Genomic DNA, 72,089 nt, shown 5'->3' on the forward strand with positions numbered 1-72,089 from the left:
TTTTATAGCAAGCCTTCACAATGGAAACTCCAATTAAAAATTCCATCAAAATACCAGTAAAGATCTCATTTCCAAAATATATGTAAAATGCTTGTGAAATCTATAATAATTTTAGGGGAACATAAAAGGCAAATCCAATGGAAAAGAGGCATGCTGGGGTGTGGTAATGAGCACTTGGCCTTGAACAAGATGGTTTCTCTCAAATCAACTGACAGGTTAATGGGGGGATTGGCAAAGAAACAAAATGCATTTTAGGTAATTGGATGACCCAGTTATGAAATGCATGTGGAAAAAAGCAAAAAGTCCCTGGTAAGTATGAAGAAGATTTAGAAGCATGACCGAGTAGAAGTCATTGTACTTTTTTCCCCTCTTAATATATATTTTTTATTGTAAAGATACTGTACAGAAGGGTTACAGTTACATGAGCAAGGTAAGGAGTCCATTTTCTATCGAGCATTGTTACACCCTCCTTTATTTTTCCCCTACCATCCCTGTCCTCCCCACTTCCCCAATTCCTTCATCCCTTCCCTCTTCTCCCCCCTTCCATGGCAAAGTTGTAAAGTTTGTTTTCAACATAGTGTCTTGTACATCTCATTGTTCCAATGGGTCATCCTGTATTCTTATTTCAGCATTTTGTTATTTCCCTTCCCCTCCCCAAATTAGAAAAATGTATACACAAGATGCAGGGCATCAACATTAAATACAGTGAAAACAGGGGTTGTTCCATGGGGGAAGAACATACAAAGAAACAAAAAAAATCTCATTGTGCTTTTAAAAATAAGTATATGATAAAATTGTAACCTTAATAGAATAAGGAATATATATACACACAAACACACACAGAGATAATGACACGTCTTTTGAAAAACTATCAATTTGGGAAAAATTGAGTTTGATATCTTTTTATCATCTGTCATATACTGAAATAAGTGTGAGAAGAGTTAGTATAATATAAAAATGAAGCACAAAGACTATTGGGGAAAATACTGAGTCACTGTATTAAGAAGATTCTATATAATATAGCCGTAGCATGTGTCTTTCTCTGCAAGGTAGGAAATGGCTCTGAAAATTTACTTAAATATCAAATAATGAAAGTTAAAATCTTCAGCCCAAAGTCTTTCATGGGAAGACTTATGACAAATAACAGCCTAGAAGGAAAAATTGGAAAATGTGCATGCAGTTAGTTAATGTTCATAGTGCATAAGATGCTGTAAGATTTCTTTAGAGAAGCACCCAATAGATCCTCACAACTACAGTCAACCAATCAGAGACCAAGAAGCAAAGGAAAAAATCCTTTAGCAAATGGAACTGGAGCCAGTGGGTATCCACATGCAAACATAGTAAACCTCACCAGAGTCTTTCAGCTTTCACAAAATGGCCATAGATTTAATGGTAAAACTCTGCAACTCCTAGAAGATAAAACATAGGAGAAAATTAGATGACCTCAGAATTAGTGATAATGTTGTTGACACAACACCAAAACTAGGCTAAAGAGTGAAACAATTATGTGGATGCACTTCATTAAAATGAAAAATTTTGCCCTCTGTAAGAGATTGTTAAGAAAAAGAAAGATAAGCTTCAGGAAATATTTTCAAAAGATAGATGTAATAAGGTTCTGTTATCTAAAATATGCAAATAAAGCCTGCAACTCAACAATAAGAAAGCAAACAATCTGATTTAAAAATGAGCAAAGGTATCTTCCCAAGGAGTTATACATGAATGTTGACATCATGGATTATTAGGGAGTTAAAGAATAAAACCACAAAGAGCTTCAACCTCACGCATTAGCTTGGGCATGGTACTATTGGAACACTGGCATGCTAATCAAGAGCAGGGCCTCTCATTCCTTGTGGGTGTGACTGAAGCTGTGCTGTAATTCTGGGACGCAGTTAAGCTGTTTCTTACATGGTAACCAATTCTTACTGTAGGACTCAGTGACCGAGACTTTTGGTATGTGCATAAATGGGCTGAAAAACAGGTTGAAACTGATATTTATAGTAGCTTTAATCACAATTGCAAAATTTGGGAGCCATCAAGATGTTCCTCCAACTGCAAGTGATAATTTACCCAGACTGTGGATGTTATTCAGCACTAAAAAGCCCTGGGTTTTAAGTGCATATTACTCAATGTGTATTATTAAGTGAAAAAGAAAAAAAATTGAAGAGGCTACATTCTATATGAATGTGTGTAGGCTAGGGAGCACGTGGAAGCTCACTGCACTTTCTGCCCAGGTTCGTTAGGAGCCAAATGCTGCTCTAACAAAGTTTACCAAACATAGTACACAATGACAGAACAACAATGCCCAAGTAACAGTAGCTACTACAAAATCAGACCAATAGTCCTTAACCGCGGGTCTTGTTCCAAAAATTATCTGACCTCTGGTAGCCCAGTCTGGCTCTGAAATGGAAAGAGGTCGAGTAGGCTTACCTCACTGGCTTGTGTAGAGGATTTAGTAAAAATGTCTGCTAAATGCTTGGCATGACATGTTGGCCAATAACCCATTGTGTATCCCATATTAGAAAACAGAATATAAGGCCCAGATGGGAAACATACATGCAGGGAAATACAGTTTGCAAACAACAGCAGTTCATTCTTGGTCATATTGATAAGACTAAGGGAAATGCTTGCTTCCATTATGGACCTCTCGTGAATATTGGTGGAAGAATCCGTGCATATGTGTTTTGGTACAGTCTGGTGGTCACTCTTACCTGTAGGAACCCACACAAGTCATGCTCATGGGGTCCCATAGCAAGCAGTATTGACCATGCTGTGTGTTTAATAAATTTCTCTCTACCAGTGACCTCTATGAGCCATCTGTACTCAGGGACACATAAATCCAGGGCAGACAGAAAGCTAGGAGAAAAATATACATGTTTCTGGAAGCTCAGCTTTTTCTTTGCTGCTTTTTAAGCTCTGTTTTCTGAGGAACTAAAACAGGTCTTGCTGCCTCATTAAGAGGAGTGATCTTTCTATATAATCTTGGGTCCCTTCAGGGAATTTTTCTCTGTATCAACATAAAATGATTTGGCCAGCTGTTTTTTGTTCTTCCTTGCTTGTTATTATTTTCAGCCTTCTATCCCAGAGAAGTGCTGGACATAGCTATGGAATGGTCACATTTTCCCTGAGTCCAGGAGCCTCATGTGAGTCTCCTCAGTCATCTTGAGAATCTAGGCTGGTGGCTGTCTTCTGCTAGCAGAGGAATGAGCCTGCATGGAGAACTCATGCTCTGGCTTTGTTTTAGATAAAGGAAGAGATTTACGATGAATTATCTATTACAGACCTGTAGCTCTCATGACTTTGTGCCAGGAGACTCCTATCTGATCTGTAGCCCCTGTAAGACCAGACAGTGGTCCCATGGCAGGTGCTTAAGATACAAGGACACATTTTGTGAGCTGTAGAGCTTGTGCTCATGGTCCTAATTATTCCCAGTTGATGGCTGTGGGCCTTTCTGCTCTACCCAGATAAGAATCAAGTGTAGTGAGAAAGAGAAGCTTTTCTGTCTGTCATTGGTTCCTGGAAGCAGACAGCAGGGAATAGAAATGGGTGGTGGCTGCAGTGTTACTGCTCTTGTGCTGGGGCATGTAATCCTACAGTAATGAGTGTTACAACCCTCGCACCTCCCAGACACCAGCTCCCCCACAGCAGCCTGTACCATCATCTGTTTTCTCTTCTTGGTGTTACAAAAACACTTTGTGAATGATGAAAATCAAGATTAGGCAAAAAACAAAACCCAGACCACGTTAGAAAAGCTCTTCTTGGGCCGGATGTTGCAACCCTGGGTGGAAGAAGAGCCGACTCCTGGCTGACTCCAGAAGTGACTGGCAGTCTAGTTGTGTAGTCAGAGTTCAGCAAGGATGTCTGCAGCAGGCGTAGCGTCTGCTCCTGCAGAAAAGGACTGTGCTGGCCTCGATCGTGGCAAAACCCCATGTCACGAACATGGCTGAGCCAGAGTCGAGCTCAGCAACACGCGGCTGTGGCCATCATGCTCTTCCTCAAGGTGACCTAGGGGTTCAGAGCAGCTCCCACACTGGGGTTCCATGACTGGGGGGCTTTTCCTCAAGGAATCCAGGACAACAGGGAAGTGTCTACACCGCCAATGATGCAAGCCACATACCCCCAGCACCCAACACCTTACCTTATTTAAAGGAAAAATACACAACACAGAGTGCTTGCAGTAAAGATTTATCATTAACATTGAAGTATTTAACAGTGGTCAATGCCTGCCTCTGTGCCCGTGCCCAGGAGGAGGTAGGTCGTGGTCAGCTGTCTCTCATTGGTTCACACCTCTCAGCTGTCTCTCATTGGTTCACGCCCTCTCAGCTGTCTTTCATTGGTTCACACCCTCTCAGCTGTCTCTCATTGGTTCACACCCTCTCAGCTGTCTCTCATTGGTTCACACCCTCTCAGCTGTCTCTCATTGGCTCACACCTCTCAGCTGTCTCTCATTGGCTCACACCCTCTCAGCAGTCTCTCATTGGTTCACTCCCTTTCACCTGTCTCTCAGTGGTTCACACCCTCTCACTGTCTCTCATTGGTTCACATCCTCTCAGCTGTCTCTCATTGGCTCACACCTCTCAGCTGTCTCTCAGTGGTTCACACCCTCTCAGCTGTCTCTCAGTGGTTCACACCCTCTCAGCAGTCTCTCATTGGTTCACACCTCTCAGCTATCTCTCATTGGCTCACACCTCTCAGCTGTCTCTCATTGGTTCACGCCCTCTCAGCTGTCTCTCATTGGTTCACACCTCTCAGCTGTCTCTCATTGGCTCACACCTCTCACCTGTCTCTCAGTGGTTCACACCCTCTCAGCTGTCTCTCATTGGTTCACGCCCTCTCAGCTATCTCTCATTGGCTCACACCTCTCAGCTGTCTCTCAGTGGTTCACACCCTCTCAGCAGTCTCTCAGTGGTTCACACCCTCTCAGCTGTCTTTCATTGGTTCATACCCTCTCACCTGTCTCTCATTGGTTCACACCCTCTCAGCTGTCTCTCATTGGTTCACACCTCTCACCTGTCTCTCATTGGTTCACACCTCTCAGCTGTCTCTCATTGGTTCATACCCTCTCACCTGTCTCTCATTGGTTCACACCCTCTCAGCTGTCTCTCAGTGGTTCACACCCTCTCACTGTCTCTCATTGGTTCATGTCCTCTCAGCTATCTCTCATTGGTTCACACCTCTCAGCTGTCTCTCATTGGTTCATACCCTCTCACCTGTCTCTAATTGGTTCACACCTCTCAGCTGTCTCTCATTGGTTCATACCCTCTCACCTGTCTCTCATTGGTTCACACCCTCTCAGCTGTCTCTCAGTGGTTCACACCCTCTCAGCTGTCTCTCAGTGGTTCACACCCTCTCACCTGTCTCTCATTGGTTCACACCCTCTCAGCTGTCTCTCAGTGGTTCACACCCTCTCAGCTGTCTCTCAGTGGTTCACACCCTCTCACCTGTCTCTCATTGGTTCACACCTCTCAGCTGTCTCTCATTGGTTCATACCCTCTCACCTGTCTCTCATTGGTTCACACCCTCTCAGCTGTCTCTCAGTGGTTCACACCCTCTCACTGTCTCTCATTGGTTCATGTCCTCTCAGCTATCTCTCATTGGTTCACACCTCTCAGCTGTCTCTCATTGGTTCATACCCTCTCACCTGTCTCTAATTGGTTCACACCTCTCAGCTGTCTCTCATTGGTTCATACCCTCTCACCTGTCTCTCATTGGTTCACACCCTCTCAGCTGTCTCTCAGTGGTTCACACCCTCTCAGCTGTCTCTCAGTGGTTCACACCCTCTCACCTGTCTCTCATTGGTTCACACCCTCTCAGCTGTCTCTCAGTGGTTCACACCCTCTCAGCTGTCTCTCAGTGGTTCACACCCTCTCACCTGTCTCTCATTGGTTCATACCCTCTCAGCTGTCTCTCATTGGTTCATGCCCTCTCAGCTGTCTCTCATTGGTTCATGCCCTCTCAGCTGTCTCTCATTGGTTCATACCTCTCAGCTGTCTCTCATTGGTTCACACCCTCTCAGCTGTCTCTCAGTGGTTCACACCCTCTCAGCAGTCTCTCATTGGTTCACACCTCTCAGCTATCTCTCATTGGCTCACACCTCTCAGCTGTCTCTCATTGGTTCACGCCCTCTCAGCTGTCTCTCATTGGTTCACACCTCTCAGCTGTCTCTCATTGGCTCACACCTCTCACCTGTCTCTCAGTGGTTCACACCCTCTCAGCTGTCTCTCATTGGTTCACGCCCTCTCAGCTATCTCTCATTGGCTCACACCTCTCAGCTGTCTCTCAGTGGTTCACACCCTCTCAGCAGTCTCTCAGTGGTTCACACCCTCTCAGCTGTCTTTCATTGGTTCATACCCTCTCACCTGTCTCTCATTGGTTCACACCCTCTCAGCTGTCTCTCATTGGTTCACACCTCTCACCTGTCTCTCATTGGTTCACACCTCTCAGCTGTCTCTCATTGGTTCATACCCTCTCACCTGTCTCTCATTGGTTCACACCCTCTCAGCTGTCTCTCAGTGGTTCACACCCTCTCACTGTCTCTCATTGGTTCATGTCCTCTCAGCTATCTCTCATTGGTTCACACCTCTCAGCTGTCTCTCATTGGTTCATACCCTCTCACCTGTCTCTAATTGGTTCACACCTCTCAGCTGTCTCTCATTGGTTCATACCCTCTCACCTGTCTCTCATTGGTTCACACCCTCTCAGCTGTCTCTCAGTGGTTCACACCCTCTCAGCTGTCTCTCAGTGGTTCACACCCTCTCACCTGTCTCTCATTGGTTCACACCCTCTCAGCTGTCTCTCAGTGGTTCACACCCTCTCAGCTGTCTCTCAGTGGTTCACACCCTCTCACCTGTCTCTCATTGGTTCATACCCTCTCAGCTGTCTCTCATTGGTTCATGCCCTCTCAGCTGTCTCTCATTGGTTCATGCCCTCTCAGCTGTCTCTCATTGGTTCATACCTCTCAGCTGTCTCTCATTGGTTCACACCCTCTCAGCTGTCTCTCAGTGGTTCACACCCTCTCAGCTGTCTTTCATTGGTTCACACCCTCTCAGCTGTCTCTCAGTGGTTCACACCCTCTCACCTGTCTCTCATTGGTTCATGCCCTCTCAGCTATCTCTCATTGGCTCACACCTCTCAGCTGTCTCTCAGTGGTTCACACCCTCTCAGCTGTCTCTCAGTGGTTCACACCCTCTCACCTGTCTCTCATTGGTTCACACCCTCTCAGCTGTCTCTCATTGGTTCACACCTCTCAGCTGTCTCTCAGTGGTTCACACCCTCTCAGCTGTCTCTCAGTGGTTCACACCCTCTCAGCAGTCTCTCATTGGTTCACACCTCTCAGCTGTCTCTCAGTGGTTCACACCCTCTCACCTGTCTCTCATTGGTTCACACCCTCTCAGCTGTCTCTCATTGGTTCACACCTCTCAGCTGTCTCTCAGTGGTTCACACCCTCTCAGCTGTCTCTCATTGGTTCACGCCCTCTCAGCTGTCTCTCAGTGGTTCACACCCTCTCACCTGTCTCTCATTGGTTCATACCCTCTCAGCTGTCTCTCATTGGTTCATGCCCTCTCAGCTGTCTCTCATTGGTTCACACCCTCTCAGCTGTCTCTCATTGGTTCACACCTCTCAGCTGTCTCTCAGTGGTTCACACCCTCTCAGCTGTCTCTCATTGGTTCACTCCCTCTCAGCTGTCTCTCAGTGGTTCACACCCTCTCAGCTGTCTCTCAGTGGTTCACACCCTCTCACCTGTCTCTCATTGGTTCACAGCTCTCACCTGTCTCTCATTGGTTCATGCCCTCTCAGCTGTCTCTCATTGGTTCACTCCCTCTCAGCAGTCTCTCATTGGTTCACTCCCTTTCACCTGTCTCTCAGTGGTTCACACCCTCTCACTGTCTCTCATTGGTTCATACCTGACTACAATCCTCAAGTTCAGAGCTGGGTCTCTATGTACTTTTCACATGGAAAACATCATAATACAGTTGTCAAAATGAACAGATACACAAGCAAAACAAGGTTAAATGAGAATTACTTTTACAAGTCTATCTACATGTAAATATAGGTGTTTATGTGCACACATGTGCATTGAGAAGCACTTGTGAGAAATGCAAGAAATCATCAAACCATTACCAAAGCTACCATCTGGAATGTTTTAAGTTTTTCTTTCAAATTTTCTATAGTGAATATATAATAACACAATCATAAACAAGGACACACTGACATTGTTTCCCCTGTACTGTTCAGATAGCAACAAATGACCTGCAGTACAGACTGGCCCATGCAGCTTAGTTAAGGCTCTTGGCTCAGTGTTGGTCTTGTGTCTCCCAGAGCACTTGTTCTGGGATCAGATATTCTGGCAAATGAATGATTTCGCCTCTCTATCCAGTGGTGGAAAGATGTCCAAAATGACTTTAACGGTGTTAATCTTAGTCTCCTCCTTTCTCCATAGATTCTGTCTGAAGCATGACAGATTTGCATGACAATAGTTATTAAGAAAGAGAAGTCAGGTTTTCTAAACAGACCCCCATGGTTGTGTGTGTGGGCATGTGTGCACAGCCGCTCTCCGTACCCACTTGGTCGTACACACACATTCCCTGTATCCACTCGGTCTCTCTCCTTTCCCGAGTGTAGGGCTCAGCTCGTGAAAATATGGTATGGTTTCCATGTGGGCAGCAAGGAGTACACAGGTCCTGAGAGAGGGAATTGGACACCGCTGTGGTAAATTATGCCTCTCCCATGTCAGATGAAGGGGAAGGAGTGAAGCTTCATTTCTCAATTTTCAGAGCACAAGTGTATTTGGAGCAAAGCTTCTCCTGCATTGTATATCTCTGTAACATTTTTCCCTCCAGTGTCAGGTTTGACATCCTGTTACATAATCATATGCAAAATGTGTTTCTTTTCTTTCTCTAATATATTTTTCATTTTTATCTTTGTGGAAAAGAGAAATGCAAAGACTAATCATGGAAGCTTCTAAAGCGGGAGGGCGTCCGTCCCTCGGGGAGCCTTTATCAAAAGACTGGGGAAGATTCGGAGGCAGACAGCCCTGAGCCTCGGGCTCAAAGACGGAGAGCCAGGGAGGTGAGGAGAGAGCTGGAAAACAAATGCTCATGTTCCATGTGGGCGATAAAAAAGAAAACTTTTTTAAAAGGATTATTAAAATTCAGAGACACCAGATGCCTCTAGCAATTTCATCAGGGGAATTCTGGTGAGAGGGTTTTCATTTTCAGAGTTTTAAATAACTGAAATTTCCATTTTCAATTTTAGCAGAAAAAAATGAAATTTTCATTTCTCAATATGGAAAGAGGATATTTATGAAGATATATATCTGTATATGTTTTGGTAGGTACAGATAGTTATGAATATTTATGACTCCATATATGAAAATATATGTTCATTATATTCATTAATTTTAGTATTCTGGTTCAGAAGTTTTAAAATTAGTGTTAGCTATCCATTATTGGAGATATTTTTATATACATGAGAGAAGAAAAGATCTTATTTATTTTCTTGTTCATTAATCTCCAGGAAATAGAGTAGTATTTTCTTCTAACGCACAATTGGTAACCCTGACCCCTGGTTGTCATTAGGAAGCTCCCTGGGGGTGCAGCGGGAATCGAAGTGTAAACATACAGATCAGAGAAGAGTGGCCGGGGAGCAGTTTCCTTTATCTTGATGGTGGGATTGATAAAGGTTGTTGTTTGCTGGAGCACACACATTTTTTTTTTCAGAAGTAATTGCGCGTTTGAACATGAATGAAGATTAACTCCTTAATCACCATCACTACTATTGTCCACTGTCATTCACACAGCCCCATCGTAACCCACAACCATTTTCATAGCCAACGCCATCATCATCACCACCACCATCACCACCATGATCATCAACCTCTTCATCATTATCACCACCATCACCTTTGTCAGCATACCACTGTCATTGCCAACACCATGAGAACCATTACCATTATCAGCATTACTTCATGACCACTACCATCCTCTGCACTACCACCCTTATCACCTCTACTACCACCACCATCCTTACCTCATTACTACAATCATCATTCTACTTGGTTACACCACTGTCACGTGTCCACGATCATTACACAACAGAGGCCATCAGAACCACCCGAGTTCAGCTCTACGGGAAGACAAATTCTATTTTATGTAATGTTCAGATTCTTCATCCCGGAAGAAAAAGTCCCATTAGAGTACGTGTTCCAGCTGACAGCCTTGCTTAGCAAGACTTCTGGAGCTGGCACTGAAAATTCTAGACTTGGAATCCAAAGGTACTTGTTTAAATCCCTTTTGCTGTGTACCAGCTGTTTGGTTTAAGGCTCTTTGAATTTCCTCCTCAGTCAATATATTGCAAAAATGAGTACCCCATGAGGAACAAATTAATTAAGACAGTGCTTGTGTGAGCTAACAGGTGTGGCCCTGGAATGATAAACACATTAGGCAAGGACTGAGTTCCAGGGAGATGCAGTGAGCAGCCCCCTCTGTGTGCCTCCGTGAATGCAGTTACAAGTCCTGGACAGGAGGCAGATACCACTTACTGGAGACGTGGAGAATTAACCAGGACTTGCAAGTACATGGAATGAGAAGATCATAACTCAAGAGTATTGCCGACTCAGGGTGAGTACCATTTCTCCTGTCCCAGACTCAACTCAGTCTAAAACCCTCATGGAAGAACCAGGCTACACAAGAGTCCCAGGAGAACCTCCATCCTCCCTACCCCCCCCCCACCCCTGGTTAGTGCTCAGTGAGCAATGAAGATGTTCCCTGGAGGAAAACAGGACAAGGCTCCATGCAACTACAGCTATGAAGAACAGAACATCTTCTCTGACTGGGGAAGCTTTGCTCTCAAGAAGAAGGGAAGAGCATTGTTGTTTATCTGATGTCCTCCTCCTTCTTGACCCTCATTGCTAGCACAGTCAAGAAAGAAAGTATACAACAGAATTAGGTGAACATAATAAAATAAAACAAATCCTATTTTTTCTGGATAGAAAAATTAAAAAAGGGAAATCTCATGGAACCATATGGTATAAGGATGAGAGAGAGAGAAAGAGAGAGAAATTGGAAGATCGGTCACATGGTATCTCTTCCCAAGACCTGAGTTCCTCTCAAAGTGCACACACAGGAACAGCTCCAACTCAATAGAGCAAAGATTCAGGAGCATATAAACCAAGACCAGACAGAGCTCTGAAGTGGCTTGGTGGATGTTCAGAGCATAGTTTTGTGGCCCCAGTGACTCACGCCTGTAATCCTAGTTACTCAGGAGGCTGGGGATCAATGTTCAAAGCCAGTTCAGACAAGAAAGTCTGTGTGAGACTCTAGCCACTTAACTCCCCCAAAATCCAGATGTGGTGCTGTGGCTCATGTCGGAGAGCACAAGCCTTGAGCAAAGGAGCTCAGAGAGAGGGGCCAGGGCCAGATAATAATAATCATAATGATAATCATAATAATAACAACAATACTAGTAATGCACAGTTTACAGGAATTTGGACAAGACTTACAGTACAGACACCACTGCCTCAAAACAGGACATAACACCATCCTCCATAGGACTTAAACACAGCCCAAAGTCCTATATTGTAACTTACAAGAGTCCACGATGCAGCTTTGAAGATTCAGGAAAAAATCCAGTGAACCCGAGAAAGAGACTGGACATACTGGCATGTCAGAATGGCCCCGATGCTAGAGAGACGCGTTACTGATTTTAAGGCACCTGTTGTGAAACACTCTGAGAAATGATGAGAAAAGTTTTTAAATAAATGAAACGGTAGAAAACTTAGCATGGAGATAGAAGATCTGACAAAGAAATAAACATCCCAGGGCATTATGTAGTGCTTTAAGAACTTTCCCCTGAACTAAAGGCATTTTTACAATTGTTGTGTGAGAGCTGTGAGGAGGGACAAATGAGTTTGTGAATGAAAGTGTGAGTGAGGGGGAGCAGCAGCTCTGGACCTGCCCCTAGTGTTGGGCACAGGGCTGGAAAGTCCAGTGGAAGACGTCACACTGGACTTCCTACCAAGGCAGACGTGTGTGGCTGATGATGGAGGAGCCGTGGCTCTGTTTCTCTGGGAACCAGGCCTGGACTGGGGGTTCGGAGGGCAGGAATGGGGAGAGATGGGCGGACAACCATGGGTAGGACTGGTCACGTTCAACCATCACAGCCCCACGGATGGACATGCTGATGTAATCAGTTGTTGCTTTATAATTTGGACCGCAAGTGTTCCAGAGAAGTAGATACTTTCGTCTCTGCGTGAGGGCAGAGTTGTTGTTATGCAATGTGGGTCTTATGGGACACAAGGGGACCTGGGGTGCAAAGCAGCCCCCAGAGGGAACAAAGTCTCCAAAGGTGAGTCTGTGACTTGCTCACCTCCGAGATCCGGCGCTCACATCTCTACATACTTCACACAGACGTTTATTGAGTAGACCTAAATCCAATACGTAGGATTTAGCCAACCATCTTCCATGCCTAAGACATGGCTTGTATGTGAGTTAGAGTATAGAGGGTTAAATGATGCTACTCACCCCCATGGAAAACACATTCCCTGTGGTGCAGAATCTCACAGGCAGAAGGCCTAAACAACACAGACATGTTGCTTCTGATTCGGAGCCGACAAGTTCAACAGCAAAGTGCTGGCACACTGCATTTCTTGAGCGGTCAGACAGTTGTCCTTTCATTTTAAGCTCACTTGGCACACAAATATACATATGCACATACATGCTCATACATGAATACACACTTGCAGAGAGGGAGGGAGAGGCAGAGAGAGATCTGGCAGCTTTTCCTCTCCTTGTAAGAACATCTGCCCTGTTGTGTCAGAGTCCCAACTCCTCTGACCTCACGTAACCTTCATTTCCTCCTGAAGAACTTAAGTCTAAGGGTTAGGTCTTCCACATATGAATTTAAAAAGGGGCAAAATTTGATCTATTACAAATAGGAATGAGAAGGAAAAAGTATTCACTCTTTTGGTTGCTACAGTAATTTGGTATAAAAAATGAAAAGGAGAAATGTAATCAGATTAGTTAGGAGTTGCAGTGTTTTCAAACTCTTCCATATTATGAACATAGCAAATGAGTTGTCTGAAACGGAGAAAATTATTATAATTTACCACATAAATCATCACCGTCATAAACAGCATTTGCTCCTGGGACATATCAAATGATGATAAAATAGGAAAATAAGCACAGCTTATTAAGATCACCCATTTTTATTATATGACCTTTTCATTCCAAAATGTAGATGCACATAATAAATAAGTTTGCCTGTGTGCGTCTGCTCAGAGGGTTTTATGCAGCCTCAGAAGAAACCAAGCTAATTAGATGTGAAATATCAACTGGAGGGCAATTACAGCCCAACAGAAAGATACCTCCATGACATGGTGCATTTTATGAGCTTATGGTTTAGGAAAATCTCAAGGTTGTGTCTACATCATGAATTCAGAAGCAGCAGTAAAATATGGAGATATTATACATATATATAATATTTAGTAGTCAGTGCAAACAAGGGTCTCATTTGTTAGACCTTTTTCATTCTTACAATGTGTCTGTGATCTCCCTTTTTAGCTTAGGTGAGGAAGAAAATGCTCTCTCCTCCGTAACAATCATCTGTCATAGTGCAATTTGACATGGAAATTTCTGGGAGGATAAGAAATCCATGAGCTCAAATCAGAGGCCCCTTTCTGTGTATAATATTTCCCTTTCTGAATGTAGTATTTTGGAAGCCAGGATCCACCCATAGGACCAGCCAGCTAAGGATTTTTACCATCTTCTTTTGGTGTAACTCCACAACAGACTGTGAGAGTAGCTTAGACTAATGTCTTCATGAGATATCTATCTGCAGATAGATTGTAAAACACGGAAGGGAAGGGCCTGCGAGCCATGATCTTGTCAAGGTCTTTCCATTTTGGGGAAATGGAGTCCATCATGTGGGGCCCACCAGGAACGGATGGAGAAGCCTTGGAGGACGAGAGGCTGAAGTACCGACTTCCTTTACCCTGAGGAACATTTTCTTTGCTGTTTCCAGGCTGCCTTGGAGCTGCCCTTCTAGAGTTCAACCAACCAATCAAGCAAGCAAGCCAAACAAAAAGAAACCAGAAACAGGACTAAAGAATAGTAGTAAATACACACACCCCACATCTCTGAGGCAGAAGGGTAAGGCCAGATTCTGCCCTTACCCAGTAAACAACCATCTTTTATCCACAGCAAAAATCCATGCAGAGAGGTGACAATGTGACACAGAGAACCCAAAAACAACTGGGCCTCCTGTGGATGTAGACATGATCACATTTAGTCCTTCTGCCCTAATCTTCTGGTTATCTGCTGACTAACAAAAAGGACATGAAATGATACAGTGATTCTACTTTGAGTATATTCTTAAAAATTGAAAGCAAGAACCTAATATTTACAGTCATGTCAATCACAGCATTCTTCACCAGAATCAAGAGGTAAAGCATCTCAAATGACCATGGATGGATAAATGGACAAAATATGGCCAGCATTGAAAACGAAGGGAATTCTGACACTCACTTTAACATAAACGAAGGAGCTGCACTAAGTAAAATAAGCCAGACACAAAGTATCTGTGAGATACAAAGTATAACCACATTCTCAGAGACACAAAGCAAAATGCTGAGCCAAGCACCAGGGGCTCATACCTGTCATCTGAGCTACTCAGAAGGCTGCGATCTGAGGGTATAGTTCAAAGCCAGCCTGGGCAGAAAAGTCCATGAAACTCTTACCTCCAATAAATTACTAAGAAACAGCTGGAAGTGGCACTGTGATTCAGGTGGTAGAATGCTAGCCTTGAGCACAAAAAGGCTCAGGAGCTGAGTTCAAGCCCTAGAAGGGAGGGGGCAAAAAAATAAAAAAGAAAGTAGAATGCTGATGCAAGGGGTTTGGGAAGGACAATGTATATTACTGTGTAATCAGCACAGGGTTTCAATGAAAAGAAACCAGTTCTAGACAGAGTTCGGGAGCTGACAGGGAAGGGCGCATGTGTGACCATGTGCTTATGGACACTGAACTGTACAGTTAGTTAACATTGTTACCTTTGTACAGTGTACCTTTTGCTATGAGTTTTAAGTTGGCATCAAAGCTGGGGTTGGTGCCAGCAGCCACAGCTGGCATTGGGCATGGCCTTCCCTCACCCCCTCTCCCGACTCCCTTGCGTTGTCACTTGTCTCTTCTCTGGGGTCTGATTCTCGGTGCATTTCTCCTCTTAGGCTGTGGTTACTGTCATCACCACCATCACCACAGTTCTAGGCACCAGGAGGACTCAGGAGTCCCCAGCCCCAGCAGAAGATGCCCTTTGTGCCTGTTGATCAGGGACTCTGGCATAAGTGCTCAGTATTACCAATGCCAGTATCATAACTCTTCTCCATGCTTCAATTTGCTTTTGGGGTCAGACCAGACAGCTGTTTTGTGACAGGTATTTGCATTTGGGAACCCATCCAAAGATTGTCTGGCTGATAGAAAGGTTGACCATGACAAATCTGAATTCCTCATTCTCCCTACTCAGTGAATCGTTGAATTTGGAAGTTCTTTGCAATGGCCGGGGATGGGAAAGGACAAAGTGAGCAATCAGTACTGGAATCTGCTTCAAGAAGGATAAAGAGGTGGAATAGTATGAGGAGGAGGAGGAAAGGAAGGAAAAGGAAGAGGAGGAAGAAAAAGAGACATATTTAGCCTTTCCCCCACTTTATTATATCATGGTCACTATGTAGTCTTGCACATATTTTTACTGGTTTCCTGGCAATTAGAAGGTAACCTAAAATTTGGAATTCTTACTTTATATGATATAGTCTAAATGAAGCACTTAACATTTTTAGACAATGCTTAGTCCGGATTGAACTTGAAATTTAAATTTCAGCCTCTGGTCTCATTTTATGAGGGCCTCCCTCCATACCTCCCTGTATACCTGTCTGGAGTCCCCACACCTTCTCTTCAGAGCCCAAGAGCACCTGGGCACACCTAAACTTCTCTGTTTCTCTGTCTGTCTCTCTGTCTCTCTGTCTCTGTCTCTCTGTCTCTGTCTCTCTCTGTCTCTCTCTCTGTCTCTGGCTGTCTGTCTCTCTCTTTTTGTCTCTCTCTGTCTCTGTCTCTCTGTCTCTCTCTGTCTCTGTCTCTCTGTCTCTGTCTCTCTGTCTCTGGCTGGCTGGTTGTCTGTCTCTCTCTCTGGTTACCTCCCGTCATCTTGTCTTGCTTCCAAGATCAGTATTTCAGTGTGAGCCCTGCTTCATAATTAGATTGGCCACTTGTGATTAGATAGACAGAGGAAGAATGCTTTAAGGTAAACACGTTGTGTCTCAAGGGAACAGGTCTGAGATGGGCACCTTTTCAGAACTGTAGACTGCATGCTATGAGGAGCAAGTAATGTACCAAAGATAACACAGGCTCTGATGTTGCGTTCACCAGGCCAGGGGACTTACCCTGTAAGGCACAGGTGCCCTGTGTATGCACAGATCTGGAAACTTCCTGGAATCTCCCACACCAGAAGGTGGCCCTTCTGGCCTTGTCTGCTGTTGCCCCTGCTTTCTTCCTGTGCGTCCTGCAGGACAGTCATGGTGGAGCATGGGGTGGTGCCATGTCTCCTCATGCTCTAGAAACTGCACAGAGCAGAAAGGCAGCATATTTGGCACTGAGAAGCAATTCTCAATTTCTCAGAGCTGCAGCCGGCATCTCTCTATTTCCTCTCCCTACAGGAATCACAGGAGGAAACGAAATGCCAGGCTGAGGGAGGTGGATGTTTGGTTTGGCAGGAGATGAAGGTGGAGAGGCCACAGGGGTTGTTAGCCCAGGCTTCCAGACACTCTTTTCTGATCTTCTCCCAGGGGCCATTTGCGGCTTGGGGGCATGCTTGTTGAGGAAGTCATTATAAAAAGACCAATGGGCTTGTCTGAGACACAGAGGTATTGAGTAAGCTTTCCTGAAAGGAATTTATTGGCATTTTCAGTATGTCACCTTGTCTACGCTGCTTTGGACTGACAACTAGTGCTCCCTCCGTGTGCATGTCCTGCATCTCCTTGGCAGGGAAGTTTCCATTTCTCCTGTTTCTGTTTTTCTCACTCAGTTCTCTCTCTCTCCACCCACACAGTCCACGCACACATAGGAGTATTTTCTCAGCTTTGAAGCTGAGATATAACTGATACTGGATATTTCTTATTGGTGTGGATGGCTGAGCAGCGCCTTCCCCGGGAAACAGCAAGATGGCATCTTACTCTCTGTCTCTGGCCTCATATTTCCCACATGTGCCAGGTTTACTTCTGTGTCCAGCCATCTACAGTGTCTTCTCAGACCCCAGCGGCCTCCACGGCCAGCCAGAAGCTGACTGGTATCTAGGATGCTAACCTGGACATGGGAGCTTCCGCCAAGATGGTCCCCAGTGAGCCTCCACCTGGTCTTCATGACTTGCGAAGTCCTTGCACACACTGACCAGCGCTGGTCTGTGTGAACAACAGCACATGGCAGATCTGTCCCTCCCAAGTTAGGTTAAGGAAGTGGCCATTATCCTCTGTCTCCCTCTTCCCCCCCCATACCACACTTCTCGGTCTCCCTCTCCCTCCCTTCCCTCATCGTTTAGGGAACTCCAGCTACCATTATTTGAGCTCCCACGGGAGAGGCTGACCCACACAGCCTGCAGGGAAGGAGACCTGCCCAGGAAGAGTCTCCTGCCCCAGCTGGACCTTAGGTGGACTCCAGCTCCGAGCATGCATTGACCACAAAACACTTGCAAGACCTTCAGCTAGCACCCCAGGGAAACCACTCGTAAACCCTGAGTCACAGAGACTGTCAGCTGGGACCTGTTTCAGCTTTACATGTGTGAGTGATTTGTTACACAGCAATTGGTACAAATATACTGAAAATCCAGCCTTGTCTCCTTAGATCTCTCTCTCTGTCTCTCTCTGTCTCTCTGTCTCTGTCTCTCTCTCTCTGTCTGTCTCTCTCTCTGTCTGTCTCTCTGTCTCTTTGTCTCTGTCTCTCTCTCTGTGCTGGTCATGGGGCTTAAACTCAAAGCCTGGATGCTGTTCCTGAGCTCCTTTGCTCAAAGCTAGTGCTCTACTACTTTGATCCACAGCACCACTTCTTGTTTTCTGGTGGTTAATTGGAGATATGAGTCTCATGGAGTTTCCTGCCCAGGGCTGGCTTTGAACCAAGATCCTCAGATCTCCACCTCATGAGCAGCTAGGATGATAGGCATGAGCCACAGGCACCTGGCTTAGATCTCATTTTGTTCAAACCATTGTCATCAGGTTGGACCAATCCGGTAAGACCTTGCTCTGTAACACTTACTTATTATTGACTTGTTTAATATGTAACACTAGCAGGTGTCCAATAAATAAGTGATGAATTAATGATACAAAGAATGGATATCATGTTTCCAGGTCATGCTTCCAAGGAGACCCCGAGACGATTGCTGACGAGAAAGTGCTGAGAGGCACAGCAAAGGTAGATGGTGAGCCCTGGGCACTCCTCTGCAAGGAATGCAAATTTCCATGGCGTCTCCCAAGATCTCCATCAAAGCCGCTCTTCCTGTGTGCCTGACCCTGTGGAGAGTCTGGTTCTGCCAACAAAGGAGGGCAGAGATAGCTCGGGGCCTGTCCTGTGCACACATGCTTCTTCTTGCTCTGACCCTAGAAGAGAGCTATCCACTCTCTTCCCTAGTCTCCTGCACCCCATTTCTTTTTTTTTAATTGTGAAAATACCATACAGAGGGGTTACAATTACATGGGCAAGGTAATGAGTACATTTCTTATCAAGCATTGTTGCCTCCTCCTTTGTTTCCCCTTCCTATCCCTTTCCATCTCCCACCCACCCATCTCCCCCCCATGGCCCCACCAAAGTTGTAAAGTTCATGTTTTGACATAATGACTTGTACATCTCATTATTGCAATGGGTCCACCTGTATCCCTATGTAAATGATTTGTTTTTGCCCTTCCCCTCCACACGTTATACCGACATCAAGTACAGTGAAAGCAGGGGTTATACTGTGGGGAAGGGACATACAAAGCAACAAAAGAAATCATCTTATCAATATGTTAGAAACAATCGCATGAAAGAAAAACATTTGAATAATTATCTTGGGGTTCATTTCCCTAACATCAACTTATCTGACCTTTCCTGCTTATCTCAGACATATACTAGTTATTGTAAATAAGGGAAACCATGGAACCTATGTTTCTTTGGGCCTGGCTTACTTCACTTAATATAATTTTGTCCAAGTCCTTCCATTTCCTAACAAATGGGGCAACATCATTCTTTCTGATGGAGGCATAGAATTCCATTGTGTATATATACCACATTTACTTGATTCATTCATCTACTGAGGGGCATCTGGGTTGGTTCCATATCTTAGCTATGGTAAATAATGCTGCAATAAACATAGTTGTGCTGGTAGCTTTAGTGTGGTCTTGTTTGTGATCATTTGGGTAAATACCCCAAAATGTGATTGCTGGTTCATAGGGGAACTCTGTGTGGAGTCTTTTGAGGAACCTCCATACTGCTTTCCAAAGTGGTTGAACAAGTTTACACTCCCACCAACAATGCAGTAGGGTTCCCTTCTGTCCATATCCCATCCAGCATCTGTTGTTATTAGGGTTCTTGATTCTAGCCATTCTAACTGGGGTGACATGGTATGTCAATGTTGTTTTGATTTGCATTTCTTTTATGGCTAGAAAGGTTGAGCATTTCTTCATGTGTCTATTGGCCATCCTTCTTTCCTCTTCAGAGAAGTTTTTCTTTAAATCTTTAGCCCAATTATTTATTGGGTGGTTGTTTGTTTTTAAGGATTTGTTGTTGGGGGACTTAATTTTTTGAGTTCCAGGTATATTTTAGATATGAGACCCTTGTCTGTTGTATGGCTAGTGAAGATCTTTTCCCAATCAGTGGGATTTCTATTGATCTTGCTAGCTATGGCCTTTTCCATGCAGAAGCTCTCCTGTCCCCCGTTTCTATTTCTTCTCTGAGTGTGCCTCTATGTCAACTTGTTCATTTATCTGTGCACTCACTGTTACTCCAATGCCATTTGATGTAGCTCTTCCTGTCCAGAATTCACGCTCCTCACTACAATATGTAGGATATTCGAATCTACCTTTGAGGCTACAAATTGATGGCTCCGTTACCAACCTCCATCTTCATACTGTGATACCATCTCCCATCGCAGCTTCCCACATCTGCATCAAGAAAATTACTGGCAACAACTCTACGTAGATGTAAGAATGTAAACTTTGTCTTAGCCTGTTATCCTTCCTAAATTCTCTATAGAAAGTGGGTAGTCTCCTTACCCTTGGACCACTTACATGTGCCCTAGCTTGGCATGGCATCTTGAGCTGCCAGGGTCAGAGGCCAGCCAGATATGATTGTTTATCTGTCATCTACATTCTGCTCTTGCCTAAACAGCGAGATTGAATGGGGGTTGATCACATGAAGCAGTTTACTATCAAGCCTTCTCTTGGAGAGATGGACCAAACCCCATTGCCTAGATCAGTGGATACCGGAAGTGGGCACTTCATAGAACAATTGCCAAAATGAGACAGGCAAATATACTATAATAACAACCAGAAAACGCCGGTAACTTTTTAGTATGACAAGAAATTTGTAACAATACTTAAAAAAATGAACGAATGAACTCAATTAGCAGCCCGTATTTAATGTTTCCAACCAATAGAAACATGGCCAAACCCAACACTTATATGTCAATGTTCATTATCAGAGCTTTAATGCAAGCATCGCGGTGTGAGCCCCAGGGCCTCTGCCTTCCAGTAGAGAACTAGAGGAGTTGAGTGAATTCCGTGGCAGGACATTCATTCTCTTCAGGAAGGAGGGATGATGGCATGCGAATGCATGAGCATGTGCCTGGTATAGCTCATTGTAATGATGTGTGTGTGACAATTGCAGCTCACAGACACACGTCCTCATCTCACATCATGAAAACCACATGGAGGCTGGGCGCTGGTGGCTCACGCCTGTCATCCTAGCTACTCAGGAGGCTGAGATCTGAGGATCATGGTTCAAAGCCAGCCCGGGAGGAAATTCCATGAGACTTGTCTCCAATAAACCACTAGAAAATTAGAAGTGGTGCTGTGGCTTAAGCGGTAGAGCGCCCACCTTGAGGTGAAGAGCTGAGGGGCAGTGCCCAGGCCCAGATTGACCAGAAAACAAAACAAAAAAATGAATGGTGCCACTGAAATGACAAGGTGCCCTGCGCACCTCAAGGTGTATTGTGCCAAACACTACATCCCCAGAGTCACTCGGGAAAGCACGTGGTACCTCTGGAAAGCCCACCGAAAAGGCAACGCACACACCACCACTACAAAGCCATCACTCCATGGAAGTTGAGGACAATGGAAAGAAACAGAGGAATACGTAGCCTGGCCCACCTCACCAGGAGAACAGTGGGTTCGGGTGAGCAGCGGCGCATGCTGGTAGCCACGGCGCATGCTGGTAGCAGCGGCGCATGCTGGTAGCCACGGCGCATGCTGGTAGCAGCGGCGCATGCTGGTAGCGACGGCATTCCGCACGGAAAGTCTCTCATCTCAGCTGCTGTACGCAGAAGGCCCTGATGAGGAGAGCGAGGGCCCAGCATGTGGTGGTGGCCCTAGCCCCACACAGGTTTGGAGGAATGGCTGGGAGGAAGACATGGAGAGGTGTGTGTGCGTGGAATGGCATCCTAATCTCAATGGACATTCGGAACGCCCACACACTCTGTGAGAAGGTCAGATGGGGCAGCTGCTGTGGAGGCTGGAAGTTCCTCAAATGATTCAACACCCAGCTACACAGGACCCGGAGCTCCACTCCTCAGTGCCCAAGAGAAATGCATGCTAATGTTTGTCACAGCATTATTTATAATAAGTGAAGGTAAATACAGCCCGTGTGCCCATCCGGTGATGAATGGGTGAAAAAATGTGCTATGTCCGTACAATGGAATATTATTTGACCTTTGTAAAGTAGGGGAAGGGGAGCACTTACATATACATGCTACACATAGATGATCCTTGAAAACAATACCAGTCACCACAGGCTGCAGACTCGAGGCTTCTTCTCAGGTGAAAGTCCAGGATGGAAAAATCTAAGAGATGGAGGAGCAGGGACCCCCAGGGGTGGAGGAGGGAGGGGTGAAGACTCAAGAGTTTCCTTTGAAGGTGGTTACGTTCTAAAACTGACTGGGATGTGTCTGGGGGCCTTGGTGAGTGTACAAACACCACGAAGACGGCTGGCCACTCCGAGGGAATGTCTGTGTGCTATGGGACGTAACTTGATGGGACTGTTAGAGTTCCCAGTGACCCTCACTGCCACGATCAGGTGGAGGTTGTCATGTGACGAAACCTAGTGGTGTGCCAGGACCCTTCTCCAGATGGAGGGCCACGACTCCCCTGAGAACAGCAGGCCCGACACACGCCCACTCCCCAGCCTCCCTTGCTCACCTTCTTGGTGTCCTTTCACAGCTACTACTTGGCCCACTGCGTGTAACATTGCCACACTGTGATCATGGAAAGGGAGAGAGAAGCCTCAGGTCCCAGGAGTTCACATCGCAGCTCCTCCCGCAGACATGCTGCAGGATGATGGGAAGGGTAGGTGCTGGGCTGCGAAGTGAGGGAGAACCCACGGGGGTTCTGGGGACTTCCACTGCCCTGGCCTCCCCTGCCTGTGGGGAAGAGACTCCACCAGGGGCCTGAAGGCCGGGAGTCCCTTTTCTGGTCTCCCTGTCCTAAGCAATTGCACATTAAAGCCTTGTCAATAATAAGGCCACCAGCTTCCATGACAGGGCTCATTCGTGGTGTCGAAATGTTCCAAGGGGAAAGGAGGATGCTTGCTCCTCTAGGTTGACATTTATGTCGCTTTGTTCACCAGAGAGGAGACTCCACTTCACAAGTTCAGATCTGATTATTTTATATTCTTACTCAGATTTTATTTAAGAATGAGAAATCCTTTAAGAAGACTTACTTTATATTATATATATAAATATGTAATATACTATATATATATATAAAGAAAGTCTTCTTAAAGGATATATATATATATATATATATATATATATATATATATATATATATATATATATGTAGCAGGACTGAATTGTGAAAGGTCTTGGTAAAATGCTGGATACTGTTGTCAGGAGAGTGAACTGGAATAAAGCCTGAACTGAGGGTAAGTGGCTGGAGCTCATGAATATTCATGGCCAGAGCAGCCGAGCATCATCTGACCTGAGTGCCTGGACCCCCATCGAGTCAGCCTGCGGCCTCCCCACACCCCACTGGCTTTCCTCTTAATTGTCTCGTCTCCGAGTGGAAAATAAAGGCTAGCCTGTTTCCCTCCTCCCTTTCCCAGGGCTCTTATGAAGACCGATAGATCAATATCTGGATCACACTGTTGGTCTCCTGAGACAAAGCTGAGATTAATACCGGCGATTGTGATTTTAAAGACTTCTCTCCCACCGCTTCTGAGGGGCCTGCCTAATGGACAGTCTGTCAGCACAGCCTGCAGCAACCTGACCAAAGCCAATCGAAAGCCATTTGGGCTGAACAGATATCTGATGATTTAGGATATATCTTGTAAAGTATTTGGACACATTTCCAAGTGTCAAAATGTGCAGAAAAATTTTACTTTCTCTAAAAAGGAACTCCATTGTCCCCTCGCCCTGGAGCCGAGGCCTAGTCAGAAAGAAGAAGGGTCTTAGTTCCCTGAATCCCTTCAGTCAGGGAATAAGTGGTCTGTTCCTCTAAAACCAACTCTCTGTTGGAGGAATGAGGATCAGGATCGTGCATTCCAATTTGATGACAGAACAGGGGAACAGAGCACTTGTTTGTTTTTGTTTCTGAAACACAAGTGCTTTAATATGAACACATTGTTAGATCCCCAGCACCAAAATATATTGTCAGAACACTTCACCTTGGCTTACCGTTTACAACTATCAATCTGCTTTGGTGTGGCTGTCCCTCAACTCTATCAAATACTTGGAGAGGTGTCCTCCCTATTTTGGAGGGAGTGATTGCCAATACCATACAGAACAGAGACAGCAAACCCTGGACCCACTCCAGGGTTTGATAGTATGACCACCATGAGACCTGGAGGCTCTGTGCCAAGCTCACAGGGTACCTGCGAGAGGGCTGTTCTGTTCAACAAAGGGACATGCAATGGACCACCACTGCCCTGCTTCCTGGAACACTGTAACCCCAAACAAGGAAGTGGAACCCAACCAGAGAACTGTGCAGAGTTGCAGTCCTGGAAGACTGTAGTCCTGGCAGCCTCTCCACATGCTAACTAGGTTTGAAAGAGGCAAACATGGGCATATTAATTTTTGTCAGCTGATCAACTCAGCCTCAAAATACTGCTGCTAATATGCATTGCGGTTGGCACTGGAGTTTATTTTTACAGCTGCTCTTGCTTCGGGGAGAAAAAAAGGTCCATCTCAGTAAGATCTCAGAGACAGGCTGCTCCAGGGATTGCAATGCAGGCAGTGTGGTTTCTTCTTCGGTGAATTGGGATCCTGTGCACATACAGAATAAACTCCTGAGACAGACATCCACGCTCACGGTGATGCCAGCTGAATTATGTTCTAGCAGCCTGAAATATTGGCCATTATTTATCTCATTTCTTCTGCACAATAAAACAAACCAGACCATTAATCTACCATGAATGAATATTATTACACGCTTTGTAAAACTCACAAAGGCAAATTGGACTCACCATGCAGAATATCCTGCTCCTCATTTCACATTAAAATGCCCAGAATCTCCCAAGAGAACACATCGAGGCTGAAATGTAACCACTGCACCACATTTGCTAATTGGGTGAGAGTTCTGATCTCATCTGCAGGGTTTAATATAGAAAGTCTTTGAACCTAAACAGGCACATGAAAATGTGGATTCTCTTCAATACCATTTCCTGTGGTATGTGTCAGAAACTATATACAGGCATGCTGTGTGTGTGTGTGTGTGTGTGTGTGTGTGTGTGTGTGTGTGTGTCTGTGTCTGTGTGTGTGCGCGCACGCACGCGCACATGCACACATGTGTGTGTTCAAGTCAGATATTCTGGAACAAAGATTCACTTAGCTCTTCCTTGCAGCCTAATGACTTCCAAACTCCTCATGATTTATTTCCCCTGATTTTTTTGAGAGAGAGAGCATAATGTTTAAAATGTAAGCATTTTATATTGAAAGAATACATTATAATTCTGTATCATAATCTTTAAATTTCAAACAAATAGTAATGAGAAATGGACATTCTGGACTGAGGAATGCATGATAAAGACCCATCATCGATTGTTTTGACATGTTGCCAGATCACCTCATCTACTAATCAATTGTTCTTGATGTCTTACTAAAGCCCATATTCTGTATGTTCTAGAGCAGGGACTGGGCTGGCTGCCACTGGACAGTTGGCCATTAAAGTGGGGCCTTGGCTGTTATTGAGAATTTTCCTGGGTATTGGGGTCCCTCTGCCCTCACTGCATAGTGCTTTGTTGACTTCTGTCCATCCTGTGGTTGTGCAAAGATTCAGGGACAGCCTTGAATGAGAAAGACTGGGTAGAGTTTAGTTGAACTTCCCGGCATAGCTCATAGTTTTGTGGGTTTCTTTAAATGTGTGTATAATCTAATGATCATCGGCCGTTCATGACTTAGAAGAAACTCTGCCACACTATGCTAAGAACATTGCTTTACAGTGAAATCAGCAATATGCCATACTACTGTCTGATTTATAAGATTTAGGAAGGAAGGAAGGAAGGAAGGAAGGAAGGAAGGAAGGAAGGAAGGAAGGGAGGGAGGGAGGGAGGGAGGGAGGGAAGGAGGGAAGAAGATCACTCCATTCTGTTTGTCCTGTTTGGGGGTGACGATTAAGGACAGGAGGAAAGCCCACATATGGAAATCATCTTTCACAGCTTGGGGTCCAACCCAAGAAGCTCTATGATGTAAAGGTTTATGGTCAGGTTGCAGACTCGCGGCAAAGCATCTCCAATCCCATGCTAACACAGGCCTTACTTCATGTCGTCCTTTATGGACTCTGGCCATGGCTTCACGCCACTCCCCACATCTGTGCTGCCCTTGTGACCATGCTGTCCTTGATCAGTGAACTATGCCTCCCTCACCTTGTTTACTACAACCTCCCATGATAGTTGTTACAGATTACTCCTGCAATTAGTGACTTGAAAACACAATTACTTTACAGATGGGGAGGTCAAACATGAAAAATGAGTCCCAAACCAAGACTCGTCTGAAGTCAAGACGTGGCAGGGCCGGTGCCTTCTGGAGGCTCGTGTGGAGTTCATTGGGTTGAGATATGGCCACACCTTCATGTCTGTCCCGATGGTTAGAATGTGAACTTATTTGGAAGTAGCATCATTGCAGATAAAACTGAGAGAGGAAAAAAGAGGCCACAGTGGATTAGAGTGGCCCTGAACACAAAGATCGGTGTTGTTATAAAAATATAAAACATAAGCCATACAGGGAAAAGGCCGTGGACAAGGGAGGCTGAGGTTGGAATCAAGGAACCTGAAATATTCCAACAACTACCAAAAGCTAGGTGGTACAGGAAGGAGCCTCCTCAAATAGTTTTAAGTGAATATTTCCTTGTCATCATCTTGAAACTGGGTTTCTAGCCTTCTGAACATCAAGACAATAAGTCTTCATTCTTTTGTGCCTCCTGTGTTTGCATTAAATTCTACTGACATCCTACAGAGTGAGCATATTCCTTGTCCTGTCCAGACCTTACTGAGGGTCCCTGGGATATGTGGCTACCGGTCTCCTTGTCCATCTTCAAAATAGCAATGGAGACTTGAGTCGCTCTCATGTGTCTCCCTTCCGACCTTCGTTGGCTGTCCTCTCTGACTCTGACAAGAACTACAAGGGTATGGGATTTTAAAGGCTAATAAGATAGACCCCAACTGACTTTCTCAGGATACTCTCCCTACCTTCAGGGCCCTCCTCAAACAGAAGGTGACCTCATAGTTTCCAGAGAGAGAAAATGGAGGGGGGACATTTTCCCAGCAAGTGGATGGTATTATACATTCAAAGATGTTTATCTAAAATGGGTATGGCCTCTTGGGAGCAAAGCCACAGCAACATAGATTATGAAAAGCTCGAAAAAATAACTTCAAATTATTGAAGACCTGTTACATACAACGATGATTATTTTGTGTGAGGGGACACAAGTAAAAGATGTGCCAAAGCTGCCGTTATTTGATCCAAAAGGAGTGTGAAACTGTGTGGTGTTCATATGGCTTTACCACTGAAGTCTTGGAAAGAGAATTTTAGCAGTGAATGTCTGAGGCTTTGTGATGATTTAGCCAAAGTCTCTGGGGTACCAAGAGGAGGGGAGGGGAGCTGAGACCGCGGTTGCTCCTCCTGAGGAAGTGGATGTTGAATAACGTGTGGTTGAACAGGAGGGAGATGAGCGACCAGACAGCCGCCCAAGCAAAGGCGCAGAGGCGTGAAAGTTCAGTGCACAACAGGAAAGCCATGGGGGGATTGTTTAGATGGACTCCTTCGAATGAGGAGGAAGTTAATTTGCTTTGCTCGCCAGTGGCTTTGGAGCCTTGCAGACCGCTGCTCTAGATGGCTATTTGTTTTTCAATCACTTACTACTGAACATCCAAGAGGATGGCAGAGTGTGCAGAATTATTTCCCTAAACAAAAGCCTGGAGATTGCTTCTCATCTATCTTAAAAACAAGATGACAATAAAATACAACATGCATTGCTGGTGAGACATAAAAGTGACATTATCTGTGCTTTTTAAGCCCTGCGTGTCTTAGAAAACTAAAGTAAATGTGCTTGGCAGAACCTCAGAAACAGGTTAAAAACACAACTGGCCTTTTGAATTTACTAATTGCAGAAGGTTTGAGGCACCTCTGGCATCAGGCAGAAATGTTCAGACCTAAACGTGGCTGGGAGAGAAGTATCTGGAGGCCGTGACAGGTAGGGAGACTGATGACCCGCGGCCGGTCCTTCTGTCTGCACACATCGCCACGCTGAGCCTCCTTCTCAGGACCTGACCCATTCCAGAAGCCTTCCCACACTAAGGGAGATCCATGTAACTTCCCAATCCATCCGAGTATGGTGTACCTGCAGACCCTGGGCACAGACCTCTAGAAAGCACAGACAACATCTTTTCCACACCGGCCACTGCCACTGTACTTAAAAGGTCCCCTGCCAAATGGACAGCGTCCCCAAGGTGGGATGGGCCTTCTGAGCTAAGCCAGTTCTCCTATGGAGTCTCCAGGTGTTGGGGGGGAGGCGGGAAGGGATGAGAGTCAAGGGTGGAGTTGACGGCCCCTCTGCCAGCAGTCAGCACCCCTGCATCTCAGAAGCCCGGCGGCTGGAGGCCGACATCGCCTCCCACACAGCTGAAATTAGAGCAGGTGGAAGAGCAGTCACCATGTCTGACTCTCTTCTGAATCTGAGGGACCATTCAGGACTGGGGGTGGGGGTCTCTTTCCTATTTCCCCAGCATTCGAGGTGGTTTAAGGAGCTTTTTTCCCGGCTGGCTTGCCCAGGACTGGCCTGAGGGAAGCTGACCGACAGCCTCTCCTGCTCAGCTGGCAGCATCTACCTCTTCTGCTACTCTGCCCTTATCAGTGTCTCTGCTCCAAGGGAAAGGGGGCGCCGCATTCTCGGTCTGGTTTTGGAATGAGTTCAGTAGTGTGTCTCTCTTTTCTATTTCATGGTGTGAGGGGTGCTGGTTCGAGTTCTTCCTCGAAGATGGTAGAATTCAGCTGTGAGTCTCTTTGGCTTGGGCTTTTCTTTGTTGGGAGACTGTTACTGCTTCAAGCTCGTTTCTTCTTATAGCTCCATTTAAGCAGTTTTTAATCTTCATGTTTCAGTGTTGGTGGCTCATAGGCACCTAGAAATGTATCCATTTCTTCTAGACTTTCCAGCCTATATGAGTAAAAGGTTTAAACATATTCCCATGTATCCTTTCAGATTTCTTTGGCATATGTTGTGATCTCTCCTTTTTCATTCCTAACTTTACTGATTTAGATCTCTTCTCTCCTTTTGACAGGCTGATTTTACTTATTGTTGCAAAGTCTCAAAATTTTGTTTTGTCAACTCTTTGTATAGTTAGTTTTTGGTCTTGATTTCATGAAGTTTTGCCCCAACTTTCACTTTTACTCTCTATCTACCTCCTTCTACTAGTTTTGGGTTTGGTTTGTTCCTAATTTTCTAGAAATTTCAGTTGCCTCATAGAGTTCTTTATGAGTGTTTTAAATTATATTTTTATTAACTAACTAGTTGTACAAAAGGCTTACCATTCTGATACTATTCTTGAGGCCTCAATTTTTTTTATTGTAAAGGTGATGTACAGAGGGGTTAGAATTGCATAAGAAAGGTAATGAGTGCATTTCTTGTTGAATAGTGTTACCCCTCCCTCTTTTATGCCACTCCCCTTCACATTCCCCTCTCCTCCAAGTTGTAAAGTTAATTTCCAACCTAGTGTCTAGTGAGTATCACTGTTGCATTGGTTCATCCTTCGTGCCACTGTTTCTGTGATTCTCCTTCCCTTCCCTAAATCAGATAAACTTATACACAAGACAAAAGATACGGAAATAAAATACATTGACAACAGGGTTAATGCAAATACTCATGACTATAAATTTTCCTCTCAACACTGCTTTGGCAGTGGTTCTGGTAGTGCATACTTTCATTCTCTTGGCTTCTTTTCAATTTATTTTTTAATTTCTTCATTAAAAAGATATATGAGAGGAATTCGATAAAGAGTTGGAAACTCTGGGAGGGGAAACAAACCACAAAATCCTGGAAATGAAGGGCTCGATTGCCCAAACAAAAACTCAACCAAAAGCCTAGGTAGTGAAACCAAAGTTGAAAATTGGATGTCAGAGGTCAAAGACAAAGCAAAGGAATTAGATCAACTAAGTGCACTGGGGGTAGGGGAACACTTAGAAATGAGAAGAGTACTTACAAGATCACTTAGAGGAAGAGAGAAGACCCCGAGGTCTTCTAAAGCACCCACAGAGCATGGAGATTGCTACATCACAGTAGATTTTTCTTGTTGCCAAGGTATCCCAGGATGATCTTGTAGATGTAACATTTGTATGCAGGAAATAATAGCTGCATAAAATTTCAACACTGCATCCAGGAACAAATATTCAACATATTTTGCAAAGATACAACCCCCAGAATTTGAGACAAGGTCAGTAAACATGATTCTCTGAGAGTTATGATAAAAAAAAAAAGTGGTTGCAATCAGTTGTGGAATTAATCTGAAATAAGAATTGATGGCTGCCATTCTGATGAAGTCCACAGAGCTCCCAACTCCGCATCAAGAGACTGGGGCAGCTCCACCCTTTGGAAAGGACCCTCAGAAAGGCTCACCAGACACCTGGTACTTTAAGGCAACTTGAATTCCTTCACTGGGGATTCACATGTCCGTGATCACATTCCACGTGATTTTATATGACACCCCCATAGTCGATGTGGAAAGCTGGTACTGGGCTGGCAGTGAGTGAGAACAGCCATGTGTGTCAGCTGCTGGCCCTGAAGAAAGCCCAGAGCCCAGTGTTTGGGGCACTTCCTGCACAAGCCCAGGAAAGAGAGCTCCTCTGCAAAGCTGGGCTTGCACTCTGCAAATTCCCTCTGACAGAGCTGGTCAGCGATAGCCCTTCTCTGTGCCCTGGCTCCTACTAAGGGCTCTAGAAGCATTTCAGAGTCACAGCTCTAGAAGCATTTCATGACTATGAGATTAATGGCTCTAGAAGCATCTCATGACTATGAGATGGGCAGCATTCCGAACCTCATCTGCATTTGAAAAATTGCAGAAAACGTTCTGTGTGTGTCAGTAAATCCTCACCCAACTCTAGGATACAGCATCTAGCACTGGCCACTTCATACGAGGGAAACCAGTCTGCACAGACTCCCCGTGTCTCCCTTTCTTCTTTTCTCTCTCCTTCTCTCCTTCTGTTCCTTCCTCCTCCCTCTCTCTCTTTCACCTATTTGTCTTTCAATCTCTTTCTCTTTCTCTCCTCATTTAACTCATGCCATCTCAGGACCCTTTCAGATTTCAGATGACTTCCCCAACGCCCTGAATTGAAGCCACATTGTGTGCTGCTGGAGTCGGCAGTAAGCGTCCACACCCAGCTCCTGGGCCCAGACCCGGCCCTCCTGACTTGTGGGAATGCTGTGGGGCAATCTCTAACAGAACGAGCTGCCACGAGGGAGACAAAAATGGTGCAGGCTGCTCGTGTGATGGGTGAGGCGGAGTCCCTCTAAAATCACACAGCTGACCATTTCTTGTCATTGAATTTGCCCAATTTTGATGTTTTCCGTGATGGGCGCAGTGTCGTGACTGGAGGTGGGTTTGCGTGGTGGGGTGATGCAGAACAGCTCCTGGCTCCCTCCCCTGCACTGCGGCCACCCCCTCCCTGCACTCTCCAGCTTCCCTCCCCCCTGCTCTGCAGCCCCCCCCCCAGGGCTCTCCAGCGGGCTGGGCCAGCTGGGGGACCCCAGTCTCCCAGCCTAGTGGGCTCTGGCAAAGATGCCTCATGGATCGGGCTCTGGGCCTCTCTCCAGATGCTGCCACAAGGCAGAGCTGGCCACGCTGCCTCCCTTCCCGGAGAATCTCGTCTGCTGGCAAGTGGGCAGTCAACACAGAGGTTAGCCTCATTCACACAAGGGACTCAGCCTATGTGGATGGGCGGATGCAGGCAGAGCTTTGCAGCTGAACGTGCTAAGTGGAATTTCCTAAGGACATACGAGTGTTCTGGGAAGTGAACGTGATGCCCGGTACACGACCCCTGGCATGAAGCCCAAGGCTTGTTCTGGTGGGAGTCACCTGCACACCCGTCCCGCAGCCTGCTAGCTCCCACCGGGGAGGGGAGAGGATCTCCTTCATGTGTTTGTGGACCTGGACGTCCTGCCTCTGCCGGATGCTGGCACAAACGCCATAGAATTCCCGGAGGCTAATGAGGGCGTGTGCCGGCACGGATGCCAGGGGCACCCACCGCATGCGGACCCGGGAGTGGCGCCCTGTGTGGCTTCTCTGGTGCTGAAAGCGACAAGCTTATCAATAAAATAGGATGGGACCCCTCAGAAGTCGGGGTGGCTCCCGGAGATCACATTGTATTGGTTTCAGCCCCTCCGTGCCCCTTGCCTACTGCAATTTGCTACTTCATTATAAGTGACAATGTTATTTTGTAGTGGAGGAAATAGGGCAGAGTCTTCTGCCATCCAGAACGCAGGCTGGGGACGGGGAGGCGACGTGACCCGGGAGCAGAGGAGTTGTAATGTGTCTACCACATCATTTTGTGGTCGTTGTTGCTGTTCCTGTTGTGTGTTTAGGTGGAGTTACAAATTCATTTGTGTTTGTCCGCTTTAAAAATATGGCACATCAGCCTTGAAACTTCTCTGGACCCTACGCTGAAAAGTCGCCGTGTGTGTCGTGGATTCTTCCAGTTAGCAGTGGCATGAATTCCTTTTCTTGAGGCTCAATGAAGCATCAGAAAGAGAGACCACGGGAGTTAAATTTAAACACCAGTCTTGTGCTTTTACTGGAGATGATATCGACTGAATTAAACAATGAACCAACGGTCTTATCATTTTTCCTTTCTGTTTGGACTACATGTCTTTTTTCAAATAAATTGAGTCTTTACATTTAGGTAACCCTTTCCATTCATTTTCCAGAACTGTTCTCGTTCAGTGTTGTACAAAGAGGTTCCTGTCCCTGGGTCAGGCTGTGGGACACCGTCGCCTCCCATCCGTCTACCCTGCTCTTCCCCTCCTTTCCCTGCCTTCAAGTCTTGCATTGAGGCAACATCTTTGAAAGACAAAGCGTGGGGTAGGGATTGGAAATTATTCCAGATGCAAAATCAGACATATCTTGAGATTGTGAAACTTCAAAAAAGAAAAATGCCAAGGACCCCAGCGGGCAGCTTCACAGGGAGTATCTGTGTGTCTCTGTCTGAATGGATTCACTGAGTGAGTGTCCAGGGCAAACAGCAGTCCACCGTGAGCCTGGGCATCGGTGTGTGGTTTTCCAGTGCCTGTCCCTTAGCACCCCTGCTTCCATTCTGTTCCAAAGCCTCTCTCCCCGTCACCAGGGTGGGCCCGCCTGCCAGCCCGGTGTTCAGGGGTGACCGAGTTTTGCTCAGCTTGCCTTTCCAATCTCCCATTGTGGGAGGCAATCTTCGGCTGCCCTCAAGAAGCAAGTGCATCACACTCCACCTTGAGGGGATAAAATAGAAGCTAATATCGACGGAAAAAAGTTCAGGGTCACCCTATCTAATTCTAGCTCCTCGTAAGAAGAGCCAAGAATATCTCCTCGTGCGTCTCATTAGGCCATGACAATTTTAAGCTGCTGCATCATTTTACTAGTAAGATGTTTTTACTGTTGCTTTTCTGGGTCCTCTCTGGAATGAGGATTCCACCAGGATTGGCTGGACCAAGACTGGTCTCCAGAGATCGCTGGAAATCCGGCTCACATTGTCCTGCGAGTGGACGGGATTGGTGCATGGGCGCACGCACACGTGCACCGGGTTCCTGTAAAGATACAAAGGGTTCTATTCCAATTCCCCCGCTTTCTTTTCTCCTTCCTTTTCCTCTTTCCCTTGGCTTGCATCCTATGCTCCTTCCCTGTAGGTGGAATAACCAGGAATCTTATAATTGGCCGCTAATCATTGCTGATAAGCGATCCATTGCATGGTATTGGGTGGAGATAGTTGTGGTCTTTGTGTGTTGTCTGTCAGGGCTGCGTGTTTTCCACCCTTCAGCACGTCTGTCTTGAGGATGTATCTCTGACATGCATCTATGCGATGGGAGGCCATAAGATTGTTTCTGTAAGGATACTGGAAATCTCAGCTGTGTCACTCATGTCATTTCACACATCACTGATTCGTCATCTTTTCTTCTGACAAAATGATAAGGTCCCCTATTGTGGCTTGTATTTTTAGTATGCCACCACAATCTCAACTCACAGGAAAAGAAAACCTTACTGCACACAAATGGAGAGGAGCTGTGTCAATTCTGTAACTGAAATCCACTGAAGACCTTGTGGTCAGTTTCCTTTCAACTTGTGGCCAGAAGGAAACAACGAAGGCATAAAAGACTCCTTTAGATTGTATAAGTTGAAAGAACGAATTTCAAAAATCCCTTCCCTTCTTCTTGGGATTGAATTTGTGTCCTCTTGGGGAAGTCACTCTCTGGCACGTGAATCCGGAGGGTGAAGGTGTTAGGAGGTGGGTTGCTGGGGAGGATAGGGTCTCCAGGCTGTGACGGCCATTCATTCCTCCTGCGGGCTGACCGTAGGAGGAACTGAGTCCAGATTTGCAGTGTGATAGTTTTGAGGCGTGCCTGACTGTCCCAGAGGGCCCCTTCTTAGTTCATGGGGTTAAAGTCCTTTAAAGAAACCATCTCTCTGTGCTGGTTTCAACCAGCATACTCGTCTTCAGTGTGTGGACGTGGGCTCTCTTCTCCCGACCCATACCAATGGCCAGGCCAGTGCCTTGATCTGCTAGCAATGATTTTTTGTTATTTATCAGCTACTATGTTTATTTTTTGTTAGGCCAGTTTGAACAAACTAAGCTATCCTCCTCTATTTAAACAATGTATTTCTAGAATGGAAGCGTGGCTCAAGTGGTAGAGTACTTGTCTGGGAAACGAGGGTCCAAGAGGCCCGGAGTTCAACCCCCCCAATGCTGCCAAGGACAATGTGTGTAGAGCCATAACACTGTATTTTAGTGCAGCTGCCCCAGTACTCCTCCTCCCTCCCTCCTCTCTCTTTCTCTCTCCTTCTGTTCCAAGAAAACCTTATTTCCTTGCACATCTTCCCCGCTTGTTTTCGCTCTCAGGTCAGTTCTTTCTTAACTTCTTTCCCATTCTAACACAAAGGGACATTTAAAGCAATGCCTTGGATTAGGAGAAGAATGCATCTGGTTTTAACGTGGCTTGGAGCACAAAGAGGTATTGAAGAGAGACCTTCTTCATACGGTCAACTCCCATGCTAAGGTGGTTGCATGTGACCTCTGCATCCGTTCTGACACAGGTCTGGTGGCTGGGGAAGCAGGCTGGGGACAGCTAGGCCTGGAGAACACCTGAGAGGGTCCAAGAGCCTGAGGGCGGGTCCGCCGCCTCCCCACCGGAGACAGGGCCGTGACACCCCTGCATTCACACCAGTGAGCAAATTACTCCGAGCAGAAGGAGCTCAAGGGCTGACAACACGACCACATAAACAAAATCTGCATCTTTGATGTAAGCCACCGTCTAGTCAGAAAAGCATTTAAAAATAGTACAACATGATGCATTTGTCTATAAATATCTCCTAACTCCCTGGTTTACCCAAGACTAAATTGTGTTCTTCGGCTACATTTATGTGAAACGTATCAAGTGCACTGACAACGATTCTTAGCTTTAGGGAGAAAAGAAGTGGACTCTAACGTCTCTAAAATTCATCCTAGCTTCTATTTCAATTGGTGTAGAAAATTTTAAATCACCTTAAGAACTTCCAGAAATTGAAAGAAAATTTGAAACTTCTTTTTATTGTGAAAATACTGTACAGAGGGGTTACAATTACATAAGCAAGATAAATGAGTACATTTCTTATCAAGCATTGTTGCCTCCTTCGTTTCCCCTTCCCATCCCTTCCCATCTCTCACCCACCCTTCTCCCATCCCCCCCCGACTCCCCCCCCCAGCCAAAATTGTAGAGTTCGTTTTTCGACATAATGACTTGTACATCTCATTGTTGCAATGGGTCCACCTGTATCCCTATTTAAATGATTTGTTTTTCCCCTTCCCCTCCACAAATTATACCAACATCAAATACAGTGAGAGCAGGGGTGCTATCAAATTTCTAATTATATCAGAGGAAGAAAATAAACAACATTTGATTAACCATGGCTTAAGTTAATGGTGTAGCTGATAAGTTACAAGATGAGAAATCTTATAACTGAAAATTGATAATAGAAAAACAAGCAATAAATAAATACCAAATTATTCATATGAAAAGTTGCAAAAATGAAAATTTAAAAAGAATAGTGTAGTAGTAAAAAAAGATTCTAGTAAGATTATTGTCAAGATCAGCCCATAGACAAATTAGATTGTTTTCATCATTTTAAAAATAATTTTTCCTCTCACCTACTTTGTCCTAAGATAAAATGTATTTTTCAAATACTCTATGCAAGCTTTACTTGTAATTCAATTAATTTTTACTTCTAAATTTCTTAAAACATTTTTATGGGTAAGTTATACTATTCCTTTGTCCACCAACTATTTCAAATCATATATGAACATTTTGTTAAAACTAAAATCATTGTAATTACTTATTTTTTAATTTAAAGTAAGTTTTATCTCCTGAAACTCATTTCACAATAGCTCCTTTTAATTAGCATATTTTAATTACACAAAGGTTTCTCATTGCAATATTCCCATACACGAATATAATGTGCTTTGATTAAATTTAACCTTCTATTCCTTCCAGTTTTATAAAACAATTTAAAGGGGTCTCATTATTTGGTTTTCATGCATGCACAGGAAACACTTGTATTTATCTTCCAGACTTGACCCTTTTCTTGCCTAATAGGTATCTTTTCGAAGGCGCTTGCTCCTGTGCCTGGTGGAGTGTCTGTCACTGGTGACAGGGCAGTGACTGTAAAGGGGCATTTGTAGAAGACTCAAGGTCATTTCAGCATTTATAGAAGACTCAAGGTCATTTCATCTTTATTTATCAAGGGAAGTCAGTGCTATTTGTCTTCAAATACAGATGTGCTTTTGTGCTTCTATGAGAAAGCAGGAAAATGGGAGCACAATTTGAGAGTAAATAAATACAGATTTTTTTCCATTTTTTGAAATTATCTTAAAGTAGTTGTACAAAGCAGGCGCTGTTGTAACAAGGCTGTTTCTGAACACAATGCCTCCTGGTCAGTGTCCCCCTTCAACATGCTCACCCCTTTAGCCCAACCCTTCCCTTCCTTTCCTTAACTATGTGGTAAATACAAAGAATTCCCCTGCCTTCCCCACTTCCTTCATCCACCTCTTTTCCCTTCATCCACACCCCCTCTTGCATGTACCCATTTCCTGGTGTTGCTTTTGTTAGGCTGCAACCTAGTCTTCTAAAAGATTGAACTCTGCATACAGTCTATTCAGTCTAATTCATTTGCTACCACTTGCATAGCGCCCAACGTGCTTACTTACAAAGTTATGAACACCTTCTACCACAAGAGTGGTTGCTTTATATTGCCTAGAAATGCATTTGTAAGAGTCAGTGGGATGTGTTCACAACTTGTCAAGGTTTGGCCAATATAAAATGAGAGAATACGTTATAAAAATGTCCCTGCAAGTGGTCAAATGAATGATTTAAGAAAGAAAAACTAAAATTTGAATGCAAGGGGCTGGCAGTGTGGCTCAAATGGTAGAGTTGGCACTCAGGAGAGTTAAGTCAAGTGAGGGCATAAGCCCTTAAGGTTCTGCCCCAGAACCTGCACACACACACACACACACACACACACACACACACACACACATGTGCATACACATGTATGCATGCATGTGTACACACATGTCCTCACACACGTTTCCTTTGTGCTAGCAAATTGACTTAGTGAGTATACACTATACATTTTGATTTTAACGAGAAATAGTGAGACAGTATTCTGTGCCTATGTAACAGATTTCTCATAATTACAAAATTACTTACCTCTTTGGTTTCTTTTAATCTCAGGGTGGAAACAAATCTCATTAAAAATTATCTCTATCTGTGCACCAGTGGCTCACAACTGTAATTCTAGCTACTCAGGAGGCTGAGAGCTGAGGATCATGATTTCAAGCCTGTTTGGACAGGGAAGTCCATGAGACTCTTACTTCCAATTAACCTCAGGAAAAAAAAAGCCAAAAGTGAATATGTGGCTCAAGTGCTAGAGTACTAGTCTTGAGCAAAATGCTCAGGGACAGTACCCAGACCCCGAGTTCAAGCCCCAGGACTAGCATTAAAAAAATGTTACCTTCATGATAGACCTGTGCACCTCTGCTGTGGTACAACCAGTCATAACCAGTTTTCTAGAGTTTCCAGTGTTGCCAACGGGTGCTTACAGGCTTTGGTCAGTCACTGTACTAACTCCGAACTCTGGAGCTACCTCCTGCAGTGGGCCATCCACATCAGCAGCTCTAGCAAGCTGGCCACGCCCCTGGAAGAAACACTGCTGTGATTCCTCAGGGCTCCGTCCACAAGCAGATGACCAGTGAGAGCGGGCTGTTGAACACAAAATGGTCAATAAAAATGACAGGGAACAAAGCCAAACTAAAGAATAGATCCACAGAAATTACAGTGCTGTTCACTGGACAAATTCTCCTCTCCTGAATCTATCTCTAGCACTCAATTAGCAGTCCATAATTGTGTGGACTCAAAGGGAATAAGCATTAAGCAGCATATTATTTTGACAAATCCTCCAGAATCTAGAAAAAAATATTGACACATCTCAGTGTAGATCAAAATCTAGAAATTTAAGCATATAAACTCTGGCAGAAAAGATGTGCATGTCTTAACTCACTTTGTTTACAGACATTTCTTTAAAAGTGACTATGTTTTCCCTAAGCCCGTGGGCCATGGCTCTTTGCTGTTCATGGTCATGTAGCATCTATAGCACTAGTACGCATCTTTAGTCCTGACTCTTGGAAAGTCACCATGTCGAAGTCTTAGTTGTTAATGTTAGTCTAATGGACAGAACTGGAATGCTCCTTCACATATGGAAAGTAGGTGGAAGTCTAGCCTTATGTGAACATTTGTTTTTTAAGCTTTGAAGGTTTTTTAAAAAGCATTTTTATTATCTTTAAATAGCCGTGTGAAGGAGCCGCCAGTCACCGAAGCATTCCATGACTCAGTGATCGCTTCGATCCGTGTGGACACTTTCCACATGCCTCCCCCACTTCTCTTACTTATCTTAATTTTAGGTTATGCATTGAATTGTTTTTCTGCCTTTTAACAAGGCAGCTTCTATATACTTTGCATCTCGATCTGTGTCACCAAACAATCTTATTTCAGGCCGTGTGGAAACACTGAGAAACGTCAGACTCTCAGAAAAATTGAACCAGGAAACTATTTCCTGCTGATTTGTTTTCATTTCTTTGGGTAGCACTGGGGATCGAACCCTGGGCCTCGAGGCTGCAGGGCAGGTAGCTCCCCCACGTGAGCGATGACTCAGCTCTACTGATTTTCAAAGTAGCATCTTGCTTTATGCCCAGGCCAGCCTGGGCTGCAGTCCTTCCCCTGGTGCTTCCCAGCATAGCCGGAGATGACAGGCGCATGCGTCTGTGCCCAGCCATTGTCCTTCCCCCGGAGCTGGGACCGCATGCCCTTGCTACTGTGCCCTGAGGCTAGTGAAGATGGTGTCTTGTGAAATGTTTGGCCTTACTGGATGTGGACCATAGATGCCCCCATTTCTATTCAAAGAGATTCCTCATCTCTAAGACCGCAGACAACAAATGATTTATGAGCGCAATGCACACTGATCAGTGCCAATCATGCCCTCCTCCTCTCCATCTTCCCCCACCCCCGCCCCACATCCCCTCAGTGACCTGGCTCCATTTTCACCCATGTACGTGGAAGATTCTTACTCTATTTGCCCACCTTTCTCCCGCCTTCCCTTCATTTCTTCCCCCTTCTGGCCCTTCCCACCGCCGACAACTCATTTCAGCTCCCTGATAGTCCTTTTGCTGAACTTGCTTGAAGGAGTTTCACCATTGCCCACCTGAAATACCATACTTCAGACAGGATGCTTATGTATATATGCGTATTACCCCGTGTATGTGGGTGTATGCGTTTGGAATTTCTATCTGCCCTACACATATGAGAAAAGCATGTCTTCTGGATCGTCTAGTTCTGTTTCCCGCACGAAGGAGACACTGGTGAGCACTCCAAGGTTGGAATTCCATGCTGACGTTTGTTCATTCTCTCCCTTTAGGTGTGAATGATTCTAAGTTTTGAACACAAACTTATGAGCCAGGTAGGGTAGCACACTCCTGTAATCCTATCACTCGGCAGGAAGAGGTAAAATTGTGAGTTCCAAGTAGGATTCTAGGCTGTATAGCAAGACCCTTCTTAAAAAGTAAATAAGCACATAAACAAACATAAAAGAAAAACACTCTATTGAAAAGACAATATTGTAAATAAGCCCCTGAAGAGACTAATTACAATCAGATAGAAAAATGTACCCCGATGTGTTGCGTGAAGCCATTGGCATTTCCTCAGTTGTTAGCGCTCGTATGAAGAGAGCAGGCAAAAAGTACTTTTGCCATGGAAAAAAAAAGAAAAGCACTCAATGCAAGCGCTTGACTTTCCCCCATTTCTTGTTGGCAATGCCCAGAGCAGAGGACTTGAATGCCTCTTCCATTTTATAAAACTAAGGCTTGGCCATATGTGCCTTTGAAATTAAGCTCTTACAATTTCAGTTGTGTGGGGATTTATTGTAAGTACTCATGCTAATTGTTAGTTTTGTTATTTTTGATAACACCAGCAGCTGAGTTGTCAAATCCAGCGGAAGCTCTGCCTGGCCGGAGATTCACTCATAATTTCAGGAACGCAAGGCCTGGCCGAGGAGAGCACGGAAACCTTAGCCCGCCATTTCCTGTCACTCAGAAATGCAGGAGAGCATATGACGAGTCCAAGTGACATGTACATCTATCTTTCTCTGGTAGAATGGAGGGACATCTGACCATGAAACATATCCATTTCATACCAGACCGCTGTAAACACTCCCTCACATTTTCTGGAAGTCATGCCTCAGAGTCCCTAGTTTCTCAGTCTCTTTTCTGGCCAACTGAATTCTGCAACAAAAGCAACTACAGAAATGAACTCTGTGTTTCCCCACTGTGGATAACTCTTACTCATCAGAGAGTCTGACCACATTATCATCTCTATCAGTCATTCACTCTACTTGTCCACTCATCAGTGAATGGGTTTCTATACCCATTTTGCCACCAATAATGTAGCAGCAGCAGGGGGAAGACCAAGCTTTAAGAGTTCACTGAGTCCGCTAGAACTGATTTTAAAAGAGTTTTCCTTGGCACCATTGTCTACTGCTCTGTGTTTAGTCATTACAGTTTATTTCTGTGGGCTACAAGCCCGTGGTTAGTACCATGACACACCCTAAGGTCTCCTTCCAGATCTGGAAGCCCAGTCACCCTTCTTATCAGCTGGAGGAGGATCCTGGGGCCCTGCTTGCTTTGTGGGATCTGTTCTGTCTCACCACTGGTGCATGTAAGTGACGCTTAGTGTTTGCCCATCAGCATCTCCACCGGTTTCAGCAGCGATCCCTGCTCTATCCCTGTGGTTGGATACGAAGCGGTGTCGCCACCATTCCATGCCTTCCCTGTGCCTACCTCAACACCACACCAGTTTCCATCTTCTTAGCTAATAAGAACAGGGCCAACACCGGCCTCACTGATCACTGGCGTTGGTTTTGTCTTGTGTTTTGCTCTTGTGGATTCGGGGGTTTGAATCCCAAGTCTTCCACTTGGTGGGTGCTCTACCACTGGACCCTTGCCTTCACCACTTTTGCTCTTATTAATTTTAGACAGTTTTGCCTGGGTCCGTTACTTCTATCTCTGCCTCTGAATAGCTGAGATTACAGGCATGTGTCTGCACACCTAGATTTTCATTTGAAATCTTGTGTGTGTTGGGGAGAGGGCAGGGCTGTTTGTTTTTTCAATTCTCTTGCGAGTGTACCTAGAAGAATTGCAGGCAGGCTCTACGTAGTGAGACACAGCAGGTGCATGTGTGTCATTCCTTTCTTCAATTTGCCATGTGCCTCTAAGTGGCGGCCCATCTTGATGAGAGTCACCACTTCCTTCTCCTCCCCATCTTGCCTGTTTTGACCCCTAGACAAATTTCCATTTCTCACTTCCTTTCTCACATGTGAACATTGAGTATTCCTGCTGAATTGTCTTTTTACTTTGTCCACCTTTTTGCTCCCACTCCCATATCTACGAAACATCCAGAGTAGACCAAGTCACAAATTCCAACACTAAATCTGTGGTGAGTGAGGATGGAGGAAGGGGAAATGGTAGGATAATGGATAAGTTCTTTGTCTAGAAAAGTGCTGTGGATGGTGGTGATGATTATATCCAAGATTGTATATCTGTTATCCCACAAGATGAACATTAACATGATTAAAATGATTCATTTACCTGATATGTATTTTACCACAACAAAGAGACTGACTTACAAAAATGCAATTGGTTTCATTTAAATGTTTAGAAGAAATAAAAGAAGGCAAAACAAGGCAGCAGTGGTGTGAACTATGTGGGTGAGGGCAGCAGGGAAAACAGGAACAGAGCAAGGGAAGGATGACATTCAAAAAGAAATGAACTCTTTATGTGACTCATGTAACTGTAATAGCAATAAATAATTTTAAAAAATAGAAGACAAAGATGCATGTTGTCTACATTTTGTTATTCATATACAAATGAATAGACAAAGCCAACCGTAGCAAATTGAAAAGTGGTGCTTATGTTCACTGTGATGCACAATTAATCCACAGACACCCCATGCTGTGATATAGCGTATTCCAGCTTTCCTTTCTGGCTATGTATGCAGCCAAAAAAGTACATCTCCTATTTGCCCTCGTCCGATTATAATAAACATGGGATTAGTAAGATAAGAAAGCAAAGGTTTATGGCATAGTCAAAATTGCAACCCAATTGCATCCTATTTCTTCATCTTTGCTATTAAGAGGAGCCTGGTTGAGTGATAAAGAAATTGGCCAATTTCAGAAGGAACTGCCCTGCTTTTATCATGATTTTGCAAAGGAAAGAGCACTAATGTTGCTGTTCTTCCTTTGTTAAATGCATTCAAACATGAAAGCAGATGTCATTGCATGGGCATGTTGAGCTACTAGAGGTAATGAGAGAATAAACAACAACAGAGTCTCATTGTATCCATGAGGGGAAGGAGTTCAGGAATGAGGTGGGAATGATCAATAACCAGTATAGATAAACAACAGCCCTACGATTGGGCCCCTGGATCTTTTACTGTGACCAGAAAACTGACTGCAAAGTGTGCTGTTCATCTATGAGCCATATGTATGCAAGCACATGGCGACATCAAACAGTGCTGACCTTCCTCACCCTTCTCAGTCAATAAAAATGTCAGGGTGCTGATGTTATTCCAGTGATATTTCATTTTATGGTGCCTCGAATCTAAAGTGATTATTTTCAAATCTTTTAAAGCAGACATAAAATTGGCTGAAAGGTTTTTTTTTTTAATTTAATAGCATGTATGCCAATGTTGAAAGATCTGTTACTCGGGAGAGCATTTTATGTCATGCAATTTCCAGGCTTGAGATGGAGTCAAAACACCACACAAACAGTATCCTCCATGTTCACAGCCCGCCCTGAACCCAGCGTCCCCAGGCAGACATGGTGATTTCTTCCTGAGGAAGATGCCATAGGAGAATGTCTTACTGAAGGAGCTGGGTATTTCTCAGTGGCCACCATCCTGTGGGTGGCCTGGCAGGAGCCCGCTTCCCCTGCTTTCTACCCAGAAACTCCTCTTCCTCCTTCAGGACTCCTTTCAGCTGGCACCTCCCCTTGGAAGTTCTGCCCTTATCCAACAGGACGCCCCCTTCCTTCTACTTCTGCATAGCTCACACTTGCACTGCTATAAAGCTGCACTCCCCACAGGAAGGGAAGTCTCGCACATTTCTTTTGTATCTCAAGCTCCAAAGGCTTGGTAAACCATGGATGCTCAAACCAAGCTTATGAATGAATACACTTGAATGGATATGCAGACAGTTTTTAGCTATGTGATATTTTAATACCTGATGTCCTCACACAGATACATTCCGAGGCTTAGCAGTTGCCTTGTCTACTTTGGCATTACTTCTGAGGGACAGGTCTTCATGTAGAGCATGGGCCTTTCTTCTGCAAGAGAGTGATGGGTTCTGGCAGAGTAGCAATGCTTTCCACCTGCCTTCCCACCAAGTATCACTTCCAGTGTTCATCCATCCATCCATCCAAACACATATTCATGTCTGTTTATCTATCTATCTATCTTGCTGCCTTAGCTATGAGTTAATTTGTCTGTCATAATCCATCTTTCTATTGATGTATCTTTATTTATTATATCAATTGTTTGTTTCTGCATCTGTATCTATTATATATCTGAGTATATAAAAAATCTTATCTACTCAAATATTATATGTATTTGAGCTGGCATTGCAAATTTCATTTAAATAAATGAGTGTTTCTCACTAGGCTGGCGATAGAATTAGAAAAATAATGGATGATGGATGACTCCTATGCATCATAGTTATATAAAACAATATAGATATAACCATCAATGGATAACACTCATGATTAAGAATGTCTGAGGGTAGATTTCATGGATCAATTTGACCAATCTAAAGGACGCCCAGGTATCTGCTTAAACCTTATTCCCCAAATATCTATAAAGATATTTCTAGAAAAGGTGAGCATATGGATCAGTAGACTGAGCAAAAAAGATACATCCTCTTCATTATCCAATCAGAACAGAACAAAAAGGCAGGTGAAGTACAGACTGCACATGAGCTCCCATGCCTTCCTCCGGGGTTTATTTTAGCTCCGGGGTCTTTCTTGAGTCTTCTGACTTGACTGAATCACAACACTGAGTTTCCTGGTTCTCCAACGTGGGTCTGGCACACAAGGACTTCTGGGTGTCCGTATGTCTGTGTGTGTGTGTGTGTGTGCATGCACGTGGGTGTGCAAGCGCACATGGGCGCATGCGTCCTATTGACTGTTCCTGCAGAGAACCCATCACAGGATCGACAGACTGGCAGAAGAGAGTCACTTTCTGCATTATCAAGAGTAAGTTCTGGAGCCTGTCTGCCTCATTTCCTCAAGTGAAATATGGAAATGATGAAGTCACCTTCCCCACAAGTTTTTAAATGTCTATCACAGGGAATCCTTCAGAATAATCTGGTTGATGCCCAGGCATCTGTGTCTGCCTTACCTCCCTTTCACACCTAGCCTGCCATAGGACTAGTGGTTGTACCTCCATGTGTATGCGGCACAGTTGGATGGGGAGACAAAGACCATTAATAAATACACAGTCATGACTGATATTTATTTTAGCTATTAAAAATCAACACACATAGTAAATACACATACCAGCCCCACTCTTTTCAAAGACTATAGGGATATCAATAGTTTATCACAATGGAAAACAGGTCTGAATATAGGACATGAGCTATAAAATAATGCCAAATTATAAACCAGAAACATGCCTTAGAAACTCATTGATGTGATTTCGAGAACGTGTTAAACCCAGATAAAGATTTATAATGACTGGCCATGTCACTTTGCCTTGCTGTAGTTAGTTTTTAAATAAGATTTTTTAAAAAAGCTAATTTGTAATCGAGCCAATTAATTGAAGGCGTAAATAAATTTTCTACCCAAAGAGCAAGATGACCCAGCTTTCAGGAACTCTGTCAGAAGTGCTCTACATTTAAACAAATAACCTCATACTTTAAAAAAACTCCAACGAATACGTGAACTTTTCAGAGCCCTGGCTGTGGACACACCCCCACCCAGCAGTGGAGAAGTATCCCACAGCACGACTTTTCTTTAACTAATAGAAGCTACACTCCAGTCTGGCTTTTTGTAGCACACACGTTCAGAATCAAGGCCTAGCACTTGGTAGGCAGGCATCATTCAGCCGCCACTCTGCCTCTCTAGACATGCCTCAACTCCTTCTTGCTCTCATATGCTCTCTTCTAAGTAGAATCTCACTTTTGTCCAGGCTGACTTTGGCCACAACTCATCTATTTATGCTTTCCACCTAGATAGGACAATAGGCATGTGCTACTCTGCTCAGCTTTTCATTGATTGAGATGAGGGTTTCATAATCTTTTTGCCTAGACTGTCCTTGAACCACCAGACTTTGGAGTGTAGACATGAGCCACTGCGCCTGATTTATAGCTGAGTCTTGTAGGTTCTTACTGATGACTCCTAGCTTCTGAACATACTTCTATAGACAGACAGAGCTGAGATGCCAGCACATACACAGAACCCAAAGTCCAGATTTCAAGCAAACAGGATTGGCACTTCCCTTCAGCCCTTAGCAAAACCCAAATCAGGGCAGGTATGGAGGAAGGGTGAAAGCCGTGAGATGCAATTATGATATTCAAATTTAGAATTCGTGTTCTCAAAACATCTAAACTATGGAGAATTTCTAGTACCAATAGTTAAGTTCTTTGCTCCTTTTAAGTAGCAAAGTCACAATCATATTTCTAAAGAAGCCCCATTCTTACCTCTCTGCAAAATGTATTATTACTTAATTATGGTTATCACTGTCTGTAAATAAGAAAGTAGCGCACAATTCCTGACCAAATGTTTATGAATGGGCCATCAAATCAAAGTGGAATACGCAGAGTCAGCTCCCCCACCAGGAAGGTGCATGTAAGAACCAAAACACAGGCCTGAGGACCGATTGGGTGGGTGGACACCCAAGGTCAAGGTGTCTTGGAGATAGAACACCTGTGTCCCAGGGCTGTGGACACTGGTTGGGCAACAGGCCCCGGTGAATGTGAGGGATGGAGGGCAAGGTCATTGCATGGTTAGCTCAGCCAGAGCTAAGCACGGAGAGGGACGCACTTTGCTGTTTTGGACAAGAGGAGTTTATGGGAAGAGTGCAAAGGTTTGTCCTGGCCAGTGCTGGGGGACTAAGAGAGCAGAGGCGTGTGTGATCTGGGGGAAAACGAGCTCTTCATCCATCCTCCCAGCCACCACTCAGCTCTGCCATCTACCCTAGAAAGGTTTCTGGAATAGCAGCAGAAAGTAGACACCGGGGAAGAAGTCTTGCAAGAAAATCACACCACCTTCTAGAAAAGAGAAGAGAAAACCAGTAAGAAAGAAGTGGGGTCATTGTCCCGGGCTCCTCAGGAATGAAGGACTTAGTAACTTTGTGTTTTCATTAATTCTCAGAGACACCGAGAGAACTGGCACTGAAAGTAAAACTACCGTAAAACCTACATAATATATGCACGCGCGCGCGCACACACACACACACACACACACACACACACACACACACACACACACACACACACACGGGACAGCCTGGGTTGCTCTCATCTCCTCTTATGCTGTGGGGTTGTGTAGGTAAGATTAAGGTAATCCCAGCATAGCTTTCCTCCATGGCTCTAGGGCGAGACCTATGCCTTTTCTACTGTTTTCTATTTTAACTCCTCTCTTCTGCCAGCAAATGAGACAAAGGGACTTGATTTAAACTGAGACTCGGGTGCTGCTTATTCCATTATGAGAGAAAAAGACTTTTTCAGCAAGACATTGAAGGATTTGATGGATGGTGTCCTCAGTGTCACTCTCTGATGAAATAAAAAGCTATCCCACATGTCTGGTAATTGGAAACTTTATTACTTAGAAAACTAGCAGGAGACAGATGGCTCATCCAAACTAGTTGCTTTATTAATTCCCCTTCTCCCTTGTAAAATGAAGGATTTGCAAAGGATGTGGGTTGATGGAGTCAAGGAATAGCAGCTCTGGGGTTTAACAGAAGATACCAGTGCACAAATTCCCTGGGGAGCACTCACCATGTTTCCTGGAAGTATTGGATACCATTTTCTGCTGAGATAATTAATACAATGGAGAGACAAAAAATAATCACCTTGAGAAAATCAATCATTAGCCTTGCCTCTAAATCACTCATCCTCAAGTCCTGGTAGAAATTGCATAACCAAATATGCAAATGAAGCTTAAAGCAAGAAATTTAAGGTCATCAACCCCCCACTGCTGACTGCGGAAATTCTGCTATACAAAATATGCCCTGATCAGATAGCAGGAGAATTGGTAGTTGTTGTTTTTGGCTTTTGGTTTTTGGTTTTTCATTTATGTGTTTTAGATAACCAGGAAGCTATATTACTAGGACTCCTGAGTTAGCAACTAAAAAGAACCAATAGACAGATAAATCTGAATCTCAACGAAGTGACACGTCTCCTTAGATATACTACCCAAAGAATGCAGAGACCGGAAGAAGAGAAGTGGGAACTGAGGGAGCAGCCGAGATGGACGCTCAGATTTTGATTTGATGGTGAGATGAATGGAGGAAGTGCATAGCAAAATGAGATCATCCGGGAAGGTTTAGGCCACGAAAGCCACGCATTGGAAATAGAACGATGTTCTAGAAGAAATTCTGAAAGAGTGGACAGCTTGGACCTAGGAGTGGGTGCTGTGAGGAGGGTGCATCTGGGCCTGACAGCTACCGTGGGACCCATGGCTGGGGAAGGAGTAGGCAGGACCAACGGAGAAGCAGTGATCAGCTCAAGGCTAGCCTCCATCGCCCCGCAGGGAGCAGCAGATGGGATCGCCGGCAGCGCCGCCCTCAGCTGGCCCGCAAGCCCGAGCCTTCCTAGATCTATGCACGTCAGTCCTTGAACATGGCGCCCGGGGGCTGGGGTATGAACCCGGAGAAGCCAGCTCCTTGCAGCTGAGAGGATGAACGTGTAGCATTCTATGCAACCCGTCCCTTGAAGGAGTTCAACCACCGAACCCTTCTTTCCATCAGTAGAGCTGCACAGGGTGCCTATTAATTAATTACATTGTATTTCCTTCATTCACTATGCTTCTCTGAAACAGCAAACTTTACTAAGAGACGTGAACACTAAGTTGACTGGGCCCATGTCAACTTCACACACATACATGCACACATGCACACACGCACACACACACACACACGTGCGCGCGAGCACACACACACACACACACACACACACACACACACACACACACACACACACACACACACACACCATGCAGCTTCCCAAGATGGCTACAGAACTGGAGAGCTGTGTTGCTCGGCCCTATCTCGGAGCCATTACTTTATGTATGGTTATTATTAACCAGTTCCATGAAGGGGTCCCAATGCCATAATCTGACAAGGGGTACAGTGCTTGTTGACCATGACACCCCTTCCTTCTCCCCACGTTCCCCTCCCATCCTGACCCACAGGTTGGGCAGCTCATTTTTTACACAGTGTCCATTGAACACAATGACTGAATTTGCTCACCCTCCCCGCCTCCGTCCCTTAGAGCTATTTTTATCTTTGTGAAAGTCTTCTTCACCTCCACCTTTCCCCTGACCTAATACTTCTCTGAAAAACTGCTGCCTGACCCTCACACTTACCCAGCATCCCCCCGGAGGCTGATTCTCCCCTGCAAGGGACCATTTCCCTGCACAAGCAGAGCTCACCTCATCCTGCTTCTCAGATCATTGATTCCTGCGGTACCCCGTTTCTTCCTGCATCATCAGCCCTAATTTGTGCTTGCAGCTCATCTTAGGCTTTTCTTTCTTTCATCAGTGAAATTAATCTCCTATGACCCTTTACCTAACTTTGGCTAAGGTCCCATCTCTCTGCTTTTGTTTAACCTAGGCTTTACCTACTAAAGGTGTGTCTGCTCTCCATCATGATTTTTCTTCTAGCTCATTGCATACTTTATTCTTTTTTCCAAATGTAACCCATGGATTTATTTTTAGCCAGCAAATGCAATTAAAACAATTATAACCATGTTTATTTGTTTTAATATTTGTATTATATATATATATATATTATTGTAAAGATACTGTACAGAAGGATTATAGTTACATGAGTAAGGTAATGAGTCCATTTCCTATCGAGCATTGTTAACTTCTCCTTTGTTTTTCCCCTACCATCTCTTCCAGCTCCACCTCCCCAAAGACAACAAGTAGAAATGAAGGCAAATATAAGACATTATTATATTTCTATCCATTGGATATATACATGGAACATATATATTAAATACATCTGAAAGTTATGTTTGTACATCTGCATATTTTATACATGTGGATTTACATACATATAATAGATATGTTGTACATTCCCTGTGTACAAAGAGTATTTCTGGTGAAGTGTTTCTGCTTCTAGGCATGCTGTGAGCAGAGGAAAGGTGAGAGTGAGGAGCACCCCCTGTGGCCTCAGGCTGGCACAGCCCAGAACTCATTTGGTGGAGAAAACAAATCTAAACATTCAAAGGGGCTTCTGATACATTTTGGAAACACTCAGGCCCCATGCCCTCCTCTCAGCCTACCTCCTTGACGTTGGGACTGCAAATATGCCTTGATAGTTCTTCCCATTCCTCGCCATGTCTCCAGGCTGGCAAATGACCCAGGGGAAACCCTCACTCACCTCAACCACAGAGTCCTTCGGTCATTTTGGTCATCCTGGGAGTTTCTCCACATAGAATGACCTGGCTGACTCTGTTCCATCTCATCTTCTAGCTGGAAATCCGGAAATTATCCACACTTACTAATAGTGTCCAATAAAATGCTTGTGATCTACAAGTTAAGTTAAATATTTGGTAGTTGTTTTTTTTTAATGATTGTTCTTCTCCTCTGAAAACACATTCTTTACCTGACCAGGCATTCTAACTTAAAGATAATAAAAATAAAATATTGAGTGAACAAAAGTAGCAATGGTACTTACAGGGCACCGTGTTGAAGATGAACTATACAACTTGTGGGTGGGGGTGGGAGGGAAAAACTGGGAGAGAACAAGGGAAGGGGTAACATTGTCCAAAAATAAATGTAGTCTTTGCCTGACTTACGTGACTATCACCCAATATACACTGACTTTATAATAACCATTTAAAAATATAAATGACTAAAAACAATATCTACCACATAGTTTTTTTAAATTAAGCTATAGCACTGTGTTCTTTTGATTGAAGGAAGTACAATGAGGGAGAGGGTAACAATGATCAACAAGAAATGTATTTGTTATCTTACTATGTAACCGTAACCCCTCTGTGCATCACCCTTACAATAAAATAGAACAGAAAGTTCATCTGCATTGCTGAGCTCGTGGTCCCGGCACCAGGCTCCACACTGGCGTCGGGGGCCAGGATGAGAAGAAGGGTGACATGAACGTACCCCGTCTCACACAAGCCATTCTGCCTCCATCTGACAGAACGGTTTCCAATGTGAGCACAGGCTATTGATCCAAAGCTGCCACCTGCCGCTGAGACACACTGAGAGGCAGGAGTTTAATGCATTAGATGCTATTTGCTATTTAGTCTCAGGTGGCAGTCACAATCAATATCCTAAGTCAAGAATCTCTATATGAAACCGCAGAGGGGATGTACATTATGATTCTGGTCCTTTCCCGGCATTAATATACGGACGCAAACACAGCACTCCAACTTCTCATGTTATCTGGTCCAGAATGCTTCCTTTGTGCTTTCTGCTTCAGCCACAATGAGGCTGAGATCAGCTTGACTGGTGGAGTGCAGTCAAAGTACCTTGGCTACTTGGACAGATGGACCTAATGTATATAAGAATTACGTGTTAAGATTAATTACTCAACACAAATCAAAGGTGGCATAAGTCCAATAAAACTGAAAGTAATACCCAACCCAAGAGATGAGCAAGCCCTGGGAACAGGTGAAACATATTATGGGATGGTCAGCACAACTCCGGCTCTCCTTGGCTCTGCAAATGAGCCCAGGTATGGTTCTCACTGCAGAGTTAAAGCACACCAGTTTGTCAAAACATTTCAGAAATACTTTGCTTGGCCTTGGTCTCTGGGAGGAATGGTCAGGGCACCATCAGGGAATTTCTGAGCACCGTGAGGAATCCTGTTACTAACACAGTCCTGAAAAATGCACAGATTGCTTTCCTAGAGTACTGTCTGGTCCTTAGTTGCTTCTGATAAAGACATTTTTATCTGCAAGCAAATGGGTGGTTTGTTCATGTAGCTTGGTGAATTGAAGCAACCCTTCATCACCAATTTTACTTGACTTGTTCATGACAATTTTTAAAATGATCTTTAAGTAGTTGTACAAAGGAGTTGCTATCCAATAAATCAGTTTTTACTACAATGTATTGATGTAACCCCTTTTTAAGTAGTGATATTAAGTAGTAATATTTATGTTTATTTATTAAATATTAGAAATGTTATTTTATACTGAAATGAAGTGTAATGTGAGATGGAATTCAAACTTTACATTTATTTTCTATAAAGGGCCTTGTGAAAGGCACTATCAAAGGTGGCCGACAGTTGTTCTTAGAACCAATAAAAGTATCTGGAAATAAAAAAATACCCCATTTGTAGAGGGAATTTGATCCATCAGTCAGCTCTAAGATGTATTGGTAGATTCACAAAATATTGTAAACACTTAAAGCTGTTTTTTGAACAGTAGTCTGAATCCGACAGGTATTCATGATCACAGAAGTTCATATTGTATAGCACTTGTATGTGCCAAGGTCTGTTCCAGTCACTATAATCAACACAGCTTCTGAGCATCTGAAGTAGACATGGAACCAAGGTTGTACCAAGAGTTAAGAAAACCTCAGAGATTGCAGTTGGTCTGTGGAGTTGTGGTGAGAGGAAGGGTGGGTGAATGCAGACTTAGCTCTCAATGTAAATATGTAAAAATGGAGCCAGGGCACTAGAGTGGATGGGTAGGGTTATGATAGGCTCAGTGAAGAATGATGGAATGGGTGAAGCAAACTGACCAAGATGCATTGTACTCATAAATGGATCCATTGAATTGCAAACCCTTTGCATAATTACTTAAAGACAAAAATAACTTAAAATCATACAAATTTACCAAAGGTTCCATTGCTGGGTTGTTTGCTCTGCTTAACTACAAACTTTGGAGAATTTAACTTGTTTCTAAACATTTTATTTTTGATAAAACAATGGAAAAGAACTATGAAGTTCCACGCATGCTTTTCTTTTATTGAGCATTTTCGTTGTTGTTATAAAGGCGATGTGCAGCTGCGTAAGTCAGATAAAGAGTTCATTTCTTCTTGGATAATGTCACTCCTTCCCTCACGCTCTCCCAGTCACAGAGCTCATTTTTAATAGTGTCTAATGAGGACTGCTGCTGCATTTGTTCACCCCTTGCCGCTCCACGTCGGTGCCGCCCTCTCCCTCCCAATGACTGAAAAATGAACAAACAAGACAAAAAGAAAGCAAAAATAGCAACAAGGAAAGAAACCACTTGTTTCCATTTCTTGGAGTTCATGTCGATAAATATTATCTTGCACGATCAGATGCACACAGGCATTGCACCTTTGGTTCCTTCCTAAGAGTATTCTCTTTTGGTCTCACTGTATATGGATGCCTCGAGTCCAGTATAATTGAACATGTCCAGTGTATTTCAGATCTAGCCTCAGCCTAGGAGAGAAAACATGTGCTTTTTGTCTGGCTTTCCTCACTTAACATAAGTTGTTCTAGGTCCATCTATCTCCCTGAAAATGACATGATATTATTCTTCCTGTATAAAATTTCAATGTGTATAGGCACCATATTTTTTAGATCTACTCATCTATTGCAGGGCATCTGGGTTGTTTCCATGGCTTGGCTATTGTGAATAGTGCCGCAAACTCACCTGCGCAAGTGACTTCATAGTATCCTGGCTTGTGATGTTCTGGGTAGATGCCCACGAGTGGTATGGCTGGGTCATAGGGGAGATTTATGTTCAGCTTTCTGAGGAACCTCCAGACTGCTGTCCAGAGTGGTTGTACTAGTTTACATTCCCTCCAGAAGTGCAGTCAGGTTCCTTTTCCCTCACATATACACCAACATCTGTTGTTCAAATTCTTGATGTTAGCCACTCCTGTGTATGTATTTCTTGTATAACATATTTGATTGTAAACCATTTACTTCTATTTTAGCCATGAGAAAATGATCTGGAATATTCCAGAGCAGCCAGCAGAATGTTTAGGTGCTAAGTTTAACAGTCCAATTGGAGCTGCATTTGTTTCTGTAACTAACATAGGTAGGTTTTAATTTTTATAGTAGATCTATATGGAAAAATGTAACCCAGTGAACCAATTAGCAAGAACCCAGCTCCTCAGCAGGACTAGATTTAGGTGACTCAATAGATACATGACAAATGTGATGTTACACTTGGAATCATATAGTTTTATGATAATATGCATGACCAAAAACAACCTCAACTTCTCAAGCATGTTCTGTGGGCCAGGCACCGTGTAGAATGTTCCTTTCACACTATTATTTCATGCACACCACAGAATAGCCCAGGAAGGAAGACTAAGCTCACCCCGTCTATTCCAGCTTGGGTGCTCAATCATTGGACCAGTTGCTCTCTAAATGAACAGAACAACTTCCACTTTCAACCAAATGCCACTATCTACAAATTAAATATGCATGGAATGGCTTCATTATTTATATAAACACTTGTTTGAAAATTAAGGAAATGCTCACTGAGCCTCTTCTTCCTTGAGTGTACACTATTAGTTGAATTTGCAAGGAAATGAAGAGAATGCAGGATTCATGGGGTTGACACTCCATGCGGGAAAACTGGAACACAACAAATGGGAGATGTTGGAGTTTGATTGTGAATGTATTCCAGAGACTGTATGTTAAGGACTTGGTCCCCAGTTGGACACTATTGGAAGGTAGAGGAACGTTTAAGAAATAGATTTTAAAGGGAATTCTTAAAAAAAAAACTATTTTTACTGGTAAAGATCTTTTCCCAATTGGTTGACTGTCTTTCTAGTTTAGTAACGATGTCCTTAGTTGTGTAGAAACTTTTTATTTTAATGTACTAAATTGGAAAGACAGCCAACTAATTAAGAAAAGATCTTTACCAGCAATACACCAGATAAAGGCATCATATCCAATAGATACAAGGAGCTCAAGAAAATAATCCCTCTTAAACTTAATACATCAATTACTAAATGGGCAAGGGAGCCATGAAGAGACTTCCCAGAAAAAGCAGTAAGAATGGCAAAGAAAGACATGAGGAAATGTGGCATTTTTTACCATAGTGAATAGCTGGCTAACATGGGAAAAGTGATCATTTCCCACTGAGCTGTTCAGAGAAACATTCATAGGAAGCAGATCCAAGAAGTCACCTGAAGACTAAATAAACTTGCACAGCCAGGGAAGGGGAAAGAGGAGGAGAAAGATACAGAAATAGGAAACCATTACTTAAGTGATGTTGTTCGGGATGGTATCAGAATATCTTTGTATGTCACCTAAAATGTGGCTATTTTTTAGCTTTTTTGTTTAGTGTTTGTGCAAGTCCTGGGGCTTCAAGGTCTGGGCGCTCTCCCTTGGTTTATCCCATTCAAGGTTAACACTTTACCACTTGAGCCATACCTCACTTCTGGGTTTTTGATGGTTAATTGGAGGTAAGAGTCTAACAGAATGTCCTGCCCAAGCTGGGATTACAGGCGTGAGTCAGCAGAGCAACTCCAGTTATTTATAATACTGTTGGTCTCCATTAAATAACTGTCTGTAATGAAAACTTGAGAGGCTCATGTGCTATTGCACTCAAGATAAAAATGAAAGAAAACTGCAGAGGAGATAAAGGGATTAATAGAAGCAAATATAGACTCGGTGGCTAGAAGGTTAAGCGTGTGGATAAGCGGCTACAGCACCTGCAGTGGAACTCGCTGTGCAGGAAGGTGAGAGGCGTCGCATGTGAACCTTGTGCTTAACCCTACTGTGCACAGTTGTGAGTAAGCACTGTTCTGTGGCCATTGCCCTTTGCTGTAAAAATTGCTGTTTATCCACTCTGCTGCAGAAATGCTTTCACAGAATGTGTTTCTCACCAGGCTTTTTAAATATTTACATCCGCTGATTAATAATTTATAGTTGGCACTCAGGACTTCAAGCTCATGAATAATTGACATGTTCGTTTAAGATTTGCAACTGTTCTGGATAATGATCAGGTGCACCAGACTAGGCTTCCCCAACATTTCAACCTTGAAAGTTGGCCATGCAGTTGGACTTTCTCTCGTTGCTACAGAGGTTGGAAGGGAAGAATAGGAGCAAATAAGGCAGGATAGTAATTACATGTGGCAGATGTTCTCTGTCTACAAAAGACAGAGTACCTGGCACACAGGATGCCTCAGTCCCCACTTCCACAGCTAGCGAATTTGCATTCTCAGTGAGAGGAAAGCCATTGGGAAAGTGTAATAAATTGCACATTGTCACTCCATCCAATTAATGGTGTTTAGCAGTTTGAATTACAAAAATACATTAGATATAGATATATTTATAATTGACATGCACACTATATATAAATACGTCTGATCCATAGTAGTTTAATTATTATGATACTGTTTTCAAGAGAAGAAATTTGGAATCAACTAAGGAAAGTAGTGTACATTTTGGAATAGCTGCTACTCTTCAGAGATCCCCACACCCTTTATCCAGAATATTTTGGTGACCTTCCCTCATGGCACTAGAAGAGGATATTGCCTTGCAACTTCTGGATGGTATTCTCTGAGTCTGAGTCATCTGCTTGGTGTCTCTGAGGTCCCAGAGTCACTGAGTTGGCAAGCCCCATGCTCCAACGTACAGACAAACAATTCCACATTTGTCAACTCAGTTGATGTCTCTTGGTCTTGTCCCCCTGGTAGAGTAAAATGTTCTCTCAGCTGAAAGTTTCAGCGTTCGCTAAACACGTCGTTACAAGTTGGCCATGCTTGTCCAATCTGCTTGAAGACTCCCTCCACTTGGCTGGCCTGCCTTGTCCAGCAGGGCTGCTCCAAACACCTCTGATTGCTTCTTCCCAGCAGATGCAGTGAAGCAATCAAGATCTGACCACCGAAACAAAAACACTCGGGACTATACAGGACAAGAAGCCAATCCCAGGAAATATGTGCACAAGACAAGAGCTACGAAGCTGGGCAGGAACAGCCTTGCAACGGAGACAGTGGGTATTCAGCTCCTGGAGGCCGAGTGCTGGATGGTGCTGCCTTGATCAGAAACGATCATCGTCATCCCGAATGGAAAGCCGTGAAGGAAGAGCTTATGCCAGAGAAAACATAAAATCACAGAGATGCCTCACAGTGGACAGGGAGAAGCAGAAACACCCCATTCCTCTTCTCTTCTACCTTCAGTAAGCCTCCCCTACTGGGAACTTCCTAACCCAGATAGGATCAGCTGACATGGGACCTGCAGCATGCATGCTACTGATCAGAGAAACTGAGTCACAGGTTGGAGTGGGCAAGGGATGAGGGCGGAAACCCATATGTTGGCAAGTGGGACAAAACCTACTCATGTGTTTCTACAACAACCAGGACTCTCCCCAAATGAGCTGAAACTAGGGACAGAGCGGAAACCAAGGACCAGACCTGTTCTTCCACTTTCTGACCTTTACGATCTTAAAATGACTAGGAATCCTACCTGAGAAGCATCCTCGGAAACCAATGTGTGAACATGGCAAGGGTTCTGTGGTATTTCACGCATTTAATATCCATTAATGTATATTACTCCTTCTGATTTTAAAAATGCTTTTGCCATATGTTAATGTAATCTGCATGCCAAATTTCCCCGCAGAAAAATTGCTCCTGTTTAACACATCTGCAGCACCAGCTGTCAAAATGGCCACTGGGCAAAACATGAATCCCAACAAAGCTTTTCTCGGGGACCCAGCTTTAGACTGAAGTGTACATTTTTCTGCCCCTCTGAAAAACATTTTCTACTTGCATGCAGATTGTGCACCCTGTTACATTTAAATGTAAGTAGGAAAATAAGAGGACGTTAGAAACCTCCATTGGCCTCCTGCGTACCTGCTGTGCTGGCCAGGTCTTTGCTGCAGGAGGGGAAGGATGCATTCTCACCATGTCCAGGTCTGTCTGCACGAGGAGACTGTGGGAACAGGAGGTCTTTCCTCAGAGTATTGCTTTACTAACTGTCACATGATGCTCTACAAGTGGAGCAACCCAGCGTGCTCCTGATGCTGTGTGGTCGGGTTCATAGGACAGAGACCGCTAGATTGCTTCTTTCACAGTCTACAGCAACCTCCACATGCCTCTCTTACCATGCAGGAAAGAGCCCTGTAGTGTCTATTTTAAGTGAATATGAATAGCTCAAATTTTGTAAGAACTTAGTTTCAGGCAAAGCATGAAATAAAGTCTCAGAATGTCAAAAGCCTACTGATTCTGTTAATGACTGGTTCACAGCCTCATTGAAAAAATTGCTTAGCCTCGGCCTTACACAGTGGAAATAAATGGTAGGGAATGTATACTGTGTCTGGAGGGAATTCAATCCAGCAACTGTGTCAGACAGTGCAGCCATGTTCCTCTCAAGACACAGGCTTTGAATGGCCTGTTTGTAGTCCCTCCAAATATGCCCACACCTACAACCCCATGGAATTGAATGAGGTGATAGGTCATTGGCAGGTGACTGAGGCTGAGGCTGCACACAGCACTCCCAGATCCCTCCCACCATGAAGGTCAGGGTCAGAAGCAGCCAGTGGGGAGCCAGACACTGAATTGCTGGTGAGTTGGTAATGGACATCCAGCCTAAAGAAATGTGAGGAGCTAATGCCTATTCATTGTAAACTACTGAGTAGATGGCACTTTGGTATTACAGCCCAAATGTACTAAGGCAGGTCGATCACCTCAGAGGTTGGGTTAATCTCTAATACAAAAGACTCTACTCAAGCTGACACCTAAGCTACCTGACTTGATACTGCCTTCACCACCTAGCATTGAGGAGGAAATATGGCATTTCACGCAATCTTCAGCACCTTTTTAAAATTTAATTTTATTGTCAAAGTGATGTACAGAGGGGTTACAGTTACATAAGTAACTTAACGTGTACATTTCTTTTTTGAGGGGGTATCACAAAAGGTTTTATCTTGCTAAAAGGAAAAGTTCAGGGAAGTCTTACAACATAAAGTTAGAAAGTAACGGAGTAAAACTGCATAGAACCCTCAATAAAGGATTTGCATAGCATTTTAAGAACTAAGAACTTTAACTGTAACCCCTCTATGTATCACCTTTATAATAACAACAAAAAGAAGAGAGAAGTAAGCTTCCCCCAATACCAAGACTAAATCCCAATTGTTGTCAACTTTAAAAGAATAGCCCAGTTTTGCTTATGTAAACAAACATAAGCTGTGTTCAGATCGACAAAAAAGATATTGGTTCTTCTTTTTTTTAATTTAATTTTATCGTCAAAGAGATGTGCAGAGGTGTTATAGTTACATGTGGAAGGTAGTGAGTACATTTGTTGTTGAACATTGTTACCCCATCCCTAATTTTTCTTCCACTTTCCTTCCCCCCTAACCCCCTCCCGAGTTTTACAGTTCATTTCCAATGTATTGTCTCGTGAGTATCGCTGTTGCATTGGTTCATACTCTATCCTTTGTCTCACCGTTTTGTTGTTCCCCTTCCCTTCCCTCATTCAGATAAATGTATAAATAATACATAAGTTACCAAAATCAAGTACAGTGACAACAGGGGATAAATCAAAGGGGAAAAAAAAAGAAAGAAAAAAGAAAGAACTTCACACAGTACACTAAAAACAACAAAGAAAAGCCTCTTGTTTCCATATCTTGGAGTTCATTTTGATTAGCATCATTTCATATGATCATATGTACATAGCTATAGATCTATTGTGATCCTCTGCTAGGACTACCCTAGACATATGCTAATTATTACAAATAAGGGAAACCATGGGACCTATGTTTCTTTGGGCCTGGCTTACTTCACTTAATATGATTTTTTCCCAAGTTTTTCCATCTCCTAACAAAAATGGGTGATGTCATTCTTTCTGATGGAGGCATAGAATTCCATTGTGTATATACACCACATCTTCCTGATCCATTTCATCTACTCTGGGACTTCTGTCTACAGCTGTTGCACACACCTGGTAATATTCTCTTTGCAGAGCCTGCAGCTGACCGCAGTGCCCACAAGAGCACAGGGCCGTGCTGCCTGCGGTGTGCACAGGAGAAGGCCAGCTGCAAGTCCTGGCGTGCCCTTGGCCACCAAGGTCAAGGCACACTCCCATCCCTCCCACTGGCTGCAGGTATTTAAATGAGAGACTGAAGAAGGTCAGATATCAAGTGTCTACACACCCAAACAACACTGGGTCCATGTTTGACAGCTATACCTCTGTGCCCAGGGGAGTACCCAGGACAAGGAGATTATGTCATTTCATGCATTATATGAGTTACTAACACACCTGACTCTCCTCGGAAATCTCACTATTGAAGTAGACATTGGTAATCCCAAAGAATGCCTCACATATAAACAAAATACTACCTCCAGGGCAGATCCTGCAAAGCACTTGCTCATTTTCCCCAGGATTTGGTCTAGATATTCATATCAGCCAAACGCAAGTGGACATCCATTGCTCACACAGCGCCAGGCTCAGGCAAGCTGCAGCACACCCCAGGCCTCCTTGGATCTCTCTGGGCCCTCGAGACTCAACCTCTCAGAATTAGCATGTCACTGGGAGGTAAGTGATGTACCCAAAGCTTCATGAGTTTCCTATGGCTTTCACAATGAAACAGCCAATGCTAGGTGGTTTGATGGTCTCACAGTTCTGGAGGCTGCAAGGTCAAAATGTTCACGAGACCGTACTGCCTCTGAGTGCTGGGGGAGACAGTTGGTACCTGATGCTCCTTGGCCTGTGGCTGTACCACTCCAGTCTGTACTTGGGCACCCCATGGCCTTAATTTCCTCTTCCGACTCTGAAAAGAATAGCTATCCTTGTATTCAGTATCCACCTAAATAATCCAAGGACCTTCACTTAGGTACATGTGAACATTAGATGTTTTTAGATAACTTCACACACACTAAAGTCTTAGTATTATGGTATAAGCATCATTTTTTGAGAGTCACCATGGAAGACATTATGACCTCAGAGTTCATTAGAAGTCAGGGCCACAATTTTGGGAGAGTCTCCTTTCAAGGTTTGAGCTCTGAAGCTCTAAGCTGATGTGTCTTTCCTAGGAACATTTTTACCCGGTTCTACTCTGCTTTCTTCAACAACTCCATCACTAGGACCAACAAGAGTTTTTATTAAAAAATATATATATATATATATAGTTATTGGTAAAGGTCTGTGAGAAAATGAAAAGCCATAAGCCACAACCCTGCCATCCAGATTATTAAGGTCTAGCTGGGATATGAGCTCTAGGAAGTGCCATTTTCTAACTGAGCACTATGAAAGTCAATGTGCCTTGGGGATCAGCAGAGTAAGAGTACTCACCGCAGGGTGCATACTCCTCCATTGGAGTCGTAGCTTCAAAAATGGATGGGGGAAGATCAGCGAGGGAAACAGAAGCACTGAAGAAACTAGAACTTAGTTCCAACTAGTCAGGATTCTGGCCCCAAGAACAAGAAGCCGAGCTGAAGGACGTGCGAGGTTTGAGTGGCCGGCAGGAGAGTCCAGGCCCTCCCTTTCTGGTTCTATTGCTCATGCTTGGCTTCCAATGAGCCACTCTCCTCTGCTCTTGTTGCTACGGAGAAGAAGGTCCATACTTCTTGGGGATGTGGGTCTCTCGTTGAGCACAGCAATTAATTAGAGAGCAAGGAGGAGGCTGGGATGACCAGATGGGCAGGGCTTGTTTGCTTCAGATCTCTAAATTCTTTAGAGGATAACAGAAACCACAGCCAAAGACTGTAAAGCAATGTTTTAGGCATTTTCATCTCTGCCTGTGTTCTTGTCACATCTGTTCTACGCTATAAAATTACTTGCTGGTAGAGGCACACAAGTCATTATAAAAGAGTACCTAATTTCGAGGTTAGAAATTGGACCCATGAGAATCTCAGGTACTGCAGTGGGAAAGGAGCCATTTTCTCTCCTGTGGGCAGGACATGACAGTCTGTCCATCCCCCTTAGGCCCCATGACCCATGACTCTGCAGGGATTCTGCTCCAGCCCTCTCCCCTTCCTGTGCTGATTCTCCCCTTTCCCTGGTGTTCTTCCCCCAACGTCTGTCCATGACCAAGTCTTCCCAGCCCAGGGCACTTTGCCCCACGGGTGGATCCCCAGCCTTCTCCCTCAGGCATCTGCAGTTAGGCTCACACCACCCAGGAGGCCTCTGCTCTGACTTACATCCAGGAGCCTCCCTGCCTCAAGTCACCAATGATCCATTGGGGGATGATCGACCGTCGATTTTCATCTGCACACAGAGCTGTTTCCCCTGGCAGTCCTCCCCACACCCCTTTGCCTGTATTCCTCCTTTCTCAATGCAGCTCCGCCTTCTCAGTGCACCCTCCTTCAGAGACAACTTGTGTCTGGTGCCCAAGCCTGGAGCTCTGCGTCTGCTCTTTCCTGCCCTTCTGCCCACCAGGGAGCAGGTCAGGCTCTTCCCCCCTGCATACATGTAGCTTTCAAGTGAGTGTAGCTCTCTTCAAGTCACCACAGCGGTGCCCGTCTCCTCAGGGGGCCCAGACTCTCCTGGTTCACCTACCATACCTGTGACCTCTGCGAGGAGAGTAGCATCAACTCACGTTCCGTTCCTGCAGACTCCTGCATCCGGTTCCTGACCGTCAGTCACATCCAGGAGTCTCCTCTCCATGTCCCCAGGGTGTCTGACATTGGTGCCTTCCATTCCCACGGCACTGCCAAGACAAGACCCCTGGGGCACTGCTGGGACACTTCCTGATGCAGGCATGTGTGGTTGTAACACTCCCAGATTGTTCTAAAATACATGGGTCTTGCCACTCCTGCCCTGATGAACACAAACAAGCTAACAAACTCCCTTGGTGTTTTCCCAAAGTGGAATGCGCTGAGATCCCTGGTCCTTCCGTCACCCCGCCCACCCTAGCCCCAGGGAAGATGCTAGACCTTCTCGGCCCATCCACACCCTGTGTGGTGAGCTGCGGACCCCCTAGCTTCACCGTCTGAGAAAACCAACACTGTCCTACCCTTCCCCTCCAGGTCTCAACCATAAACAGTCTGCACATCCACCTGGCTGGTTCTGAGTTCCACTTCTCCTTTCTTTTTTCTAACAGTATATTTTAATTTTCTTTAGGAAGTTGTACAAAGGAGTTACCATTCAACAGAGCAGTGTATGAACATGGTACCTCTTGATGAATGTTCCCTTTCCACATCCTCCCCAGTCCCCCTCCCCACCCCACTCCTCACTTTTCTTAATTTTTAGGTTACGTATTGAATTTTTTGCAGTGTAGCAGAACAATTTATGCATACCATGCACCCTGGTCTGGTCTTCCCTTCCCCACCTCCACCCTTTCCACCTGCCCTTTCCCTGTATTTCTCCATTCTGTGGTATACACAACACCCTCTTGCCTGCAATCTACTCATTCCCCCTTTCATTCTTCTACCTCTCTCCTCTTGACCCCCTCCCCCTAAGGAGTACCCATTTCTGAGTATTCATTTTGTTAGGCTTTGATTTAGTCTTTCAAAAGGATTATACTATTTGCTTTCTGTATAGATTCTGTTACACTTCAGTTAATTTATAACAGACTGGGTGCCACTCAGAGTGCTTACTGTTGGATTTATAGGCACATTCTTGTTCCCACTAATGAGGAAAAACATGCCACCCATGCTTCTTTAGATCTGGCTTAGCATAGCCCTCCCCAAGTCTTTCCATTTCCTTATAAATGGTTCAATGTCTTTCTGATGAATGAGTAGAATTCCACTGTGTATATACCACATTTTCTTGACCCATTCATACATTAAGAGATGACTGGGCTGATTCCATATCTTGCTTATGGTAAACAATGCTGCAATGAACATGGTTATGGTGGTGGCTTTAGTGTGACCTTCTTTGTGCTCTAGTGGATAAATGTCCAGAAGTTGGATTGCTGAGTCGTAGGGAAACTCTATGTTTAGTCTTTTGAGGAACCTGCGTACTGCTCTCCAGAGTGGTTTTTAACAACTTTACCTTTCCATCAACAATGTAATAGGGTTTCTTTCAGGCCACATCCAAGCCAGCATTTGTTGTTAGTTTTCTTGATATTGGTCATTCTAACTGGAGTGAAGTGGAGTGTTGTTTCAATTTGCATTTTCCTTATGGCCAGAGATGTTGGCATCTCTTCATTTGTCTGTCAGCTATTTTCACTTCTTCTGAGAAGTTTCTCCATAAGTCATTAGTCCATTTATTATTGGGTTGTTGTTCTTTAAGGTTTATTGTTTGAGGGTTCCTTTTTAAGCTCTAAGTATATTTTGGACATTAGGCCCTTGTCTGATGTAGAGCGGGTTAAAAAATCTCCCATTCTTTCTATTTAGCTTGTTAGCTATGTCCTTTGCTATGCAGAAACTTTCAAGTTTGATATAGTCCCATTTATCAATTCTTTCTTTGATTTCTTTTGTTTCTGGATCTTTGCTTAGAAAGTTTTGACCTGTTCCCAGGAGCCCAAGTGTTTACCCTTTCTTGTAAAAGTTTCGTGGTTTCTGGCCTTACCTTGATGTGTTTGATCCCTTTGGAACTGATGTTGGTGCAGAGCTATCTGGGAATCTGGTTTCCGTTTCCTGCACATGGCCAGTTTTGCCAGCACCATTTGTTGCAAAGGCTGTCTTTCTTCCCGCCTATAGTTTTGACTCCTTTAGCAAACATTAGCTGGCTATGTGTCTGTGGGCTTGTTTCTGGGTCTTCTGTTCTGTGCTGTTTCACCTTTCAGTGCAGGTGCTCCTCCACTCCTCCCAGATTCTTCACACCAGCCTGTGCCCTCCTCCCTGCTCTGCTCTGCTTGGCCTGTGGCCTTCTGCCATGGAAGAGCAGTGCTCCTCCACCACCCATCACTGAGCAAGAAAGTGCCACGCTGCCCCCGACTTCCCAGCGGAAGGCACCCTCACACACACACACACACCCCCAACAGTGCCTTAGTTCTGAGCCTTCCAGCTTCCAGGGCTGTGGTAACCAGATTTATGCTCTTCATAATCTCCTCAGCCTCTGGACCTCTGGTCCAGCAGCACAGGTAGCACCAGGACACCTGGAGATAGATTTTAATGCAGGTCGTTTCTTATTCACTAGGCTAAAAACTTGGGTGCACTTTGTTATTATGGCAGTACCCCCCAGCCTGGGAACCTGTTTTTCTATTTACAAGGTCAGGTGTTGGATTGCTTGTGATGGCAGGGCCCCAGCAGAAGCACATGAGAGCGTTTGTGGTTTGTCTCACGGTTTCTCTTTGCTCCAGGTGTTCCTTGGCCTGTGTCACATTGTTCTAATCTGTGTCTTAGAATTGTCTCTCTACCTTTATTTAAAATAAAAGCCAATCATGGGCTGGGAAGGTGGCTCAGTGGTAGAGCACTTGCCTTGTATGCTCAAGGCCCTGGGTTCGATTCCTCAGCACCACATAAGAAAAAAGCTGGAAGTGGCGCTGTGGCGCAAGTGGTAGAGTGCTAGCCTTGAGCTGAAGAGCTGAGGGACAGTGCCCAGGCCCAGAGTTCAAGCCCCACAACCGGACCCAAAAAAAAAAAAAAAAAAAAAAAAAAAAAAAAAAAAAAAAAGCCAATCATGATGCCATGTGGTCCACTGCTGATTCAGGGCTATCACTTCACTTTTGGACACTTCAGCATTTCTCATGGCTCCAGAGTTCTTCCATGTTTATGGAATGACTAGTTGTGAGACTTAGAACACATGCTAAGTCAACAATGTTACAGACGTCTCACAGAGAGCAGAGCCTAAGGCCCAGGATACATGATTTTCATATTTAATCCTACCAGGAAAAATGTCACAGAAGTATACCCATCATCAAATCATTGGCTGGAGTATCTTAGTGGCAATCCAGTAATGTGCGAGCTTTCCCTTGAATAAGATTTCCTATTTAGGATCTAAGCTGATCTTCACTGCCTGTAGAGTGGGTAGAAACAAGACGTAAGAACTTCTCAGTTTGGGTGTGTGCATGCATGAGAGAGAGAGAGAGAGAAAGAGAAAGAGAGAGAAAGAAAGACAGACAGACACAGATATAGAGACAACAGAGACAGAGACAGACAGAAAGGAGAGAGAGAGAAACAGAGACAGAGACAGGGGAGAGAGAGAGACTTCATGGAACTCTCATGACTTATTCACATGGGTCACACACCCCCTGTGGACTAGAGTGTGTTCTATATCAGCCATTCAAGAAATGTAGTTCTACAAATAGCTTCAAATAACTAAAAGAAAATTGATGCTCAACAATTTTTTCCTTTTTTTATTAGGTGCTTCATAAAATAACAGGTTAAACATTAAGAGACTAGTGGTTTTGAATCAGGGTTCAGAAGCTGATTTCTTTATTAGAATATTCTGATTCAGCATTTTTTCTTTTTGGCTTTTTATTTGATTTATTTGTTTTTTTAGTGCTCCATATTGACAACTCTAAGGCAATTTAATTAATGAAATGAAGCAATCCAGCAACTCCTTTTAATGTAAACGCTTTAAATTCTCTGTTACATTAATGGTAGGAAAGCCAATAATGATTGTTATTAACCTCAATATTATATAATAACATTCAAAAGCATTTTGATAGCCATGCACGCCCATGTATGTCTATTCTTTACTGAACTACCTTAAAAGGAGATTCTTAATGGAAGTATGGCTTCTCACCTCTTTCCTTGCATCTTGTTTGTCTTGCTTTTGTTGAATTTTTAAAGGTGTTTTTAAGTAGTTGTACAAAAGGGTTGACATTCAGCAAAGCGGTGTCTGATTGCGGCGTGTCTTGATCAATGTCACTCTTTCAACATTCTGAGCCCATTGCCATTATCCTTCAGAAAGCCCCTCTGCTGTCTCTTTTCTCCTTGCAGGAATCCATGCATGCTGGGTGTTCTTTCTCTACTGTCTCCACCACCCTCTGCTCTAAGTTTTCTCTCATCCATTCTTGTGTTCGGTAGCTTCCTTCTGAATATTTTCTTCTGCCTTCCACTTCAGTTTTTCATCAATCTCTGTCTCTTCTGATATCTTTATTATTTGTTTTCCAGATTCAGAAATCCCTATTGGTTTTCCTTTATGGTTTCTTTATTTTTTTAACCAAAATACACAGTCTTGTTTTTGACACTTTGGAACATGTTAAGCATATTTATTCTAAATTCCGCATCAGGCAACTCTATTATCTCAATCCCCTGAGTCTGTTTTTATTCTCTGTCACTTTTTAAAATGTGTTATTTTCTCCTTATCTGCATGGTTGCCTATGATTGAGTGTTGGCAATTGATAGCAAATAATCCAGAAATAATTTGATCACTAAGTGACTGTCATCATTCACGGAGTATTCCTGGCTGCCTCTGGCAGGTGGCTGGGGCACTGGTAATTTAAGACATTAAATTCGATTCTAGAGACCGTGGTTATTCAACACTGCTCCTCCATTTGCATACAACTCTGCTTTCCTTCACCCCGGTGTAGCTGCATGTAGCTGCTCATGCTCCCATCCTGACACTTGGAGACTTGGTCTACCATTCTTGCCCTGCTCAGAGCAGGCCTTGCTCTCCTGGCCTCCCCAGGGTGCACAGCTCATGGTTAGATCCATATTCTCTGGCCCAGAAACAACAGAGGCTCCTAGAAGAAAGAAAGATGGGAATTCTGGGCTTACCTTTTGGCATTTCCTTGTCACTTGTCTTGCTCCACACTATTTCAATGCCTTGTCACCTCTTCAACAGCTTCTAGCAACACTTATTTTCCTGCATTTGTGGTTGCTCTCAGGGAGGTTCACTGCCCAAATTACCTGGACTGGACTGTAATCATTAAGATATGTTTTGAAATCTTTTGAAATTTGACACATTCAAATTGACATATTCAAACAACAGTCGACCTCAGGAATTTGTTAATTAATATGTGTAATACAAAAAGTTGACATTTCCCTTTCATAGCGCAATCTTTTTCTAAATCATGCCTACATGTTTCATTTTGTAGAACATTTTTAGCACCTAAGCATTTAGATCTTTTTATAGCTTATGCATATAAATTTTGGCTCCTTTATCCTATCATAAAATCCTTCATTATCTTGAGTACAGTATTACAACTGGATGTGGAGGTGGAGGTACACATTAAGTAACAGGGCATCAGAGATCTACACTCTGACTCCGTGCGTGGATTTCAGAAACCAGAGTCCAAAATTAATTTCTAATTCCTTCTTACAGCATATTTGCATGTGTTCACTCCTGATTTCTCATCACACCACAAATACACAGATGCCCTAGGAGGCAGGATGGAGTGGGCCTCTATTCACCGGCAGATGTTAATTCTCTCTGGCATCATGTACCTTCACAACAGGAGTGGGGACACTTCCCAGAGCACTTCCTCGCTGATCCTCTGCCACCAGCCTGTGGAAACCTGCCGCTCTCTGCCTGCTGTCTTTCCAGAACTGCCCTGCTCCTAAGACATAGCTCCTAAAATCTAGTTGTCTGTGAAAAAAAACTGTCTTTTCTGTCAAAGGGCATCGCTCCGAAGTTCCTGCTTGTCCCTTGTTAGGGAAAAGAGGAACTGTTTGGGGATAAGAAAGGCTTTTGGAAATGTAAAGTCTTGTCTTAAAACTGGTTTCTTTTCAAGATGGAATTAAGAGATGCCCTACTATTCAAGAAATATCAGACAGTGTGGTATATTCTGAGATTACTTTTGTACTGTTAATCTTATTTCAAAATCACCCTGTGTAAATACAGTTTACCATATTCAAACTAGCCAATCTCCAGCGGATTGTGAACCTGAACTCAACCAATCTGAGCAGAGGGCGGGGCCTGCTGTGTTGAGGTGAATAGGTGGCGGCCCGCCTGCTCTGCCTGCTTGCCTACCGCATTTTTGGTTGATGGCGCACTCTTCTGCAGAAGTAAATTCCACCTTGGTGAGACAATTCTTTCTCATTGTGATGCCACTGGTTCTTGGAGAGCAAATTTATAACCTGTCTCATTCAGATGTTCATTTATCATCTTTCTTCTATCTGATGACTAGGTCTATTTAATTCATCGAAGCCTAGCACAGTGAATATGGATTGCTTTAATTAGACACAAGTATTAGCATTATAGTGTCCAAACTGAAACAATAAGCAGAACCTGCCACTGAAGAGGATCAAAATTTCCTACAAACACAGAGAAGCTTAGATGATTAATGAAAGCATTAACATTGTTCTAGATAAATGCACTCAGTAGGTACTCATGTGTGTGTATCATTTAAAGAGTACAGACAATGTTTAAGCAGCAGGAAGTGAAACATATAAAACTCAATTTTTTTTATAGCTTAGAGACTTCTTAACTAGAAAAGCACAGATTATCTGAAAAAAATCAATTTTATTTTAGAACTATAAAGGTAAATGTTGATTCAAACCATTGGGATAAATTACTTTGCAATGTATAAATGTCTAGTAGTTTCACTTAAATTTTGTAGTACATCTTTGTGTATCCCCAAATGTGGTGATGGAATTTAGAAAAAAAGTCACAGCTGGGAAAGTCACGATGCAAATTCCTCCATGAAGAACTGTCTGATGGAGTGTCTGGGACTAAGGGCTGTTCCGCTCAAGGTGGCTGTGCAGGTTCTCATTCACTCAGATAGCCAATCCGCATACAGTTACTATTCCGTGTTTAGTGATGGAATATTATGTACAAGGCAATGAGCTATGTGCTACAGAGGATGGCTTTCCCACTGGAGAGACAGCGCATATGAACGATCTCCCTCTGATCCCTGCCACTCTGAATACCTGGCAGCATGGAAGAAGAAGGGAACACAAGAGGAGAGGTGGGACCAGAAGACGTTGCAGTGGAGTCCAGTGTGGAGCCATGGACACAGGCCTGCCCACACTGCAGTGGTCCCCATTCAGCTGTGGGGCCAGAGGGGGCTCGGCTGCAGCTGCAGGGCCAGGAAGGTGGCTGTGTCACGTGGCCTAAGAGGTAGAAGCGGTAACAGAAGCAACACCCACTCAGGTAGCTCATCCCAAGAGCAGTGCCACGGTTTTGAATTTCTAACGTAGTCATTGGATTAGATCTTACGTATTCAATGTGTTTGATGTATAAGACAGGTGGCTACCTCAGCAGTGAACACAAAATGGGAAATGGTTATTACAGGATACACAGAAATTGGCTCAAGCTTGTGAATGAGATCGTTCAGAGTAGCCAACCTCCATTTGGGAAATAACTTTTATATGCCAAGATGTGACAGTGAGCTGCTTGGGAGGGTTCGGACAATCAGCTAAATAGCTGAATAGCCAGGGTGTTTTACAAATGAGACCATCCACTGCGCAGAGGCCCAACAAATGCCTCTGTTCCCGTGATAAGCTCTGCCGCTAGCTTCAGCAGAAATGTCATTTCTGCCATCTATTCAGGGCTGGAAAGCAAAGGCAGGCTACCATTTTCAAATCAAGTTATTGCTATGCATTTGTGCTCCACTAAACCTCATTCTACTCTTTGGTGAGGGATACAAAACTGGGGCCTTTCATCCAGATGTCCAGGAAACACCAGCTCCACTGGCATTACCACTAAGTCTCAGCCAAAAGAATGGGCAGCAACGAAGGGCTTGCCTATGTTTTCAGCCCAAGTGTAGGTGCTGAACACCTGGCCCTGAAGGAGCAGCGGCAGCACTTACCACGTAGCGTTAGAGCTGAGAGGCCCAGCTTCGCATGGGATCCTTGGCCCCACCCAGTCTCCGCTTCCTGTGTGGCCTAGTCTCCAGGGAAAAGCTGCTTGAGACGTCTCTTGGAGGACAGTGGTGGTAGCTGATGGGGTACCTTCTGCTCTGATTTGCTATTATCCACACAGGAGTTTTCTATCTTCAATACGATCACGTAATGACTTTTCCCACACTTACAAAACAAGACACAGCCTCCTCCTGGCTGACATTTCTCACCAGATCAAGGTTGGCCCCCACCTGCCTGGTGTCCTGAGAGTTTTGCTCCATTGTGTGGCCTAAAAGGCAGACGGACCTCCACCCATCATCTCCACACAGGCAAGACTGACTGACTTAGGGGATACAAAGTCCACTCAAAGCCACCTCCATGCCTCTTGGAGTGGGACACATAGCCAGGCACCCATGAAGGGAGAACATCATCCCTACGGTCGGAAGAGAGATGCGGACATGTGCACTAGAGGAAAGACCCTGGCACATTGTCTTGTAAACGTCCCTGGCATCCCGTAGAGTTAGTGCTTTGGCTGGACCCTCCTGGGGTCACTTTCCTTCGGTGTTAGTGATCTTTGATTGCGTAAGCTGATACTGGCAGAAAAAATCATTACTGGTCCATTCTCCTTTGATGTTTCATAGTACCTAGACTGGATTTTTCTCCTTTAAATATGTGATAATGTAATGGCTTGTCCAAAATGTCTCGTGGTGATTGCGATTTATAGATGAATTTCTAGTCATATTTAGTGTAAGCCTCCCCTTGTGCAGAAGGTGGGGCTGAGGGGTGGACATGTCAGAAGCTACCTCCTGCCCCACCAGTGGCTCTGATGGTGCTGGTTCGGCCCCAGCACACAGCTGGCCCTAGGCACAGCCCCCATCTTCACCTAAAGCCTGGTCCTGTGGAGCGCTGACAGTTTGGGAGGGACTCCTTGCTCATGAGCAGTAAGAGACCAGGGCTTCCAGGTGCTTTCTCAAGTACCAGGCTGCCCACCGGCCTGGAGCTGGCTTCTTCCTGCAGGGCTGGGCCCACCTGGCACCCATGTTTTGCAAACTGGAGTGCCCAGTGGCTTCCAACACGAACACAACAGCTTCCTGGTAGGTCAACATGTGGCTTGGAGTCTGGGCCCTGGTGGCAGTGAGCTGTCCTGCCCCTATGCACCCCATGCTCAACACCTTAGGAAGCGGATGCTAGACTCACAGCAGAGGCTGGTGCCAAGGTTCCTCCAGCACCACACGGCCAGCTATGGATCCGGTCTTCCAGGAGTCCTCCATCTGTGGAGAAAGATGATATCTAGGGATTAGCCTTTCACAGAGTAAGGTGAACAACGTGAATGAGATAACCCAAGCGCTGGAGTTGCTAGGAGACACCAGTTACCTTTAAGAGGAGAGAGGACTCCTGGCAAATAGCAGGACAAACAAGTTTAGTGCTCGCTGTGAACCCAGAGTCCTGGAGGTCTAAGTCAGGGAGTCCTGGAACGAGTACTTGGTGCTTGGTCCCGAGGCCCGGCTTAGGAGGGAGAGCGGTGCTCTTTGTGGAGCATCAGAAAGGCGCAATGGCCCCTGCGGGGCTCCTTCACCTCTGGAGCCACGTGATGGTCAGAGCCTGTTCAGATCCAAGGCTCCCCGCTGTGCGAAACTCACGCCATCCAAATCTACCCATTCCTTGCCTTGGCTGCTCCTGGCACCATGCAAAGGCCACGGGCCACAGGGGCCCTAGAGGAAGCTAAGCAGGCTTTAGACACCCAAAGCCTGGTGGGTGGATGTGAACTCTCTTCACCTGCGCTTATGCGGCGGACGTGTCTCCCAGCGCCCCCCGCCGTGGAGATCACAGGTTGCAGGGCGACCGTCTGTGTTCAGATGAATGGCGCTCGGGGGCAGCGTGATGCCCGCACGGAGTTGCTG

This window comes from Dipodomys merriami, unplaced genomic scaffold, assembly GCF_024711535.1.
Source record: "Dipodomys merriami isolate MVZ:Mamm:240054 unplaced genomic scaffold, mDipMer1.0.p SCAF_32, whole genome shotgun sequence".
NCBI classification, from domain to species: domain Eukaryota; kingdom Metazoa; phylum Chordata; class Mammalia; order Rodentia; family Heteromyidae; genus Dipodomys; species Dipodomys merriami.